The sequence below is a fragment of the Mya arenaria genome, chromosome 10 (genome assembly GCF_026914265.1).
Source record: "Mya arenaria isolate MELC-2E11 chromosome 10, ASM2691426v1".
In the NCBI taxonomy this organism is placed as follows: Eukaryota; Metazoa; Mollusca; class Bivalvia; order Myida; family Myidae; genus Mya; species Mya arenaria.
The window spans coordinates 25499568-25571656 of NC_069131.1; the positions used below are offsets into that span (position 1 = coordinate 25499568).

A 72089-nucleotide genomic window follows, 5' to 3' on the forward strand; every position below is an offset into this window, starting at 1 on the left:
TGCGGTAAATTATTAGTATTTCACAATCACTTTATGAAAATGTATCCAAACTGTAGCGGGTTTGAATCTTTTAAGGTTATCTTTTCTGTTTGTTTCATTCCTAAATGACATTGTTTCATGCTGGTTGTAAATTATTTCCGGCCACGGCCATGAAATTATATCATTTTCAAATTAACTATTTTGTTTGCTTTTTTATAAATTTAAGGTTTTTGACTTATCCCTGAATACTTCTTAATACATTTCAACATTCTGTAAAAGCACAAATGTATTGGTTCTTTTTTTATAGCCACCTGGTTGCTGAAGCTCGAGAGGACTTTTATGGACAAAAAAAGATAGTTCTGTCTGGAATTCCATACCACTTCCAGAGAATGGAAAGTGTCTTCAAGTAAGATGAGATTCTAAGCAAGTGCATTTCTGACTCCTCCAAAATGCTTCTTTGTAGTCAATTACCTTGGAGTTGTTTAATTCTCATCGCAAAATATTCAAACATAATATATTTCATCTATTTTGTCTTGATCTTTGAATCCGTCAAATTACACTATGACTATCATTATGTGACTATATCAACGTTATCAACGTTGACGTCATTTGATGTTGACGTCATTTCCTGTTCATTATATACATACAACCTGATGAAGAGTGAATGGCCAAAACGTTGTTTCATAAATAAATACATAATTTGTGTTGAAGTTGGACTTCTTTAATTATCACCATATGTGACTATATAAAATCTATGACTACTTAAAGAAGTGTGTATGCCTCAAATGATTGTTAACTGGTATACCTTCACAGTAGTAGTTAGTACTTTTATTCTGTTAAAACATTGCATTTATTTTATTTGCAGATTCTGATGTGCCAGCAGCCTGAAGTGGTCAAACAATTTGAAACTGGATGCAGCACAGAATCCCATATTTCAAGAAAATGCAGATGTTAGTCACCCTTGTCAAACTTGTTTGTGTGAATAATACAAAATGTGACATTTACAGCAAATATGTAATTATTGAGCAACGTAAAGATAATTGCAAAACTCTGTTCTGTTAATTTTTTGCCATATTTAGCATTTAAAACCAGATACTCTCAGTTTCTCTCAAATGCGCACATAGACTAAAACAGAAATACGCACATAAACAAAAGCAAAAATGCGCACATAAACTAACGCAGAAATGCGCTCATAAACTAAAGCAGAAATACGCACATAAACTTAAGCAAAAATGCGCACATAAACTAAAGCAGAAATGCGCACATAAACTAAAGCATAAATGCGCAATAAACTGAAGCAGAAATGCGCAATAAACTGAAACAGAAATGAGGTCTTCTCAAAGAAAACCATTTAATATATCAATAATGAAACACAATTGTTTTCTGTCCAAATTTGACATCCGTGGTAAATACAGATCTAATAGAGTCCATCCATCAAACTTCAAAGAAACAGGCTTTAAATGGAAATTTACAGCTGACATTCATTACACCTTTATGATGGATCAACAGTTACAGTTCAGTGGAGCTAAGTGCCCTTCAATCTTAAACATAATTGCAGCTAGTTAAGTACCATATTAATATCTGGACCAAATCTCATTAAAAGCTTTGTAATATAAAGGATGTTAAACTACAAGAAAATTGAAGGTCCAGCACAAAAAAAGTGTGTTAAAGCAATCTTCTTGATTCACATAATCAATGAATATCTGTGTACTGCAAGAAACAGTTGATGAAATAAAATTATGACTAGGATACTTTATGTGGACAGAAAGGTTACAAAAAAGCACATCCAGACTTTGACAGGAAATCGTTCTCATCCAGTGTATCTACTGTTTGTAACGCAAGATAGGACGCAGGATTCCATACGTTGGTTGCGTTCCTGAGACACTTTCGACGGGACTTAGCCTTTGGATGACGGCCGCCCTTACATTTTATTAACATTGGTGTCTGTAAAGCCTTAACTCATACCATTCCTGGTTTTCACATTTATTATGGTTCCACATGCGTGTGTTATAACCTATTATTGTACAAATTGACTTGAGAAACTGAGTTAGGAAACAAAACCGAAGGTCACAAAGGGAGTCTTTGCACACTTATTCTTATTGGAGAATAACAAAACATACAACCAATGGTAAGTATCTTGCTAGTTACCTTGCTTATGAATATGGCCGTTATTTACAGAAATTCGGATTCGTGGAAACAGAGACATTCTTATTCAAACAAGCACTAATTAGAAATTAATGAAGAGTGCTTTGACGACCTAAAATTGTTAAGAGTCCTGGGGCGGTATTCAATAAGCATCTTAGTATCAATGTTCAACTTAGTGAAAAATGGCCTTTTTTCTAATTTGAATTTTAAGGAAACGAACAATGTTTGTTCACAAAAATATGAAAAAAAAACAACAAGAAAATGGTCTAAACGATATATGCATATGAATAAATCTGATGAAAAGAAGCGGGTATTTAAAATAATGGCTGTCAAAATTTACAAAATTCTAACTAAGATGCTTATTGAATACGGCCCCAGGTAGGATTTCCCCTTTGTGGAGTGTAGAAACCAGGAAGTAATATGTCCTTTAGGTCCTCTTTACATACATTCGTTTTGTATGTAAGTGCGTGTGTGAGTGTTTGTGTGTGAGAGAGTGGATTAAATTGAGTTTAATTCAGAAACATATATCAGAAATTGCACTAGAAATGACATTTTATATATAAACAATATATATATACATACAATTGTTAATCATTTCCCTAAATACGACATGAAACAAAATTCTATACAAATACTAAAACAATACCTTTTTGGCGAATATTTATGTTCATATGAATGCAAAAAAATGCAGGTTGAAAAATGCTTTTTGAAAGCATCTCAATACCCTTCCATTATATAGCAAAAACTGTCAACAAAAATGATATTTTTCTTCTAAAATTTTTCAAACAACCTTAGTTAAACATTAACAATACTTATCAAAATGTTAATCTCTAATCATCTGCCGGAAGAATATTGTTGTCTATTGTTTCTATAATATGCTCGTTATCATTATGTTTATAAAATCAAATTATGTCTTAACAGACAGACAGACAGACAGACAATTTATTTTGACTTGTACAATGTACATCGTCAACAACACATAATGATATAACATATAATGTCAACGTGTATGCAAAGTAACAGATAATGGAAACAAATTAGTATATATATACAAATATATATGTACAAAAGTATTCAATACTTCTAAGTAATTAAATTAAATAAACTAATATATATATATATATATATATATATATATATATATATATATATATATATATATATATCAGAGGATGAACATTTAATAGAATTATGTTCTAACATTAATCAAAGCGAATCTTTCTTTGAGAGCATTTTTAACAAACAGACATAAGTTAATCAGTTCAGCTCTATTGTTAGATTTCAACAGCTGCATATATTTAAATACAGAAGGTCTTATAAAGTAACAATTGTTGATATATTTCTTTCTTAAATTGCTAAAGGATTTACAAACACAAATAAAATGATATTCATCTTCGATGTCATTAGCGTTACAACACAAACAATATCTTTGGTTGCGTACAACGTTATTTCTATTGTATCTACCAGTTTGAATATGGAGTGGGTGCACGGACAGCCGTAGTCTACAAAAGAAAAAACGTAAGCTCTTTGGTAAAATATCTAAATAAGGTTCATATTCCAGACAGGTTTTAAAATGTCTATACACATCTAACACCGTGATATTTTCTATAGTACTATACCAATCTTGTTTAAAAGTATCTATAATTCTACATTTGATTTTTTTATGAATGATTTAACATCAATATTGTAAATATCACCAAACACATAACTTAAACCATAATCATTTAATATCTTTTTAACATTATACACCCAATTACGGCAACCTTTATCACTATCACTCTTAGCCTGTTTGTATACATATTGTATGATTATATTGTCACTGTTAGCAACCTTAAACCAATAAGACAATATACGCACATATCTATGAATATATAATGGATATCTACCCAACTCTCCGTAAACAGTGGCATTGCAAGTGTTTGTTTTAACGTTCAGTAATCTTTTACAAAATTTCAAATGAATTCTTTCTAATTCCTTTGATTTAGTATACCCCCAAACCTCTGCCGAATAATTTAAAATAGAACCAACAAATGCGTCAAAGAACTGACACATAATTTTGGGTTTTAAGTCATAATCTTGACATTTACAAAATAATACGTTCATTGCCTTAAGTGCTTTGCCATTTAAATGTTCTTGGTTCAGGTTAAAATTTCCAGTATAATTAAAAACAACACCCAAATAATTAAAATCATCAACAACTTGTATATCATGGCCATTGTAAGTCCATCTTTCATTGGGAAATAATCCGCCTCTTTTACGAAACACCATGATTTTCGTCTTATCAATATTCACCTTTAATCCCCAGGTATTACAGTAATTTGACAAATTGTCCAAATGGGTTTGAATTTCTTCTGGATATTTTCCTACAATGGCCATATCATCAGCAAATAATAGCATAATTATGACAATATCATCTATTTGTAATCCTGAATTAATATCATTTTGTAAATACAATTCAATATCTTCCACAAATAAAGAAAATTACAAAGGGGACATAACTTCACCCTGACGCAACCCGACAGCATAGCTAAAGTATTCAGAATATGATGACAACGATTTTACACAAGATTTAACCTTCATATACATATCACGCACTATTCTAAGTATTTTCCCTGTATTCCACATTTATACATTTTCAGCCATAGGGCATTTCTATAAATAGTATCAAAACATTTCATCATATCAACATATATAACATAAAACCTTTCGTTTCCAAACAAATAATTTTGAATAAGAGATAACAATATAAATACAGCATCAGTGGTAGAGCGCCCTTTTCTGAATCCGAATTGGGCATCCGAAATAATATCATGTTGTTCACAAAACTTTTCAACACGCTTATGTATAAGAGTGGTAAATTATTTCGATAAACAACTAACTAAAGTAATTCCCCTATAATTATTTACATCAGAATATGATCCTTCTTTATGTAAGGGGATTATAATCCCTTCAGTCCATTGTTCGGGAAAATAACCCGAATTTAATATATTGTTAAACAAATCACATAGATGTGATGCTAAAATGTCTATAGTTTCAATAAAATATTCATTCCACATATTATCAGTACCATAGGCTTTACAACGTTTTAATGACTTAGTAGCATTTATTATTTCTTGTACAGATATTGCCTCGTCAAGTTCTGGAAAACTATTATTTGGTGCATTCAAATCATAATTAATATTAAAATCCTCTGCGTCATGATTAAGGCTGCCAAAGGCAGAGGTACTGAGATTTGCGAAATATTCTCGAAAATTATCGAGTGGAATTTTATTTGATTTGTTTGTAGTTTTAGACTTAAAATATTTCCAAAATTCTCTAGGCTTACTCTTTCTCAAATTTTCAATATCTCCCATTCTCTTTCTATAATCAATATTCTTTCTCTTACGAGCTATATTCTTGTACTGTTTTTTCGCATTGCATAATAACAATCTATTTGCATCTGACCTATCAGTATTAAAAATTCTAAGAGCATCTAAATACAAATCACGTGCTACAGTACAATCATGATCGAACCAATTCTTATTGTTAACATATATCTTAATATTGTATCAAAACAAATTTATATTGATTACATTAAATCAGTTCTCCACCTCTTTACAAATAATTATGGAAAACATATCGACAGGTCGGCTTATCGGCTTCTAAATGACGTTTTAGTGAAAGCGGGTTTAAAGTAAAAACTTGTAAGTGGCTTGGTATATAAAAATACAAAACACTGTCATTAAACGTCCAAAGAAGTAAAACATACCATTTTGAAGCACATGTTAGCAAAGTTAGTCATATAAAATAATAAGTTAGCATTCAAATGTATTCTGATCCCCGATCGATGACTAAAGAGTTTAACATACATGTATCTGAACCCAAAGTGATTAACTCTCTGTTTTGTTCAACTTCCCGAAGCGAAAATGGACGTCTAATTCCTATAAACATAAACATTCATATTATTAGATATAAAATAGCGGTGACCGATTTTCCTTATATCAGAAAACTAACTAATTGTGAACTAAGAAAAGTAATTGGGCACGAACTAGCGTTCTAAATGATGGAATGATTATGAAACATCTACTTTTATTGGATAAATTAATCATTGAACGTCATTCAGCGTGGAATAGAGACGGAACGGTTCTTAATGATGACAGAGTTCAGAATTATGTTTAAAAATTAGTATAAATAAGAAACATAATACAAGACCATCACTTTCTTTTTCATCTTTTTAGTTATACGGATACTTTAACAGTTACAGGTAAATTTACACAGTGTGTAATGGATTTGAATATATTTGTGGTTTAGAACAGTCGTATTTATATTTAAGCATCCTTAATATGCTTTAATTTAAATTGAAAGCGAATTTATTTATCTGGGTGGATGTTTTTTATTCCTCTTCCTTTAGAAAGCAAATCATCCGTTTTCTTGGAACTCTGTCAACAGTCATGCAATGATAGTTTGAAAAGAGCTGAAATCAATGCGATTGACATTATTTTCAGTTTAAATATGATGTATTTTACAACGACTGTGAAGAAGGTTATGTTAATTTATACTAATTTGTTAGCACGATGTTGCGAGAGATTGTGGTCTTGTAATAACCAATCTCACATGCGCCTAGGCTGTGAATCGAACACGGGTCGCCTTGGTGAGAAGCGAGTGCGCTTACCGGACAACCGGACATTGTTTTGGTGTTGTATCAAACAAGTCGTCTGATAATCGCAGCTCGCTCAATGTGGATTCGTGCATTATAAGTAGTTCCGGAATAAAATTGGGTTTTTGTATTTGTGAAATTTGTGGGTAAAGCATATTTTAGAAAATAAATTTATCTTCACAAAATGATGTGATTACAGTTATATTGAACCAGCCGAAGTAAAGATTTTTTTAACTAATTATCCAGCACGATGATTGAAAATCATATTTCTTCCTCGATGTTCGGCGTTTTAAATCAAATAAAAAAGGCAGGAATTTTGAATAAAATATTTGATTGTTTGTGTGGTGATTAAGAATGTTTATCAAAAGATCAGTGACAAATGAAAATAATAAAATAGAATTAAGTAAAAAATAGCCAATTATGTTATGATTAGTTATGAGTATCGACCTAGTACCAGCGTTGAGGTACATTACAAATGAGGCAAGCTTCAAATTTGTATAGGCTAGGATTCATATACAATAATATAATGAAAACTACAGGTACAAGCCCAGTTGTTGAAAATTAACAAAAATAAATAAATACGGTTAGGAGACAAATGGTAAGGTCCCACACTACATAGAACTATGGACACAAACGTATAAACACCTCATACACAAATACACACCACAAACAAACACACACACACACACACTTGCTTTACCAAATAGATAATAAATTACTAAAATCATTCACACATCTGATCTACAAATGTTTTGAACCAAATTAGATATGACTTGCACACATAATCATGACACGAAAAGTGGAAATGGATATTACACACAAACATCGCACCCCAGGCTGTTTAAAGAAGGGAAGTTCAAAGGTTTAATTATTCGTTTATTGAAACATTTAATAATTTCACACAATCAAGTCTCATGAAAGCCACAGATCTAGCTTGCAACGCAAGTTTGTTTTCTTTTCAGATCAATTGCTAAACTGACATTGAATTGATATGAATGGTTGTCGGCAATGAAGTTAACATTATGTAAGGAGGTCATGTTATAATTAGTGACACTGTCCTTATACGTGTAATATGTGCCTTATTTTTAAAGGAAATAAAAGTTTCGAATCAATTTCAGAACAAAATGAGTACCTTGTGTCTTCTTCTCCTTGCGGTTGTCGTCTTTGTAGCCGTGAATGGACAGGGATATTCATCCCATAGCGGGTATCGCCACGGCGGCGGACACATGTCCGGTGGCTACAGAAGGTACGGGGGCGGACATGGATACGGCAGTGGATATGGTAGCGGATATGGTAGCAGGTACGGAAGTGGATACGGAAGCGGATATGGAAGCAGTTACAGAGGTGGTCATCGATACGGTAGCGGATACGGTAGCGGATATGGAAGCGGATACGGAAGCGGATACGGAGGTTTAGGTCGATACGGTAGCGGATACCGTAGTGGATATGGAAGCGGATACGGTAGCGGATATGGAAGCGGATACGGTAGCGGATACGGTGGCAGATACAGTGGCGGATACGGTAGCGGATATGGTAGAGGATACGGTAGCGGATATGGTAGCGGATATGGTACCGGATATGGAAGCGGGTACGGAAGTGGACATCGATACGGTAGTGGCGGATACAGTGGCGGATACGGCAGCGGATATGGTAGTGGATACAGTGGATACGGATCTGGCCATCGTTTTGGCGGTCGTTATTAATCCTCTACTGGCCGTTTAGTTGTAGCTCAGGGGTATACACTCAACGGTATTGATTTATATTGTTTTAAAATGTTAACAATGATGATGGAATCCTTATAATTTCAATTCACTATAAAACAACTTAAATTCCGTAGATACAGAAACTCAAGATAACGAATGTATTTTACATGATGCCTATTTTTCTTTTCAGATTATATCATCGTGACGGTTGCTTTCTATGAAAGTTGTGCTGGATAAAGTTTCTTTGTTCTGTTTTGTTTTATAATACTAAATTAAACCTAAAACAGATAATGGGTGTAAAATGTAATCCTATTCCCTAAGGATGTTCGTAGCTACTGGATACAATTTGCCAATGAATGATTTGTTCTTAAACCAATGACGCAGCTCGAATGTGTTAATATTTGGATGTTTTAACCTATGCCATGCCTTAATCATCTTCATTTGCATATTTTCTTTCCAATAACATAGTTCAAATAATTAATACTTGCAACCAAACACCTTTTAAGTATTTTTTAATCTTTGATGCGAAGAAAACAAACTAATAGCATTAACTCTGATATATATATATGTTTAACATAAACGCGGTATTCCATGGCTCCATTATACTTTCGTACAAAACTCTTTTAAAGGACACATTGCATCATATGAGTTTATCACGCATCAAACAATTTTGACTGATTGAACCTTTTTTTTAAATAGCTTAATGATTGGTGAAAAGCTGAAAGTACTTGTAGGAAATTAAAAAAATCATCGATTTTCCGCATTATTGTTCAACTTTACAGCTGAATTAATTACTATAAGTTACTTTACTTTTCGTGCATACTGAATAATATTTTGTTTTCAACTGATTAATATGCGACAAGGCATAATTTTTTTGGCTTACATTTCCATTTTTTTTAATGCTTTGGTATTCCATGCAGGAACTCAAAACTTTTATGAGTTCTTGCATTGAATGTTTAAGCATTAGATAAAACTATTGTAAGAATCAGTTTCTAGATAGTAAGTTTCTAGCATTATCATATGTTCACTGTTTTGAGGGAGGTTTCTTTCAATGATCAATATTACTACGCCGGTAATTTAGCGAGGGGAGCTTATGATTAAAATGAGAAACACTTTTCTGGACAAAAAAACAACACTAGACAATGTTAATTTCGACGAACTTGTCGCTACAGCCAATTATATTATATTTGTCGCATACAAATTGGTCGCAACCAAAATACCATTCGGTATGAACAATATTAATATGAAAATCTCCAGAAACAAGCACAAGAGTCATAAGTCTAAACATAAACACTATTTTATGGCACAGCAGGGTGAACGCTTAAGACGTATAAGTACTTACTTATTCAGTGATAGAAAAAGTTGAATAAACATTTTGAAGATCAATGGTGTTATTCCTTAAGTTGGCTACAAGTACTTATCGTACTCCATCTATCATTTCGCTAGTGTTCATTAATCATAATTGTTTATCACGGGGAGGACTCATAAAGTAATGAGACTAACGTTCGTTTGTGGTGAATTAATATACGTAAATGCCATCAACTTGGTAATATATTTCTTCAAACTGTTTAAATGTTGAAGGTTTTATTTCTTGTGTTTTTTTTTATATATTTCATAGTCTCCACCATTGAAAAAATTGAATGAAAAGAAACTTAAAACCTGACATTTTCATGTATTTTATTTTCAAAACAAAATAAATAGTTCCAGTGTAGTCATAATGGTGGAGAAATCCAGTCGAATAAACAAGCATGAACATAAACAGTCGATTAAAAATAATTTGTCTGAGCTATGAAGACATGTTATCGATACACACATTATGACATACACAGTTAATAGAACTGTCAATCGGGAACCAGTTTAAACGTCCAAAAATGATTAGTATTTTCGTGGCTAGGCGGGGGATTGAACCGGAGACCTTTGGGTTGGGTTGACAGTCAAGTGTCTTACTAGAAGACGACAGATCCGCCACGATGTGTGCTTTAATGTCAACCAGGGTATTTCATTTATTAAAAGACGAATCATATAGTATGTCATGTGCTATAAGCGTGAATATAATTGTTAATGAAAATACACACTAGAAACATAAATATATATACATATAAGAGATATATAATATATACTATGTGTAAAGTCGCTGTAATAGTGCAATGGTTTTATTGAACTGAATTTTCTGTTCTGCTTATAATGTCCATTCAATTGAGTAGGATTGTGGAATGTTATTTTGATAGGAATGCAATGAAAATGTCACTGTATTGTGGCCATGTTGTTTATGCATTCTGAATCTAGATATAAGAAAATTAATTATTGCTAGTTAGATTGCTTTTGTAGTTTAATTTGATGCGGAAAGGAAACGCTTTTGTTATCGAACTGCTAATGCACAGATCCATTTGACGGAGTCACTTCGTATAAGACAGCAAGTACACACTATGAATCATATATGAAACGCCGCATGCTTTAAAACAAATTAAACGAAGTGGTGATCAATCTTACGCCCAAATTAATGTAATGCTGATTTAAAAAAAATATCAAGGTTGTGTGAAACGACAGTGAACACATCAGATTAGAGTATTTTTGAACTCCTTAGACTGAATCATTAAGCGTTTGACAACATGGTAATAGAGATAGAACGGTTGTTAATGTTGAATGAATGAATGTTCACTAATACGTTCACACTTGTACAAACGAGTAAAATAAATGCTTTGTTATTTAATATTCAGGATATATAATGTTAGTAAACCAGATGAAGATAATTTCATTTAGCGTTTATAACTAATAAACATTGTTATATGTACCATCGGATTAAAAACAATCGTGAAAACAAACAAAAAATATATACTCTACTCTTATAATACTGAGTGTGTGCTTCATATGCACGTATATGTAAACAAAACAAAACTTCGGGAGAGGCAAGCTAGCTCATCAGGACTTCAGAAGAGGCACACTCGCTCCATCAGACTTTGGGAGAGGCAAGCTTGCTCATCATGACTTTAGAAGAGGCACACTCGCTCCTTCAGACTGAAGGCGAGGCAAGCTTGCTCATCATGACTTCGGGATAGGCACAATAGCTCCTTAAGTTTTCGGGAGAGGCAAAACAGCTCATCAAGACTTAGGGACAGGCACACTTGGTCAACCAGACTTCGGGAGAGGCTAAATACCTTATCAAGACTTCAATTGTAGCGCCCACGGGGTTGGGACCTAATGTTGTCAATAACGAAATGACGATATGTTTGCCTACAATTTTTGCGCTTTTTTCTAAAAAGAGCTATAAACAGCTGTCATTTAAATCATTTTAGGCATATATTCAGAAGACTAATTGATTGTTAAAAAACTAATATTTACAAAGATCAGAAACTGTAGCAATGATGACATGAATTCATTTTTTATATTGTCTCACAATGGTAATTTGCATGACCTTAGAAATTCAATAGTGGTCACTTGGAACCCTCGGATAATAGAAAATGATACAGTATCTAGTATGACTTAAGCCTTAAATGACCTGAGCTCCATTTACGTTTTTTTCCGATATCATAATATTCCTCACTACAGTACCGTTTTTGATTAAGTTGAGCGTTGGAGACCGCGAATGGTTTTCTTGATGTTTGAAACTTGGTATACATACCTAGTTTTTTATATATATATGGTATGTATGCACTGTGCTGTTTGTGGAGTTTTGTTCTGTTCTTCCATGTTTCTTGTTCGTGATTTTTTTTGTTTTTGTGTTCTATGTCTTTTGCGTGTACCAAGTGCCATTAAACAGGGTTTATGTTTAAACTTTTTGCAACTGAACTTGTTTCTGTAGTTTTTCACAAAAGTATTTGTCTTTAAGACTGTTTTTTAGCTTACCCTTCTGCCTCATATAAAAGAGACTGCTCGTTATTTTTTGATACATTTCGTTTTTATGTCTCGTAGTAAATTGCACTTTCATTGTAAGACTAAACGAAGACATACATATAAACCTTGTTTAGGCGAGTTATGTCTGATAGTTGTCTTTGAATGTCTTTATCGTATATTTTAAAACACTATTGCTTCGGCTTCAATTCCTTCTTTTACAGGTGATATTGGTATCTAGTCTTTGACTACTTTAAATATCAGTTTATATATTGTTGTTAATCACTCTTTTCTTTATTGATTTCAAGTTAATGCATGCTCTGATGAGGCTTATATTTTTTATTTAGTAAGTATGGATAATTTTTCGGACACGTTTAAGGTTATGGTTATGCTAACTTATCTAAGCCCCAAGTATAATCGGGTTTAACCAACGGATAAAATCTGTTTTAATAGTTAAATAACGATAAAATTGTTTTATCACCGTGTTGTTGTTAGTCTAGATGTCTCAAAGTACACACTTAAAATCGACGTTAACGGCCGTTTGCGATTTTATTTCTAAGCGTGGGTCCACGTCATTCCAAATTTTGTGATTTCAAAAATTAACACCGAGATGGCAGATTTGTGCATAATTAAGTTTTACATCTATTTGATAAGAGTGAGAAAAGTCTCAAAAACAAAAGCAGTGCAATTTTTTTTACAAACTCCAGCCGATCTGCAATATCGAGATGTTGAGATATTATGCAATACAATTTTTAGCACACACATGTTATCCGAAAATGGTTGTATTTTGCCGACAACTCTTTTGCTGCCGTGCTTATCAGACAAAGCCTATCGTTTCATTTTAAGGACACAATAATGAGATTCCACCTCGGGAGAAAAAAATATTGAAAATATTAACATGAGCAGAAATATATCAATTAACATGGACAATGGATACTCTTGTTTATTTTGTTATATAATTATGTCGCCGAATAACCAGCGAAGTAATATTCATCATGATATAAAATTCATCTATGATCTAATAAAACTAAGAAACGTTCATTCCATATTTTGATTAGGCCCGTTCGTATCATCTAAATATATACCAAACTTTCATAACGGAAACATACATGGCGCTTTTAGTAAGATCTGTAAAATATAATGGCGTTCTCAGTATTTGTAAATCAAGCAAAGAAATCACGCTTTAAAAGGCAATATATTAAAAGAAAAAAAACGTTAAATATTTGCAGGATGAACAAATCCAATGACATGCTTATGAGGCTTATTCGCATGCATGTATAATAATAAATATTTTTGACAACGACCACATTTCAAACATTTCTCACACAAATATGGAACTGTATGACAGAACTATGCTATGAACTATTCTATGACTCCTCTACTCTTTACAAAAGCGGTTTAAAAGCTGTGAAAATTTAAGTTTAAAAACTAGAGTAGGTCTTGTATAGCAAATGTTTTGTATTATCTTACAATAAGTGAATACCAATTTCAAACATTCAAAACAAGTTTAATCAGTTTTAAAAATATCTGATCGAGTAATTACCTCTGACGTATGCATCATAAAATGAAATAAATGGAACGTGTCTCATTTCTGTAAGAACAACAAAGCACGTTATAACGAAGTAAACAAATAAGATGTAAATTCCCCGAGGGCGCGATTTCTGTCATTTAAGAGTAATTGCATTGATTTTACAAATATTTATCTGCTATTAGCTGCTTTTATTCCCTAAACTAATTCAGCTGTTCCATTCATGTGCAGAACTATTTCGTGACTCCAATATTGCTATCAGTACCCTCTAGGCAGACGGTTTACAGTAATTGGCTTTGACATTAGTAATTCTTATATTTAGAAAGTAAATTATGAGCTATCATATATTTAAATGGTGGTCTTCTTCAGTTGTTTAATATATATATATATATATATATATATATATATATATATATATATATATATATATATATATATATATATATATATATATATATATGTATATATATATATATATTAACAGTGATGCTATATTGATGCAAACATTTTTACAGTCAATGTAGCATTCGTTACTAAACCGAGAAAAAGAACTGAGTCTACCTTGAACGAAATGATTTTATCAACAGGCGATGATATATGGAAGCAAATATTCCTATGATCAGAGAAGCAGTTTGTCTGTAATCTTGAATACGTATTGTGTTTCGTTTTTAAGACAAAACTACGTGTGAAAACAGCCATATATAAAAATATCAAGACAGTTATGTACGTAAAAAGTTTGAAATAAGTAAGTATGATTTCTCCGAAACTGTAACCATTTACATGATAATGGGAACTTGGATTTTGTTATGTGTATGGTAGTCTAATTGAAAACAACTGAAATTGTAGGAAGTTTAGTCTATTGATTTTCTTCTAATTATTTCGTTTTCGTAAGATATGTTTCTATAGCACCAACGGATTGCGTCCCTATATATCAGTTAGCCAATAACGAGGCTTTGTTCTTAAATTCCCAGGCCTGGAAAAAAATAAAACACATATCCGGCATCAAAATAGCATGTGTATAAAGTTTACTCTGTAGAAGAATGTTTTACAATGGTGTCCTATTTTTATTATGGTTTACTTTGTTCACAATATATTCAATTGTTACGACGTTTCAAATTGTGTTACGAAGTTTCACTATGTATTACTTCCGTTTTCTATGTTTTACTATATTTCGCTATAGGAGACTGTCTTTACTGTGTTTTACTGTGTTTACTATGTTTTCGTATATTTAACTTTGTGTTTCGTTGTTTGACTGTATACCACTATATTTCACTATATCTAATTATGATTAACTGTGTGTTAAAATGTTCATTGAATGTAACTATGATTTAATATGTGTTACAATATTGCTTTATATATAACTATGTTTAATTATGTCATTTTTGTTATGCCTTTAATGTTTAAGGCATATTTGTTATTGTACCTATAATGATAACATTTTCAATCAAACAATCGACCTTAAACTGCTTTCAAATTGATAACGCATTGGATGGACATAAGGTTGTGTACCTTTGCTAGGCGGTCGACTTTCAAAACAAAGTACTACCGAGGGACACGGGCGTGATTGGAACTTGATAAAGACGTTCAAAGTCATTTTAGTGCTTCACATAGATTCTCCGACGACCAATTAGCATCGGAATATATATTAAGTGAAAGAAGACCTTGTATTCATTAAACTGGACGCTTTCAAGCTTTCAATATCATTGCAAATACGTTCATTTAATTATCTAAATGTAACTTTAACAACTCTTTTCTTCCTTTGTGTGTGGTTTCATAAGACGACCACCTACTGCGACATAATCTTCTAATTAAAAGTCTTTCTTATTTTCTGAAATACACGTGCATTAGTATAATTGAATTCACGAAAAGGTCTTTCCACATCATGGCTTTCATGTTTGTATGTATTATAGTGACACGGCAAAATGTGAAATATCCAATATTTTTCCTAAATGGTTCATCGTTTTTAAGCTATATTAGCAGGCGATGCTATATAAATGCAACTATATCTACGGTCAGTGTAGCATTTCGTTTCTAATATTGAAGAAGCATTGTGTCTTTCTTGAGGATAATAACTAAATTAACAAGAGATGCTTTATGGATGCAAATATTGTTTTGGTCAGTGTTGCAGTTCGTTCCGAAATATAGAAATAGTACTGTGCCTTTATAGAAGACAGTACAAACATTAACAAGAGACGCTATATGGATGCATATATTTTGTTATTTTCAGTGCAGCAGTTCTTTCCTAAAACTTGAATAAAGTATGTGTCTTTCTTGAAGATAATAACTCTATTAATAGATGATGCTCTTTGAATAACGATATTGGTATAATCAGTGTAGGAGTTTGTTCCGAAACAAAAAGTACGCAATACATCTTCATTTGAAATGAACACTAAGTCTTCATTTAAAAGAAGTCAGAAATGAAAACAGCAGAAAACAATATGTATGTTAAACGCTTGGAATATAGAGTTTGTATTTCTGTATTTAGTCTCGTAGGTCTGGTTTTAAACATCACGGCTGTTATTCTCATACGAAAGTCTAAAAAGGTACCAAAGTTTAACAAATTTCTGACCACTGGATTACTATCATTTCACGTAGCAGCAAACATGCTTCTACTTGTTGAAAAAAGTGTGTCAAATTTCACCCTAAGTTCAGTGATTCTAGCGACTGGAATTTATTTTACAATATTGAACTATATAACAATTTGTATTATGAGTGTAGACAGACTTGTTATGTTTTCTTCTGTGCATCTGTATATTCGTCATGTTGACAAATGGTGGCTGAAAGCAGGAGTTCTTTTTATTTGGACGTTGTATGGTGTTCTATATCTCATAATAAGAACATATATTTGCCCGGCCTGGGATATGTTTTCATCTACCTTCTGCAAAACATATACTAAAATAATGATTCCGGTCAATTTGTTTGTATGGATGGGAATATCATATGCCTGCCAGTTGAGAATTAAATCTATCTTAAAGCAAAAACGTAGTAACGGCCTTGGATCAGGTTGTCAAAGAAATATCACAGGATTCTCCAAACAAAAAAACACTAAGTTAGTTCTTTTGTTCCTGGTGTCGTCAACAATATCGCTTGTCATCACGCTGCTAGTGCCGATTATTCGAGGAAATATAACGTATGATGAAATGACGTTACTGCCAAATGTGGTGGAGCTAATGAACTCATTCTTGGATCCATGTCTTTACGTGTTCTGGTTCAGAGAATGCCAAATGGAGTTAATGAAAATGTGTTGGTGTTGGAGGTCAAGGTTAGAGCAACGGATTGAAGAATTGCGTATTCAGATTTTTGACATTGTTACTGTCTCGTCGACAAATAGGGATGTGTAAAGTCTGACGAAAGTGTAAGACATACTATAACGTTCTTTAGTAAACCATTGAACAATTAACATTGTGTTTATAGAGCCTTTTGAATTCCAAAGTGTCTTGGAAGTCTTAACATGTATGTCAAAATTATTAAATTGTGAACTTAATAATATTTCCATATCAGATATAAATTTAAAAACCAATTTGCGCTTGACACTTTTATATTCACTTTGCAATTACGATTTATTCATATTAAGTATCATATCTTCCATTTGGAAAAACAAAATAATTACATGTAACCAGTGAAGTGGCAATCATAACTAATAACAATGGACAGTAATGGTCGAGAACCCAAAAGATAACCTCTTTGTTTTCACGGTAGAAGCTTACATAATTGTTTATAAACCACATATTTTAGTTTTCTATCCCTAGTTTATACGTCCGATCATATTCCGTCTTTTTAAACACCTGACCGTACAATATACTTCCATATCGGGACACACAAGCGTACAAATATCTGATATATTCCCGATTAAAACTTCTTTTCTTTAACCAACGATAAAGACCGGAACGCATAAACAGCTTCCGGAAGAAGATCGGGATCGACAGACGCTCTAGAGTAGCATAATTCCTCTGTAATAAGTATGTTCAATTGCCGCTTGTTCACAAAAGAACGTCAAAGTGTTGTCAAAATCATATGTTAACGACTTTATAACTGAACAAAAACTTAAAACGAGTTAAAAAGACTTGAACATGTTAAAAGTTTCGAATAATTAGTTATTCTTATTGTTCTGTACAATACGGAATATATTTGTACTCGTACACAGCTTGGAAAAAACATAGTTGGCATAACTAATCCTCCAGTAGCATAGCACTTACCCTAGAGCATTTTAGTCAAAAATAACAAATAGCCTAAATTAAGAGAAAGTAAGAATAGTTAACTAATTAAGTAGGTCCTGAACCAACCGACATTAGTAAACAACTCGTGCCGTATCTAGATTTCTTACATACGCAAATAGCCGATATTTATTCTATACCTAATTTATACGTCCAATCGTAGACGCTCTTTTGAACAACGTGACCGTACAATATATGTTTGTATTGTGACGCACCCGCGAACATAAAACCCATATTTTACTCAAACACAGCGGCACGTTCAAAATGACTTTTCAAGCTGTGTACTCGTCCAAATATATATCCGTACTGTACAGAACAATTCTAAATAACCTATAATTAATATAACCGCGTTATTAAACTACAACTTATGCTGTGTTCTCTAGCATATTGCATACCTTGCATTAATATTAAAAGTTTTTAACTTTTGCATATCAGATTTGAATCGATATAAATTATTCAATTACATAATAATGAACAAATATACTGAAACAACGAATACACAGAAAGTCAAAAGCAACGTAAACAAAATTGCATAAGGGTCACTACGATAAGTTTAAGTACACGTCGAATGCTTGCAGGTATTCCCTTCAAATGACAAAACGGGTGCTACTCTGAAAAGAACAAACGACTTTAAAGGACTTTGCATAAGCAGCACATAATTTGCTTTTCTTTCAACTGTTCCGCAAACGTTTGACATCCAATCTTTATATCAGTACTGCAATAAAATGAAAAGGAGTACAGGACAAAATAGCATAAATTAATTACATATTATTAATTTTGTAATAACCATTAATTCAAATAATACATGGTAAAAAGAAAAATATGAGTTAAATGGAGCAAATTACATGCGATATTTGAAACTCGTCAGTTAGTGTTTTAATTTAAAGCAATGGTATTGCAACAAATTTAAGAGACATGATCTACACTCCAGATTGACATATGTAAAAACATATACTAGCCGTTAACAACCATGGAGAAACTGACATTTCCTCTACAGGCCTTTGAAAGTTCACCGCGGAGTTTCTCTCGCAAGTCCGTAAAGTAGAATTGTGAAATATATGTGCTTGTCTCAAAAAGTGTAGTTTGTGCCTACAGAATATCTTACTGATGAAATATTATTTACATGTTTTTAATATTTTCATTGGAAAATGAACAAGAGGAGTTTTGTATTTAATGTAACTAAAACAATCATAGGTTTTAATGTAAAAGAGTGTTAAAAAATACTTGTACATTCTGATACGGCTACACCATTGTGACAAGTGGATTGAACGTCTGTCAGACATACATTTTAGTTAATTTTCTCACATAAAACATGTTCGGCTTACATATTTATTACTTGAAAATGTCATATCATTAACTGTTTTAATTAATCATAACAAACAACACTCGCTAAGGGGCTTTTTAACGATAAACCGCAAAATATAATAGACATTAGTACGACAATATGTTTAAACTGTTCATTCTAATGGTAAACACATTAATGAAAATAAGCTTGTGGTTAATGTGAAGGCCATATATAAGTGAGTTGTGGTTTATTAATTAAAAAATAAAAATAAATGAAACTATGAAACTATTAAGTATTATGTTAAAGCTTTACTAAAATCTTAGCAATGACTGTATATGTTTTTGAATTTACTGACCCCTTTCGTGATGGATTTCAAAGATTTATTCTTCGAAATTATGATATAAAATTTATTATGTTGATTAAACCAGTTGATTAAAAAGTAAGTGTAGTGTTTGAAGAATATGTTATCAATCTATGTTGATTAAAGTCAATGTGTCCCATGGTCATATAAATTAATTGAATACACAATGCAAAACAAAACACCCAATACAAAATCAAACAAATAAGACATTTCAAGAAATTGTAAATACTATGATGTAGCTAGATAGTATAATCAACAGTTTTAACACATAAAAAAGAAGTATCAAAATATATAACACAGAATTAATGAGAAATGTAATTACACAAAATTAAAATAGGAAACAGTTTCATTTAGTTATATATAATAGAGAAAAAAATGTTAAAAATACATGAATTATGAGATGATTTCATGTCTCAAAAAGTGGATTTCACTCCAATTTCCGATCAATTTACGGAATATTGCTCTTACTTCTTCATTTTTTGACAAATTACAATGAACTTTGAAATATAATTCCTTCCTGAGTCAGTTTTTAATTTGTTCACAATAAAGTTTGTTAAGTTCTGAGTGGATTTCACTTCTCAAAAACAGAATTTCACTTCGATTTCCAATCAATTTTCGAAACATTACTCTAATGTCCTCATTTTCTGACCAATTTTATAAAAAAAAACTTTGAAATATAAACCCTTCATCAGGAATATTCCAATCCATTTACAAAAAAAATATAATTAAAATGAATGAGTTCTGAGTGGATTTCACGTTTGGGAGGTTTCACGTGAAATCCACTTGATTCCTGTATCACTTGTAACCCGATTAGTGTATACACGTTTAAAGTAGTACCGATTATGTTTGTTATGGTTTGTGCTGTGACATTTAATAATTGTTTTAAAATTAAACATTTGTTTATTTTTCGGAGATATAAAACATTGTCTTCTTATTTTGCTCACAAAAGTGAATTCGGTATCTTCTGACGTCGTTTTACTGGAATGGCATCCCTTGACTTCAATATATAACCGAAAAATAAAAAAGGCAGAATTAAATAGGCAGGTATATTATTAAATGGATTATTACGACACGATGCTTTCCTTGTGACCTGCATCACGTGCGTTCGGTGAGTAAACATGTATCCGTCTCGACATGCGGTCATGGCGGATACGTGAGCATACGGCGGATACGTAAATCATACGCTAATACAGTTAAACAGTGGTAGATCGAAAACCGGCAGTAAGTCTAGGTCGAAGCTCAGTCCCGTCTATTTTTATCTTCTATTTTCATATAAAATATTCAGACGCTGAATCTAAAGCTAAAGAAGTCGATGAGTCAATTTCTAGCGCCGGTCCCGAATACACGAATCTTGCACACACCCTATGATAACTTTGAGGTCATAATTTCACATTATTCCAGGAAGCATATTTATTAATAAACAAACATTTGGCAGGTATAGAACATGACCGCTAACAATACTTGATAAGGGCACTTGAAAAGATAATTGTGAAAAGTTTATGACGAGATTTTAATCATACTGATATGCTGTTTGTTTAGAATATGTGTTATTGTTGTTGTTGTTGTTGTTTTGTCAAAATAAAGTTTGCTATTTTTTCAGTTATTGTTCTTTTTTCTACATTTTCACATTTAGTTTGAACATATGAGTGATTTTCCCAGCACAATATATACTTGTAAACTGACGTCTTTAAACTTTGAAAATACATTGTAAAACATTTCATAATAATTTTTACATTCCTTCACAATCGTTGAAAACTAAATAAATTTTATACTTAATGTTTTGCAAAGAGACTGATCTGACTTTTAAATCTTATAAACAAAAACTGCATCTTTATTATTAACATGAATAATGATGTTCACTCTGAGATGTGCGCGTTTGGGGATTTACAGTATTCGTTGTTTACCTTGATCCTTGGGTCATGAAATAGGATCTTGGTTGACATTAAGGTTACTTAGTTTTCCGTGTATTTTACATTGCTTTAATGATATGCAATTATGCAACAAGTTATTGTAAAGAATCCTTTAACAACAATAGATCATGTGTAATTAAAGTTCTTCATAAAATTCCCAAGCTATACCGAACGTAATTATCAGAAATGATGGCCAAAAACTTTCCCTACACAGTTCAAATTTCAAAATGCTAGACAGGATTTTAATGATCACTAACCATTTCATGAACTCAAAGGATAGACATTTATATGACAGTTTTAATATAACACGTTTTAGGATACGCAAAACATTTAATCTGGAAATTAAGAAAAAATGCCCTGACGTGTCTTAATATGAACAATCCCTGTGGTTTGAAGTGAATGTATATATATCAAGTGAACACACACGAGAAGGTATCGCTGTTGCAGTGTTACAACAATTGTCTTGTAGAGTGGTCAAATGGTGAGAATGTTGCTTATTTAGATTCTATTCCGGATTATACACTTTTTATACGTGCATGCTTCACATCAAAACTATTATCATCCACATATAAAATAATATTAAAGACGCTAAAATATAAATTATTAAATCATTTTTATTAAGCAGTAAAACAGATATTTTTCATTTTATTAGAATATGTATCAGCTAGGTTCTATGACATTTTGTACATGCAAATACTATCATACATGTATAATGTTTAATACGACCATGGAAAGTTAATGGGTCAGTCAAAAGCCAGGACATTAAGAATTTATTCAGATACATAGTACAAATGCATAACAGACAATCAACGTAAACAACGATGAACTACAATGTACAAAAATATCTACATTTGACTTTATCATTCTTTGCTTTTTTAGAACCATGGATAAGGTACTATCAGGATATAGTTGCCTAATACTGGGACTCTGCCTAACACACATTGCCCTGTCGCAGAAGAAAGACACGTCAGTTGCTGTAGGTGTGGAAGCAAGCAAGAACGGTGGTGTAAAAGGGACTGTTGACGTGTCTAAGTAAGCGCTTTTTCGATTTATATTTTATCCATTTTCTTCCTTCACAAATGAACTTAAGTTATACATAAAAACAAAATGAAACATTTATAACCTCTTGGTAGTTTTATGAGCGATACTTAAACATAAATTATAGCTGCTCTTGATTGGACATTGTACAACATATAAGCGTTGAACGTAATCAATGTCAAATTACTTGAATAGGTGTTGTCTTGTGTTTGAAAAAAAATATTTTGGGAAAATGGAAGCATTTAGTTTGGCGGTCACTTCCGTTCAATTGGTAAATGATAAGTTAACTCTGAACAAATTGTCCTTCGTAAGCTCCAAACACATCAGGTTAGATAAAACAAAACGTAATGATTTCGTTTTCATTTGGTTCATGTAGAACGGGATGAAGCAGAACACAAAAAATATAACTGAACTAAACAGAACTGAACATTTATCAAGACAATTTATTGAAGTTTTAACTTGAACACGTAGGTTATATTTAATACTCATCACTACCAACCCTTTAGGGACTTAGGTAATGGGGTCAGTGTAAACGCCGGAGGCAGCGTGGACTCCAGGGGAAATTGGGGAGCGAGAGCAGGGATCTCATTGAGATGGCGAAGGTCTCTGAAGGTTCATAAGGTTAAGTGTTATTAAAGCAATAATATATCAGTTGAATAAGTAAGGTCTAAATAGAGCATAGAGGTTTTTTGTGCAAATTTATAGACCACAATCAGCAAAATTATAGATGGCTTCCGATTCGATAGTTATATGTCAATTGGTAATTCAAATTATAACAAATGTTATTCTTGAATCAAATGTTGGCTTACAATTTGTGGTTATATATGTTAAATGCTTTAAAATAAACGCTCACTGCCTCTTTTTCATCATTTATTCGTAAAGCTTTGCAATAACATCATGCCGTAAACGTTAAATTTCCGTTTAATCAGGACTTTCAAAGATTCAACGTGACGCTCATGGCTGATCCCTGTGAATTCGACTTTTATGATCAAGATAAAGATAGCAGAATTTCAAAGAAAGAGATGATGTCAATCTTTGGAAATAACACTGCGGCTGCTATGCTGTTTCATGCTCTGGACAGAGAAACTGGTGAGGAATAGTTTAAAGTAAATTTCTCCTAAATTGCTATTTCTTTGGTGGAGATGTACCATTTAGCTAAGTCACGATATAAAACGTATTATACATAAGTACATAATTTATATACCTCTTTCATATTTAAGCGATATTTTGTCTCATATGGTGATGGTTCACGAATAATGGAAAAATAACCTTATTCAAAATGATACAAAACTGCACCAGGTTGTAGTATTGCCTGATTTACTGTTGCATTGATGGATTGTAATAATTTGCGTTTAACTATTTCAGTTGATGGTACGATAACCAAGAAAGAGTTTGATAATTTATCTGCTGTAGTCATCAACGACTGCTTCCGGGGCAGCCTTTAACAGAGCGAAATTTCCCATAATCTTGGGCTAATGCCATTTAACGTTATCATGTATTAATTTGAGATGTATTTTCCCATCACGACAAAGATGATTTGATAACCAATAAATGAAGCAAAGATTAAAAAACGTCCTCAAATTATTGTTCCAGTACAATCGTATATCCGGTTTCAACGAAGCTTTAAACTTGTCCAGATACGTATCCTCGAACAACAGATAATTGCATTTAATTAAGTTAATACCGCTACCCTCCATTTGCTGTAAAATGGGTTCATTTAAAGTTCAAAAACAGTAATATTAGTTGAAATTACTTTGACGTCAATCGTAGGCCGATAAGCGCGAAACCTGTGAATAAATGTTCAAAGTTCATGTAAATCTTTGTTTCGTTAAAGACATTCCTTCAATACACCTATAATTCATAGTAAATAACAGGAAAGAGACCAGAAGTTAACATTAGTAATAAGCTTGGATATGCAAACTGATCAATGACCAGATACTCAATCAGAGATAAAACGCCTCCAGACAGAATTGAATACTATTATTTTTTTCCACATGTGAACTATCGGGGAAAATACACGTCTAGTTTATACATAAATATTACCGGCGTAATTTAATGCATCGAATGAACAAAGAAAATATCATGTTCTTGAAAATATCTTAATTCCGATTATTATCTGATATTTTATTTAATTCATATCGTATAAGGACCGCAAGTGAAACCTTCTCTCCTTTTATCGAGTTGAATGTAATCTTCAGTCGCACCAATAAATACCCTTTAACCCTGTAAACAATAATTTTGTTGACTGCACCCATGATGCGGTCACTTAGGAAATATAAACTTATGAAATGGCAGGTGTGGGAGTTGTATTATCCATTTAAATATGATTGCAATTGTTTTATCTTTGTAAGGTGAATATGTTTAATCTAATAAAACTAAAAAATTCGTATCATGAATATCCTTGTTTTTTGTGTCACTAAAGTTGTTTTTCCCAACATGTAGGCTAGTTATCAAACAACTGGAGTTTGCTTGGATTGAACTTAATTGTTCAACAATGTTTGCCGAACGGGTTATTACAACAGTATGTCTCGTTTGTATGGTTTTACGCGAGGTTATGGTCATATGTTGTTGAAGAAAAGAAAGCTTTGTCCGGCTTAGTGAACGGGAATTTAAACAATGCAGCGAGAACCCTGACCAAACTCTGGATAACTGTCTAGTGTGTCAAGTTTGACAATAGTGGAAAGAAGAATGGCATAATGATCAAAACTTAAAACAAAATTACTTTGGTATTAAATAAATGAGATATATTAATTTTGTAAGATATATGGCTGAATTCGAGCATCTATTCACTATTTACAAATGTGGGATTTTATTTAAGATTATTTTCGACTTCAATGGCAATTATTGCATTTGATTTTGTATTTTTGTATTATGTGCACAATTCACCATGTTTAAACAACGTATCTAGTATCCGAAGATTCCGAGACAATTAGGCAGCCATGAATGTATTAAAATTCTTCGTCCTCTGGCAGCAGTGGTTAGCCCACTCGCTCAGCACCTAGACGACCCTGGTTTAATTCCCGGTCAGGGCGCATGTGAGTCTGGTTTGTGATCATCATGCCGATCGAAAGGGTTTATCTCGGGGAACTCCGTTTTTTTCCCAAAGCAAAATACCACACTCTCGCGCGGCATCGAGCCAACGAGAGAGATAAATATATTGTTGTAATAACTTGTTCTACAACCGTCGTAAAAATGAAGAATCCTTAAGCCACGCCCAATTGTTTCAACCTATCATTCTCTTCACAAACGCCCGTTCAGCCGAAAAAAGGAATTAATCGATAGTTTGCGGAAATTAGCAAATGCGCAAAACTCGATCCGATGTGAAACTTCGATACATTGAAATATTACTCAATACGAAGTTCTGCACATATATAAGTCACAAGTGGTTGCAATCTATCGATACCTCCTTTGTTGCCTTGTTAATCAGTCGATAATAGATAATACCGTATCATAACTAATTCAATTATATCGTTTTGCGGTGAAAAATGTCAGCACAAAAAGTTCGGTTTTCGCTATTAAATAAACAACTAAATACGTTACTGTTTCATTACTCTGAATTTAGACAATTAAGTCAATCAAACTTGGAACTCAATATCAACTCATGGCAGTACTTAATTGGATGACAAACGTTTCGGAAACAAATGTAACGAAATTACTTCCGATTTAACGAAGTCTAAAGATGGACGTATTTACATAAAAGTCGCAACATGTCTTACAGTAAGCATAAATGAATTTTGCACAAATATTGAACTTTTGACAATATTAGCTTTTTTCGTGACCTATTGTAGACATAACGTCTGTGAACCAGTGTTATTTTATCTTATTTTGTAAAGAAATATGTTTTGCCTGTGATATGTACGATGTTTGTATACCGTAAATCTATTCATCTCTCTCTCTTCTCGACTGGTGAGAGACCTATTCCATGCATATATATATATTAAGACAAAGTACACAACCATTTATGTCCGCAAGCCCCTGAAAAAGTTATACTTTTTCGTTTAAGTATTGTTAAGCTCTTTTTGACAATGTTGTTCAATCCTGTATGACCTGCGTATAAAGGTTGTTTGTAATATATTTTTTATTTATCGTGGGCGTCGTTTATTTTTGATGATTGTATTGAAAATTGTATATTACATATTTCTCTTTTTTTCTTACTCTCGTGTAAAACCTATCGCATCTTCAAACGTCACAATACGCTAAAATTTGAAATATAAAAAGTCATCCTCAGACGTAGTTTACGTTTCAGTAAGTGAATTATTTTGTCAAAGAAGAAACTACTTATTTACCTCATGCAGACGAGGGGGTATAACAACTAACGCTTCATAATTAATTGCATAACTTGACAACAACCTTCTCACTCAAATTGTTTTGTCTGCAACCAACACTCCTGCGCCATTTGCCGCAGATGTCTTAGAGATCTTGTCTTACAACATTGCTTTAAATTTGTGTTTAAGTTAACATTTCATTCCAACATTTGTATCTTTATATCAAATATAAGTCTTTCTGAATTACAATTCCATTTGAGCTTTTTTTTTAAAACAACAAGTGTTTGTATAGAGAATTCAATCACATATGATCACAATAAAACTCATAGACATTTAATTTAATTTGTTTACATGCATTTGCAAGTTGCAACGATTTTATATAGCTATACTAAACGAATATTTTAGAGAGAAAGTATTCCCACATGAAATGCTTTTCGTTAACATATTTATCAAGTCAAGATGTCAACACAGTTATGTCACAATTTATTATTACAATGAACAATAGCTTAGGTGTTTTTCAAACCGTAAACGACAATATATCGTTCAAGGCTTAAACGAAAAAGTAGTTTAAAGCCTGAGCTCTTATTAAGATGGATTGCAATCACTTTGATAACAATATAATGTTGTGGTGAATATGAAAGCCATTTCTATGTGAGCTATTGTTTATTTAGTTATAAAAAATGATAACATTAAGTTTTATATTTTTGTTTCACTAAAAACTCAATAAAATGTAAATAACTTGAGTTTGTTCACCTTTTCCAAAGATTAAAGAGTCTGCAATTAAATATTAAAGAGCAGTTTAGTGTTGTTGTTTTCTTATGCGGTTATTGATAGGAATGTTGTAAACATAATAGTTCCGTTTGTCTCATACGCTTCAGAAAAATATAAATTATAGTGGTGTACGGTTTGAGCTCACTCGCTTCTCGACAAAGGTGAACTGGGTTCGATTTCCCACCTAGGAATGTCGGAGCTTTAAGTGCGATGACCAAGCCGGACAAGTGGGTTCTCAACGGAAAGCCCTCAAAGTAGGACCACACATTCGCGCAACATTTTGCCAACAAGAGTCATTAAGCAGAGTTTGTGTAAAAAAAATATTTTTAAACAAAATGTTTCACAGATAGCGCAATATTAGATAATTTATATCTCTTATAATACATAAACTGCATTCTTATTATAGGGGAATTACAGTATTCATTAATAACCTTGATCCTTGTGACTTTAATCAGGAACTTTGTTTATTTTTAAGGCTACTGTGCCTATCCCTGTATTCTGCATTTCTCTTTTGACATCAATTGATGAAAGAGAAACTGATTTTGAAGCATCAAAAGTAGATTATTTATATTAAAATTATTCATAAATTCCCCAAGCTTTACCGAACGTATATATATATATTATTATTTATCATAGATGATGTCAGAAAATTTCCCTAGACAATTGATAATTAATCATCGACAGGATTTTCATTGTCGCTAACCATTCCATGAATTCAAAAAAAACATAACTTTGATTTGAATTCTTAACATAACACGTTTGAGGAAATGCAAAACATTTATTCTGGAAATTTAGAAAAATACCCGTGTCTTAATATTAAAAAACACTCCCTGCGGTTTAAAGTGAAGGTATATACACAGTGAACACACACTAGAAGGTATCGTTGTTGATACAATTGCTGCCCATGTTACAACACTTGTCTGGTAGAGTCGTCAAAAGGTGAGACTATTGTTTATTTACTTTCTATGCCGGTTTATACATTAGTATCCATAGTTTTTATTTTTCACACCAGAACTTTTTCATCCAACTTTCATCAACTCGCTAAAAAGGAAAAATAATTAATTCTGTGTTGTAAAAAATGGTTTGCATGATGATTTGATTACTAAAGGAATATATATATAATCTAACCTATATATACAAGTGGTCAAATATCTACTATCATGATGCAAAACGCAAGCTATCATACGGTCAGATTTAATCATAAATAGTAACAGTAAAAAAGATAGTTTGTTTCTTTTTTATCAAAATAATATTCCGTTGTTTCCTATGACATCCTAAGTTAATATTTACTGTACATGCAAATACTAACATATATATACTATTTATGTGTTTCTTACCATAAACGATAGGATATCAATTTTTGTCTTTGTTTGGCCTTGCTTTATATAGTAGTTTCCAATACCAATTTTTTTTTCTCATAGCCATTAGTATGTGTATTATAGTGAATACTACTATGGAAACTATATGGTCCAACCATATATTCAGAAGATTAAGAATTCGTTCAGAGGCACAGGAATAAGGCATACTAGAGAATTAACGTAAATAAAAATCATGAACAGACTACAATGTATCAGTATATCTCCTTTCAACTGAAGCATCCATAACATTTTTAGACACATGGGTTGTGTTACCGGATACAGCTGCTAAATACTCGGACTATGTCTAACACACATTGTCCTGGCGCAGAGCATTTCGTCGATTACTATTTACATCAATCTTGTTACTCCATTATCTTATATTAAAAATGAAAACAAAATGAAACATGTATTACCTCTTGGTTGTATTACTAACGATGTTACGATACGGAAAGTGTAGCTGCTCATGATGTGTTCAATTTTGCAACCAATAAGCGTTGAAAATAATAATCAATTATGAATTAATTCCAACAATTTGGTAAATAGTAAGTTATTTCGGAACAAAAGGTCATACGGAAGCTCCAAACATATTAGGTTAGATGCTAAACGTGCTCCTTGTTCGATAAATTCATATAGATAGGGGCAGAGCAGCACAAAAAGTATAACTGAGCTAAACATAACTGATCATTTATCTTGTCTTAAGCATAGACAGCTTAACGTCAAACTATACAAACCCCAAATTAACAAGCATAAAATAAACACAAACATAATTGTTAATGCTATTGTATTATATATTGCACATGTACGTGTACATTAAGTTATTTTTATTATAAATAAAACACTTATAGTTTAAATAATTATATTTCAAAGAATACTTAGAATAAAATTATAATATCAAGCGGGAGGAGTGAAGGTATCTTGCTTTTAGCTCGCGGGGAACCAAATGTGGATGGCATTAAACCAATTTACGTGGCGAAAAAACAAATGTGGATGGCACGTATGTTGACTGAAATTAGTAGTTATTGAAGTCTGACAAAAGGTTTCATAGATAAAAATGTAGATTATATTAAATACTCATCATTATTTCCCGTCAGGGACTTAGGTAATGGGGTCAATCTAAACACGCCGGAGGCAGTTTGGTTTCAAGTGGAAATCGGAAAGTCAAAGCAGGAATATCATGGAGTTGGCGGAGTTCTTCAAAGGTATGTTCTTGAGATGTAATGTTGTTACGACAATTACGTATGTGATTCTTAAATAGACCGCAGGAGATTTTAGGAAAATATATCGACAACAATCCGCAAAAGTATCGATAGCTTTCAAATAATCAGTGGTATGTCAAAAAGTAATTAAAATGCTAACTCAAGTCTCATTTAAGATGTGTTTTTGTCCTATATAATAATGATATATACAGTCGAACCTCGTTGGCTCGAACTCACAGAGACCGGCAAAATACCTCGAGCCTTGGAAAACTCGAGCCAAGCGGGATTGTTTACTTTCAGTATGAAGAAATCTGTCCTTTACATCTAGTTCGAGCCAACTAGAAATTCGACCCAAGCGAGTTCGAGCCAACGGGATTCGACTGTATATATTATATGAGTTTGATACTTAATATACAAACGAGATAAAATCGTAATTGCTATTTACAAAGATTATTGTAGAAATAATAATATGATTGTTCAATGAGTTTCATTTATGCAGTTATTGTCTCACAGTGTGGCTTATAGTTTGTGGTTATACATTTTTCCATGTTTCAATGTCAACAATCCCTGCCTGTATATCATAACATATTCGTAACACTTTGCGATATATTTCCATGCCATCAGGACTCTCAGGACCGATTCAACGTGACGCTTAAAAGTGATCCTTGTAAATTCGACTCCTATGATCAAGACGCAAATGGAAGGATTTCAAAGAAATAGATGTTGTCAATATTTCGAAATAGTTTTGCGGCTGCTATGTTGTTTGATGTTTTGGACGTAGGAACCGGTGAGGATTATTTTGAAGTACATTTATCTTAATTTGTGTCGGGTTAATTTCGCAAAGATACGATCGCTTTTACATTTAAGGTTTATTTTTAATATGCACCCTTCTAGTTCAAGCACAGTTTTGTATCATTAGGTGATGGTTTCACAAACATTTGCCAACCATACTCTGTATTATAGCAAATCATATCACTATTTTGTAGGCTTTCTTGTTTGTCTTGCTATTGCATTTATGGATTGTCATACTTCGGCGCTGTTTCTATTTCAGTTGATGGTACGATTACCAAGCAGGAGTTTGCTAATTTAGCTGCGGTTGTCATCAAGAACTGCGTCCGGAGCAGCCTGTAACAGAGAGGAATGGACGATATATTGGGACAATTGTCATTTAACATTATTATGTTTTAATTGAAATGTGTTTTTTTACAACGACAAAGATGTTTTGATGATCAATGTATGAAGCAAAGTTTAAAAAGCGTCTTCAGAATTCTTGTTACAGTGAACTCGTGTGTTAATGTCCGTTCTAATGAGATAATTCAATCATTTTTTATGCATTCATAGTCTGTGTTGTTTTCTAAGTTTGTGTTTCCCGTTTAAAGTCGTTTGGACCCTTATTTTTAAAATTAAAACAAGCCTTATACTAAATACATATTTGACTACTGGGCCTTACCTGTAGTTTTCATCGTACTATTATTTAGTTAAAGGCACTCCACCATGTATAATTGGGCATGAACATACGTAACTTGCTGAACGGACAATAATTTTCTTGTATTTAAACACATGACCTCATTTTCCCGAAAGCATAGTATACGCCTTTAATTATTGGAATGTAAGCTAAAATGTACGATTTTCTCTTCGAATAAGTCAGTCAATTGTTGTTTGATATTAATACGCTTATTTTTAAGACAAATTGAAAAATGTCCCCAACATGAAACTTGTCGGGGAGACGTTTTTAGTTGAGAGCTGTTTGTTTAGCAATCATCAATATCCAGTAATGATGTATGACCTAAAACAGAAATTAATGAAGTCATTATATACCTGTTTTTATACTATTTCAAGCGAATAAAAAGACCCTTAAATCCAATATTTACAAATATTGAAAACAATTCACATTAAAACATAAGTTATATTAAATATATGGGTATGTACACTATGGATTTGGCTAATTGTATGTTTTAATATGAAATCAGTCAACAGCATTTCGACATTGCTAATAACTGGAAATACGATTATGTGTGTTGTTTTTTTCCATTTGTCTTGTATAACACGATATAAAACAAAAGACGAGTACAAAAAAGATAGGCGGACAAGAGGTTAAAGTATCGAAAAGCTATTAATATCATTAAAAAATGTAGTGTTTTTTTTTTCGAATTAGAAATATGCGTCCAAGATGTAATGCATGGGCACGTATGTGCTAATTTATTTTGTGTGTTTTTTTAAACTGCAATCTCGATTTTCTTGAGCCTCACATTGAAAGAATAATTAAACAGAAATCATAACTGAACTTCTTTTACAAACCAATAAAACACTATCTTTTTTAAGATTTCGAAATACTTGAATATTCATGACGTATGTAATGCTTTGCGTCAGTTTTATTTTTGATTTTGCCATATAAGGTAAAATTAAAAATATATCATTTTGTAGTGTTTGAAAATTCATTCTAAGCAGGAAGAGTGTCTTCAACCATCCATTTGAGGCGAGAGACGCCTTACACTTAGATAAAATCGTTATTATATATTCGTCCAATATTGTGTTGCAATGCAACTTTACAATCAACTAAGACTTACTTTTTATAATGAGTTAAGTTTCGTATCCGCCATATTACGAATGTCCAATACATTCCATGACGGTATTCGCCAAAACACGAACAATCGCGATAAGTTCAGTGACGATATTTGCTATATCACGATTGGCGGCCATATATTCCTGTCATTTTAAAAATACCCTGCATACAATGACAGGGCGATATTCACCAGATCACGAATAAACGCCATACATTCCCAAGCGACATCCGTAATACTAGGTATGGCCGCCATACCATCACGGGCGATGTCCGTTGACAAAGAATGGCCACTAGGGACCGAAGTATGATTAAGCAGTTGCTATTGCCAGTAACCGGACAAGAAACCGACCGCTGAAAGGAGAAGAAGATTTAAGGCAAAAATGATAATAACAATTTTATTTAACGAACATTTATGCCGAACTGTTGAGAAATCATTCAGCATTTTAAATTTAAAAGCAGTTAATACATATGTTACTATATATAGTAACACATTTGTACAGGGATTTCGCGATTATTTGCATGACTCAGCGATTTCAATTTTCGCCTTAAAATGAATTTTGGCGACTGTGAAATAATGTCTTGACTAAATTATCAAAATTTATTGATCTGCTTGACCATATTTATTGTTAAAATCTTAAAGGGAGGCGAACGCAGTTTAGGAAGATATGCTAGTGTTTGATAACCAGTGTGGACCGTTAGGGTGGAGTTTTTCATTCTGCGTTGACATTCAAAAAACAAAACAAAGGGAGCGGCAAAATTGAATTTACTTGAAAAATAGCAACTGTTCATACATGTTGACATTATTAATACGAGTTATTGGTTTATCTAAGTACAAACAGTTGTTCTACTTGCTAGGTGTTCATGTTTATTAAATTGAATTCAGTTATTCAGACCATGAACCGAAAGATGTCAGTGATTCGTACAGAAAAATTCGGAAAGACGTTGTGGACTGTTCATAGTGATCAATTGAAATTGAAATGGGAACATAAAAGTGACAACAAAATGCTGTTTGCCTGTTTGGCTCACTCTCAAAAACGAAATAAAAGTAAATTTAATTTGAGAGTGAGTTAACTCATCGTTGTCAAGCGAGAGCAAAATAAGCACAATTAGATAGAAGGTAAACTTTAAAAAGCAAACTGTAGACTTACAAATAAGAAAAACATACATATGTATTAAAGAGGTTAATACACGGCGAAGCCGGGCCGTTGAGTAAAAATTGGCCCTCGTGCTCATAATGTCCCTCGACTACGTCTCGGGCCATTATGAGTCACTCGGGCCAATTATCACTCAACGGCCCGGCTACGCCGTGTACTAACCTCTAATTAAGCTACTGCCAAAGTCTTTGTTAGTTAGTGTGCCTCTCCCAAAGTGTTCATCAGCCATCGTGCCTCTTCCGAAGTCCTAATGAGCCAGTGTTCTTCTTCCGAAGTCTGTTTGTGTCCCTCTGCCAATGGTTTTATAAGCTTTTTATTATGCATCTCTAGAATTCGCTATGAGCCTAATCCTGTTCCAAAGACTTGATGATATAGTTTGCCTCTCCCAACGGCCAGATAAACGATTGTGTCTATGTCGAAGTTTCATTTCATTATGCTTTCAGGATGTTATTTAATCCGATGTTACAGATAACTATGTTCATATTAATAAAACACTTAATAAATTTACCTGCACATGTCTATTTTTTCTCCTATCCTAAATATCAGTAAGCAAACACAAAATATATCTTAACATATTGCTTAGCACTCATCAAAAACAATAGATAACAAAAACATTTCGTTTGTTTGTTTCAACAACTGTTAACGTACAGATTAGCGTTTATTCATCATATTTAACCGTTTTATCTATATTATCACGTTGTCAAACGCACAATGGTTTAACCAATGGCTGTATTAAATGCTGTAATTTGATGACGCACAATGGTTTAACCAATGGCTGTATTAAATGCTGTAATTTGATGCATTTATTTGTCGTGTCATAAAACGTTTATATTTACTTTTAACTATATTACCTTACGTCATATAATTGATCATCACTTGGTTTGATGTGTTTTAAAACATGCAGCGTTAATTCAATGATTGATAAAGTGTTAACTAGCTCCGTCAAATGGCTGTGCGTATTAGCAATACAATAATAAAGGTGTTTTCTTTCTGAATCAAATTAAACACGCAAGCAATCGAAAAAGCAATTAAATCTAAATAAGTCTTGTTTAACGCACAAAACAAAATATGGCCACAATACAGTGACATTTTTAATAGAGTACATTCACAAGAAACAAACCACAAACCTACTCATTAGAACAAATATAATAAGCAGAGCAGAACATAACGTACTGTTTATTAAGACCTCTGTATCATTGAATCGCCTTAACACAAGTCACATACGTATACATGTAAAAATATGTATTTCACGCGTATAAACGTACCCCAGCAGTTCTGTTCGCACCTAGAACACTAGACACAAACCATAATATTTATGATTCGTCTTTCTATAAATGAATTACCAAGGTTGTCATTGAACCCACATTGTTGCGGATACGTGGTCTTCTACTAAGACGTTTGACTGTCAACCCAGGGGTCGCAGATTCGACCCCCACCAATTTACTATTCACTGACACAAGTTAAAGAACTAAACAGCTCTTACAAGGAACATACATTCCATTATTGTTAATATTGTTTTATGTTTTAAAATTGAAGGTTGTTCTGTTTAATGGCCGATGTAACTACGCATGTAATTCAGCGAAAAAATATTGCAAAATGAGTACCATTTTTGTGTACAAAAATGTACTGGACAATGTAAATATTGACGAACGCGTTGCGCACTTAGCTTAATAGAATATAGTTAACATCATTATGTTTTTTCACATGTAAATAAGTTGCATATACACATTCATTCCGCATGCACAAAATGTAAAGTTATTTATATAAATTTATTCAGTAGTGGATACAGTTGAATAAGTACGCGGACGATCGATGATGTTATTCTTTTTAACTTGCCAACGAGTATTTTCAGTATTCCATCAATCATTTAGCTATGTTTTCAAAGGCTCAATGAATCATAGTTGCCTGATGCATGGTGAACTTATTTAATGTAATGTGTCTTATGAATGGGCTTCGTGCGAAGGTATAGAGGGGTCGTGGAAGATATGTTTATATTTTATAAAGAGGGACATTCATACAGTAAGAAAATTAAAGTTTGTTTGTGATCAATATATGAGGAAATATATGTCTTCAATTTGGAAAACATATTCTTCAAATCATTTGTGGTGGGTTTTTCATATTAATATTTCGACAGTATATTTCAAAGGGCTTTAAAGAAAAATACTCAAAATTCGTTTTACCCCCAACTGTACTTGGTGACATGTATTCATAATAGAGAAATATCCTGGGCCCCATTTTCATAGATCATAACTCTCTAGGCGTTACTCCATTTTTATAAAGATCGTAAGGTTTAACTCTCTAGGCGTTACTCCATTTTTATAAAGATCGTAAGGTTTAACTCTCTAGGCGTTACTCCATTTTTATAAAGATCGTAAGGCTTAACTCTCTAGGCGTTACTCCATTTTTATAAAGATCGTAAGGCTTAACTCTCTAGGCGTTACTCCATTTTTATAAAGATCGTTAGGCATAACTCTCTAGGCGTTACTCCATTTTTATAAAGATCGTAAGGCTTAACTCTCTAGGCGTTACTCCATTTTTAAAAAGATCGTAAGGCTTAACTCTCTAGGCGTTGCTCCATTTTTATAAAGATGGTAAGGCTTAACTCTCTAGGCGTTACTCCATTTTTATAAAGATCGTAAGGCTTAACTCTCTAGGCGTTACTCCGTTTTTATAAAGATCGTAAGGCTTAACTCTCTAGACGTTACTCCATTTTTATAAAGATCGTAAGGCTTAACTCTCTAGGCGTTACTCCATTTTTATAAAGATCGTAAGGCTTAACTCTCTAGGCGTTACTCCATTTTTATAAAGATCGTAAGGCTTAACTCTCTTGGCGTTACTCCATTTTTATAAAGATCGTAAGGCTAAACTCTCTAGGCGTTACTCCATTTTTATAAAGATCGTAAGGCTTAACTCTGTAGGCGTTACTCAGTTTTTATAAAGATGGTAAGGCTTAACTCTCTAGGCGTTACTCCGTTTTAATAAAGATCGTAAGGCTTAACTCTCTAGGCGTAACTCCATTTTTATAAAGATCGTAAGGCTTAACTCTCTAGGCGTTACTCCATTTTTATAAAGATCGTAAGGCTTAACTCTCTAGGCGTTACTCCATTTTTAAAAAGATCGTAAGGCTTAACTCTCTAGGCGTTGCTCCATTTTTATAAAGATGGTAAGGCTTAACTCTCTAGGCGTTACTCCATTTTTATAAAGATCGTAAGGCTTAACTCTCTAGGCGTTACTCCGTTTTTATAAAGATCGTAAGGCTTAACTCTCTAGACGTTACTCCATTTTTATAAAGATCGTAAGGCTTAACTCTCTAGGCGTTACTCCATTTTTATAAAGATCGTAAGGCTTAACTCTCTAGGCGTTACTCCATTTTTATAAAGATCGTAAGGCTTAACTCTCTTGGCGTTACTCCATTTTTATAAAGATCGTAAGGCTAAACTCTCTAGGCGTTACTCCATTTTTATAAAGATCGTAAGGCTTAACTCTGTAGGCGTTACTCAGTTTTTATAAAGATGGTAAGGCTTAACTCCCTAGGCGTTACTCAGTTTTAATAAAGATCGTAAGGCTTAACTCTCTAGGCGTAACTCCATTTTTATAAAGATCGTAAGGCTTAACTCTCTAGGCGTTACTCCATTTTTATAAAGATCGTAAGGCTTAACTCTCTAGGCGTAACTCCGTTTTTATAAAGATCGTAAGGCTTAACTCTCTAGGCGTAACTCCATTTTTATAAAGATCGTAAGGCTTAACTCTCTAGGCGTTACTCCATTTTTATAAAGATCGTAAGGCTTAACTCTCTAGGCGTAACTCCGTTTTTATAAAGATCGTAAGGCTTAACTCTCTAGGCGTTACTCCATTTTTATAAAGATCGTAAGGCTTAACTCTCTAGGCGTAACTCCATTTTTATAAAGATCGTAAGGCTTAACTCTCTAGGCGTTACTCCATTTTTATAAAGATCGTCAGGCTTAACTCTCTAGGCTTAACTCCATTTTTATAAAGATCGTAAGGCTTAACTCTCTAGGCGTAACTCCGTTTTTATAAAGATCGTAAGGCTAAACTCTCTAGGCGTAACTCCGTTTTTATAAAGATCGTAAGGCTTAACTCTCTAGGCGTTACTCCGTTTTTATAAAGATCGTAAGGCTTAACTCTCTAGGCGTAACTCCGTTTTTATAAAGATCGTAAGGCTTAACTCTCTAGGAGTAACTCCGTTTTGGGCGTAAGCTGCTTTTCAATAACAATACCGTAAGGACATTTACAGCATAGATTCTGTTCGTAACATTATGGTTGTACACGAGCACTCGTAAGACGGGGTCCTGATTTTTTATTAAACTTTGCCGAGTTAAACCATCAGGCAATTAGTAATTTTGCGTACTTTGACGTTGGTTGAAAATCCACCAATGAACACACATAGCTGACCTCTGCCATTGGTTAAGATATGCACATTAAGATATCTAAGCTCCAGAGTAGTTTAAATGATCTTAAAAGTAACATGTATGAGCTCTGTTATTGGTTGCAAAAGTAACAAACATTTATCATGTATTCAGTTGCAAATTATAAACTATGGTTTCAAATTTCGTTGTTGACAAAGTAAGCAATTTAACCCATTATTTATTTCCGATTTTATTTAGTTTATAAAAATGTAAAACAACAGAACAACAAAGAAACTTTCTCCAGCACAACTTTCATTGAAAGCCCCCGTAACGATGGTATCATCTGAAAAGAGATATAGACCATCATGCTACACTCGTTCAAACATCCTTCCATGTCTTTAGCAATGAATCAAAGAAATTCTACTATTAATTTTAATAATTGTATATAATAAGGATTTAAACAAAGGTGCATATATTGTTAGTCTATACAAATCAATACCGTTGAGTGTATCCCCTGAGCTACAATCGAAACGGCCAGTAGAGGATTAATAACCACCGCTAGCACGATGACTAGATCCGTATCCACTGCTTCCAATACCATGTCCGCTAGTGAGTCCGCTACCGTATCCGCTTCCGCCACCATATCCACTCGTGTATCCGCTTCCACCACCATATCCACTTCCATATCCGCTTCCGCTACCATATCCACTCGTGTATCCGCTGCCGTATCCGCTTCCGCCACCATATCCACTTCTTCCATATCCGCTTCCGCTACCATATCCACTCGTGTATCCGCTGCCGTATCCGCTTCCGCTCCCGTATCCACTACCAAGTCCGCCTATGCTACCATATCCGCTCCCGTGTCCGATTCCACCACCATATCCACTCGTGTATCCGCTCCCGTATCCACTTCCGCTCCCGTATCCACTACCATATCCGCCTATGCTACCATATCCACTCCCGTATCCGCCTCCGTGACGGCTTCCCCCACCATATCTTCTGCCGTATCCGCTTCCCCCACCATATCCACTAAGGTATCCACCGCCACTACCATATCCACTTCCGTATCCACTACCATGTCCGCCTATGCTACCATATCCACTCCCATATCCGCTTCCAGTACCATATCCGCTTCCATATCCCATGCCGGATAGGCTACCATATCCGCTCCCGTATCTGCTGCCGTATCCGATTCCACTACCGGATCCATGTCCGCCCCCGTGTCCCGTGTGGCCTCCGTGCCTTCTGTATCCGCCGCCTGAAAGACCGTACGTTGAATAACCCTGACCGTTCACGGCCACGATTGAAACAACCGCAAGGAGTAGAATATACAAGGCGCTCATTTTGATCTGAAAATGATTCAACATTTTTATTTCGTTTGAAAATAAACGCAGGGCAAAAGAATGAGGACACTTTCACTAATTATATATTACAAATAACACCGTAATCAAAAGGTTAAGACTATTGTCGACGATAAAAAATATAATTCGAACCCCATTTTTGCAAGTGCTTTGACACAAAAAGTGACGCATGATTGTGTGAATAAAACATTTTTCAATCAACGAACACTAACGAACATTAAGAAAACGTATGATTTGCCTTCTTCAAAGGAAGAGTAAAAAAAACAGCCACCAAGACTGTTCGCCAAATCTCCGATTTGTTTAAATTCGAGCATATTAAGGATGCTTCAATATAGATGGAAAAATATTAGTTAAGATTTCATTCCTCGAAATGTTTCATATTAGACTGTCATAAATCACACATATATTGCAATCCATTTATCACCGAATTAATTTACCTGCAACTGTTAAAATGTCCGTATATCTTAAAAGTATAGTACGAAAGCGTTTGCATCGTGCTGCGTTTCTTATTTATACAAATTTTAGAACATACTTTGCACTCTGTCATCGTTTAGAATAGTTCCGTCTCTCTTCCACCTTGAACAACGCTCAGTGATTCTTTTAACCAATGAAATTTGATGTTATAGACTCATTCCATCATTTAGAACGCAAGATCGTGTCCTATTACTTTTGTATTTTAGCAGATTAGTTAGTATTCAGAATAGAATTGATCACCTCGAATTTTATATTTCGTTTACAATGATTATTGTTATAATTGATAGGAATTAATTGTTAATTTCTGTTTTGAATCGGTAAACAAAACAGAGAATTAATCACGTTTGGTCTATTGTTGTGGTGCAAGACCACCAGAAATCATATAGAGATGACTGTTTACAAAAAAATCACATAAAGATTGTTCAATGAGTATGCCGTTTTTCATGAATTGGTTACCTAATTAGATTGTTCATTACGAAATGCATTAAATGTTTGCAGGTATTACACATAGATGACGATTATTGGATGATGAATTGCTATCGTAGGTAAAATAATGAAAAGAAAAAAACAATTGTCACTGTATCTATCATAGCTTTGTTGTTGTCTGCATCCTCGTGCGATGATGTCGTGAATCGTTCAACTCTGGCTTTCATGTTTTACTTGTTTGACTGAGAAACAAACAGAAGAACATTGGCGTTTGCTCTGTTGAAGTTTTGTTTAAGGTGTATAACACGCATTTTAATCATATTTGTAATATCTAATATAAATGGATAAAGGCTGGGCGTCGGTGTATTACATGTGTATGTGCGGGGGTCGGGGGGGGGGGGGTCGCTTGTTAATAAAATTAGAATTATAGCCGTTCATTATGTCACAGAATCAACTATTTAGTAAATGTATTTATTAATTCATAACTGTTTTCAAATATCACAACACTCAAATATGATGGAATTTATTTACAGCCTCAATCATTTTTACATGGCTTAGATTTGCTAAAGAGATGGTTCATAGTGGTATCTTTAACTTTCTTTGGACTTTTAATAACAGCCTTTTGGTATTTTTATATACCAACACACTAAAAAATTAACATTTCTTTTTAACTAGCTGTAGATACGTATTACACAAGAATATTTTTCTGTGAGGTGGAGAAATACTGTTTTAATGACATCAATATAAAAACGAATGAATGAAACATATTGAAGATAAATGTTAAGACATGATGCTTTTAACATAATTATAAAAATCATATAAAATTATATTAAAAAACAATAGGCAACAGTTATCTAAGGGAAGGAGGAATGATTTTTAACCTTTGGACAAGTATTGTAATATTTGAAGTTGTTTAAAAATGTTTTCAAAAGGCTTTTTTGTGTCCATTTAAGGAATGAATTGCGGGGTTGATGTCATTATCGGTGTATGAACGCTGTTGGGCTGGTCAAAGTGTGTGGAGTCCGATAATCAAGTGCTGAGAGCTTAGTTATGTAAGGACGCCATATTTAACTATATACATTTTTATAAGGAATTCTTCCTCAAAAACCAGAAGGCAAGTACTCTTCGAAGTAGTGCCATTATATCCACGGCTTATATGAGATTCCAGCAATTCATTGAGTCTATCTGCCCAACTAGCTGCAGGAAACATTTTAATTTTACGAATTTTCTTTAAAATAACACACCATTAAATTCAGGATGAGCAGTACTGTCAGTAATTAACGATTTAGGACTACTATTGTACTTGCATGTAATATAATAATGACCATTTACAAAGTTTGAGAAAGTTTTCCTTAATTGATGATATTCCGTTATAAGTTTTTCCGTCGAAAGTTTACTGCGAGAGCTGATTTGTTATCTGTGCATATTCTAGTGAATCTTATCAACTGTGTAAAAAAACACACCATATGATGGTGAACTAGGAACATCTCCATCTGAAGAAGTATAATTAGTTATTTTAAAATTGAAATGATCATAATTATCATAAAGATTGAAATTCTATTTATTTTTTAAACTCCAAGATTAAACCATAATAATTGATTACAAAGAAGCATTTTGGTAAGTCACCACTCATGCTTAGAATCTATCCCTACTAAGAGACCTTATTCCTTTCTCTAGAGGCGGTATGGAATTCCGGACAAGACCATTCTTTGACCAGCATATCTTCATATCCTTGAAAATTCCTCTAGAGCTTAAGCAACTAGGCTGACTTTATTAACAATACATTTGTGTTTTACGGGGGGGGGGGGGGGGGGTGTATTTAAGTGCCTGGATGGAAAAAGGCATTAACTTGACTGCACCTAATTTCTTTTATCCTGTTTGCCTTGAGCAATGTTAAGCACTAAATGAATGAATGACTGATTCATGTATTTTCAATTAAGACAAGGACAATCAATGGGTTATAAACAAGTTTTTAGCCGATAATATTAAGCAAAAATAAATGTGCACTACATCAATCAACATTCTTCATCATGTATGTAGTAAGTTTTGTTAAACTGATTGTAAAATTGCATTTAACGAAACGCTCGCATATAACCTTTAAAGAGCAAAAAATATGTGTGTATAGATTCACAACACAGACCAATAATAGACATCAGATAAAAAGATATTATCTCAAAGCCGCGCCCACAAAAGGCAAGAAACAAACTCATTTGTGAATAAAACAGGATAATTTATTTGTTTTAAGGAACCAAATTACGTCACATAATGCTACAGTGTTGATAATTTTCCATAAATGTGTTTGTGAAAAAAATAAAATTTTCGTACACCAATCCTTCCTTCCCTTAAAACTGTGCCAACAAAGGTATATATCATAATTGGATAATAGATATATGAACAATTATAACCACAAAATATAATTATTAGAGCTTTTATATCCAACGTTCGTAAGTCGTTTTAAAGAGAAACGTAAGTCGTTGTCACGAGATACAAAGTCGTTTGAACGAGATACGAAAAGCAAGACGTACCGGGTATGCAAACTTCGTATATACACACGAACCTTCGGTTAATACATCTCAAATAGTATATTTATCAGCCAGCTACTTATTCTAATTTAATATTTATCTATTTTTCCTATTTTGAGCTGGCCACATTGCTACGTGACCTTTCCATTTTCTCCGGCACTTTGTTTTAGTCAGAACACTTTAATGAAGGGAATTGTCCAAAATAGGCAGATACAGTATTTCTTCAAACCAAGCCTATAATTGTCAATGTTAACAAGCATGAGGAAAATGATACATCATTTAACATACTATCAAATAATATACGCATCAATCATGTCGCTCTCTCAGCTGAGATTCCCCGTTATACAATGTTGTTCTGTATTGTAGCGTAACACTACTGAACTCTCCGAAATTTATAGAACTCTTTAAGTTATTAACCAAAAATGGTTTCAATGTTCATTCTTTATTTTAAAACGTTCTTTCTAAATATAATTATACAGTTGTAAATACACTGTAACGTTCTAATCTCATCCCAAAACCTAACTCAAGTCCATAAAGGACCCCGGCCCTCTCTGCTTCCAATAGAAAATGATCCAACTTAAATACTATGAATATGAGGCAAATGTGACAGCTTTATCACACCATGACCTTATCCTTCCTGATTTCTGATACAGTCCGTAAATGACAGTCGATTTTGTTTACTAACACAGCTTCTCGGGTCATTTACTGTAATCGGTTAATACACACACATATCGAAACTAAAATAAATGTGAATACCGGGAATGGTATGAATCCAGGCATTGCAGGCAAAAATGCTTTTGAAAATCCAAAGGCGGCCATCAACCATAGGCTTAGTCCCGTTGATGTGCCCAGAAACGAGATATGTGAAAGACTTCCTGCGCATTTTCGGTATCATTTTGTCAACATATATTATCCAAGTTATAATTTTATTACAACACCAGTTTCATGCAGAACATTGATGGAGTAAATGAAGAAGTTAAACCAAGCAAACAATCTTTGATGTTGGACCTTCAATATTCTTGTACTTTATTGCAAACGCAAATTCTAGTTAGAACCTTACAAGGGTTTCAAGGGCTGTCTGACACACTTAATATGACATATGTCTATGAAACTTTCGTTCAGATACACCCGTACGGTAATAAACGATCGACACAATTTTTTTTGCCTATATACACTGTGTATGACAAAACCAACTATCAATTTAATTTTAGGCACTCTTTACACTATTAATATACACATTAAATGAAATAACATCAATCAACTATACAGCAATCGTACAAGGATATATTTTGTGTTACTTTAACAAAAGTGTAAGAAAGCACCGAATGTTTGCAGACAAAACACAATCGTGACAAGGGCACATAATTATGGTGTTATCTAGACATATGTAGTTATTCATTATAATTGCAAATATTTACATGCACACACTCGAAAAAAGAGCACAAGTTGTGTCACTAAAGCACATGTTTGTATATTTAAAAGAGCACAAGTTGTGTCATTAAAACACATGTATGTATATATACAAGAGCACAAGTTGTGTCACTAAAGCACATGTTTGTATATTTAAAAGAGCACAAGTTGTGTCATTAAAACACATGTATGTATATATACAAGAGCACAAGTTGTGTCATTAAAACACATGTATGTATATATACAAGAGCACAAGTTGTGTCACCAAAGCACATGTATGTATATATACAAGAGCACAAGTTGTGTCACGAAAACACATGTATGTATATATACAAGAGCACAAGTTGTGTCACCAAAGCACATGTATGTATATATACAAGAGCACAAGTTGTGTCACCAAAACACATGTATGTATATATACAAGAGCACAAGTTGTGTCACTAAAGCACATGTATGTATATATACAAGAGCACAAGTTGTGTCACCAAAGCACATGTATGTATACAAGAGCACAAGTTGTGTCACCAAAGCACATGTATGTATATATACAAGAGCACATGTACAGTCAGTCAAATTGTACGTTTTACGAACATTTACTAAAATTTATTGACATATCCGTTCGGACCTCCTTGGCCATTTTCCATCGAAACAACTTACGAATGTATTACTAAGTTCAAAGTGATTCCCACTGAATTGTTTTATTGCATACATAATAAATATTCCTAAAAGTATGGTCCGTAGGTTTAACTGCTTAATTGAAATTACTACGCGAACTATATGCAGCGTAGTGAAATGTAAAGAATTCTGACATTGTAAACTGTCCATATACACCCGAGGTTGTTTTTGATGGAAAATTGCCGTGTAGTTCCGATTGACACATATTGAACTGTTACGAGAAGTTAGAGTGGCTGTCGAATGATTGCAGATACTCGATGACACACTCGTGACAGAATGCGTACTGCTCCTGAAAATTAGAGTCCAAAAACTATTTCAATATCATTATCCCATGATATTACTAACGAATGACCTTAGGTGAAATTAAGGTATTTATATATAAACAAAGTTATATTAAGGATGATTATGATTATTTGTCAGTACTGTTTTTGTTTTCAAATTCAGCCGAATTAGGTATTTTAGATAAGCACTTACTCTAGTCCTTACGGCATTTGGCTGTCTCGTCCGCAGCTGACGAACTGTGTTAAACACCGAAACCTCGTGCTCTATGTCGGTTTTCTCCAGAAGCGTCCAAACAGTCGCAAATAGGCCGCAACGTCCGCCACCAGTCCTACAGAATATGTAAGATTTGTATTAATGCACTGAATATGCGTGAGTAAACGCAGTAGTTCATTAACTCTTCAACAACCTTGAAATGTTCAAATAGAAGCCTCCAAGTCAGAAACAATTACTCTTCACATATGATACCGTAATGGTGCTTCAATTTTAAACGGTATTCAGACGCCATAACAATAATTTTGGATGCTACAAATACTACATTTCCCTTCTTTGTGGGTGAAATCTTCGATCGCCTTTTAACAGTGTTGTTATGCTTTTCTCGAATTTATTTAGATTTTTTAAATTAGAAAATAATGTGTAAGGTATTATTTCAAATTCGTACTTGCAATGTGCAATGACAGATCCAGATGCTGCGCTTGTTTTTACTGCCTTAACAAAACGCAAGAAGTGTGTGGTGGACTCGGGAACATCCGCATTGTCTGGCCATCCAATTAGTCCGAAGTGTGAAACCGTGTGTTCCTTAGGTCCTCCCTGTAAGCGACATTATTCAGAGTATTTAGTTGATTTTTGTCTTTTTTTTTCTTTAAAAGCTAATTAAATACGTCAACACTTTATTGCCTAATAGTATAAACAATGCATATAAAGCTTTTTTGCAATTAAACGTCAAAATATTCGCATGAAGATATCTCTTACCCGGCCGTTGTAGCTTAATCTAAGCACACGGTTGACACTGCACATTGATGAGGTCTGTTGCAGATTGTCTACGGTGAATGAACCAAACTTTGCCTGTGTGCTCAACGTGGGAATGTACAAGGAACTATCTGTCTCCATATCAACGATACATGTTGCTGTTTCTTGCATCGTTAGACAAAGAAAGTCAGCCACAGTCTCTTCTAGTGGAGTCATCGCCAGAACAAAATTATGTCTTTGTTTGTAGCTCTGGAACGACGTTTATTAGTATAAAATAATGATAAATCTGCCAAAGTGTAAACTTTTAAACAATTGATTACCATTAAGCCATAAAATAATTAAACAATTTTACACACCAGTGTAAGACATTATAAGGACCGGTCAGTCAGCCGCCGAAGGTGTATATGGACCAAGGCGTTATCCTAGGTTCATTCATCTTCGGGGACTGACTGGCCGGTCCTTATAATGCCATATGGCACGAAGTGGTGTGTTTCTTATATTATACCGAACATTTTATATAACCCTTCATGTTCCTTAAATCGCTTTTGATGTGCCTTATTGAACAATGTAAATAGTCTTTTACTGATACAATTTTTCGCCATTGTGAAAATTGCTAGTTGCACTCAGCAGTTTATGACGGCAGCGGTCAATATCACATGACGTCAGTGGTATATATTATGTTTTGGCGTGTTCCGGAACAGCAAAAATATGACATGGACCGCTGACGGCAGAAAACTACATTTTCTTTAAATACAGTGATATACGGACCGATCGACTTTATATATACAAAGAAGACACACAATTATACGAGGTATTATCTTCTGTTGTTTATGGAAACATATATGAATACTAGAATGTATTCCTTTGTTCATAGCTCTTTGAAATCATTATCATATTTTTATTTGACCTTTATCATTGTTCATGAATATTAGATAGTTTATTCATGACGTTCGTGTATATTCGTGGATATTAATTAAATTTCATATTGTGTTTTGTCAAACTTACACTAACAAACATGGCGTTGATATAATCCTGTCCGGGTTCTTTACCTAAATACAGTCTGGGTCTGTACAATTCACCTAAGATAAATAAGCACTCATAAATTTACATATTATTATATACGTGCTCGCAAAACAAAATGTAAAAGTGCTTAATAAACATTAGCAAGCTTTCTAAATTTTAACAGTTTTTGAGCCGTATTCACATTAGCATCTTAGGCTAGATATGTAGTGGGAAATGATCGGACTAACAGATGCATAAGCAACATTTAACTAAACGAAACCAATCGTTGTCTGTTGTGGAAAGCTTTCCAAAGTAAGAGAGTTAAACTAAGGTGCTTTACAAAATCATCAGGCCCCTGAAGTATTACAACCTGGAATGTCAGCGCCCTTCCTGTTGCAATTCGTTAAGGAAACGTTCCTCTCAGATGATTGTCTCTCATGTTCCGATCTTTCAGAGATAACTTCCAGTTGCTATTCAATATATACTTAGTTTTCATATATTGAATTTGTATACTTTTTATTTCGTATAAAACAATCATTCTATACAGTTTTATAATAAGCTGACAATTTCAAACATAACATATTATATTAATATTACTAACGCGGATATTGTCAACGATAAAAGTTTGATGACGTTGTCCTTTCAAGGAAATACCTATAGCATTTTAGTAGGGAGATAACCGTTAGATATACACGTAGAGGCTAGTGAGGTTTAAGATAGTTTTAATGATATGATTGCCTTTAAGCTATTACAATTTTATAATTTCTAATTAACTAAACCGTGAACTGTTTGATTAGCCTCTGTTTGTTCTTCGAGTCCGACATGTAGGCTGCAAACACCTCAGTTGCAACAGGAGTACAGTCTAACGTCAACGTGTGCACAATTGCATGGTGCAGAAAAGCATATTGGTCCTGGAATACAGGGAGTTAAATTACAATAAAGTGAATTGATGGCCAGTTTTGTATATAGAACATCACAAGTCGCCATATGTATTTAAATGAATTCAACGAGGTCAGGAAGTCTGTAAGTCAGCGAGCCTTTGGCGAGTGTCTTGTTAGATGACGAGAGTTAATTATTTTAATTTAATGCTTTAATTTTATCGGTTGAAATAACAACAAAGAGCTTCCGAGTTCACATTCGCTTAGGACGCGCCTTATGCCATAAAACTGACAAACTCCATTTCCCACGTTATGTGCATCGTAGAAATGAGGAACCGACATAATTAAAAGAAAAACTGTATCTGATCGTTTTAAATCTAACTTACTAATAATTACTGAGATTATATCCAGTAAGAATCACAACATAAACACTATTCTTCAGACGAAAATTGCTTTCTTTTAAATTGTGTCGTAACATCCGGTTATATTACGACTGTTTTTGTCCGATATCAATCATGTTATTCTATCATGTCCATGACTTCAATCCCTTTTTAAAATGAAAGTGATAAACACTTTAAGAACGTTTTTCATGAAAATAGTTGAATTTTTACGCTTTCTCTTATGATTTATATGAATAATAAACTTCTTTGTTTAAACCAATATTTTAAAGACAATTATGAGAAATGAAAGTTTTGCTGAAACAAATACCAATTAAGCAATTATTGTTTCCAATTGTTTACCAACATGCAAAGTGATGGCTTTATTACACATGTGTAATACAGACAAATACATGATGGTAACATAACATATACGTATAATCACGTATTTGTTTATCTTTTATATACATTTTAGGCATATTAATAGCAAAATATACACCAGGAACTTGTGATGGTGTGTGATTAATACTGATAAAGTTTATTTCTGACTAATTTTATGTATGTAAATGTACAAACAATAAGCTCGTTCCTTTTATAAGGCATGATGTTGCGATTGTCTAGCTTTATAACACGTAAATGCATACAAATACATTGGATACTGTGCTTTATGAAATGAAATAAGATGCTTTAGTATTTATAGAGATTCTTTGGGCGAACTTACAGCCGTTTGAACCATATGCGTACGATGATGTCTGAGATTTGTGACACAACCATGTATGTCAACGGATCCTTCCGCTTCACCCTCTCTCGTCAACACGTCCATCGCTATGTACGTCCCCGTCCTTCCAATGCCAGCACTGTAACCAAACATGACTTTGCTCTCTTTACCATTTGTCAAATCAAAATAAATGGATTGGTGGGCGACATTGGTGCAATCTATTGAATTGGAATATTGATTCCATTAGCGAAATTAACATGGCGATCTGTAGTACCGCACATATTTTAATATTTAAAGGTTTATTGATTTCTGAGTGTAGGATCGCAATCAATTTCACACTATGAGCACAAAATACTATTCTTCACGAGCGTAGCCACGAGTTAAATTCTTACTTTTGGTCTTCGGGAGATTAAAAAACAATTTGCGATCTATCTATCACAATACAGCCTTTTATTATGATTATGTCATAAAAGGATTATTAATAACAGGTAGTTTTCAGAAAAACGCTCTAAATCGTATGCTAAGGTCAAGTCATTGACGTAGTTGAAATTGTGCTTTTGTCGTGTTTGCTTTTGCAATTTGAAAGGACGTAGGCTGGTTGAAACAATAGAATATAATTTCTTTTTTACTGATGAATCTCTTTAAAACACCAGAAAACGTATAAGTGATGCTCTTTTGTCAAATTCAATTTGATAGTGTCTTTAACTATTAAAATATTATAAAAGCAATTCCATTCTATGAATGAATGCTACTTATTCACCATATATAACTGCCTTAAATGTTGTCACTCGATGTTTTATTTCAATTGAAATCTATGAATTTTAGTTTTTGACCATACCTTGTCTTAAATGTCCTTTGTTTGGTAGGGTGTTTTGATTTGTTGTTAAAGTGTTGCAAAAGTCTTACTTACCTGCAGTGAACGATTGTAGGTCCACCAAGTGACGATTTTGTTTGTAAAACCCTGTGACGGAAATCGACCAGGGAGGTTACATCATCGGGAACCCCTTTGTCCGGCCAGCTGGTGAAATGAAGATGGTGGACAGTCCTTACCTCTTTATCCTATGAAGAAGACGTATTATAGTAAATTTTCGACCACATCAATAACATATGACCTGCAATGAAACCTCAAGATCAAACAGCACAAAATACGTCCATATATCTTTTATAAATAAGTGTTGGTAAATTTACATTTTACTGACCGTTCCAAGGCGGTACCTAACAATTCTTGATAAACATACCTATTTTTTATAATTATAGTATGTATGCACTGTGCTGTTTGTGGAGTTTTGTGCTGTTCTTCTATGTTTCTTGTCTGTGATTTTGTGTTCTATGTCTTTGGCGTTTGCCCAGTGCCACTAAACTGGGCTTATGTTTAGACTTTTTGCTACTGAGCTAAATTCTGTAGCTTTTTACATAAATATTGGGTCAAAGGCCTTGAGTTAGTCTGTGATAACAACGGACTACTTAGTATAATTTATGATTTGATTTATGATTTTTCCACTTCTGCTTCTTTTTTAATCGCAAAAATCAAAACTCAAAATAATACTATAATTGCTAGAGTCATGCAACGGATATTTGATGTTTAATTTTGATCCTTGCATGAATTACAATAATTATATAAATCATGACGTGCCATGTACCATTTTGACTGAAAACGTTCTCGTCACGAAGTCGGCGTACATGTCCTCAGTTAAACACGTCACGTTTATCTCGCTGTAATGATTGGTGAGTTCATGGCCCGGCCAGTATTGGTCGCATTTCGGTTTCTTCGAATAAAGATAAAAATATATTTAGACATAAACTAAATGTGGCAATATCCATCAATATGATATAAGTATTTCTTTTGTCCTCAGTTGAAAATCGAAATAGATCAGTAAATTTATCCTTAACTAAATATGTATTTTATAAATAAACTAATAAAATGATTTATTCTCTAGGTGACAAAAATAGGAATTTAAATGTACTAAAAGGTAAATAATATCGAACCATTTCTTCCACTAAATTGGTGAGCATGATGATATTGCCCACTTTATTCTGCCAAACCATCCGCCAGAACACGGAATAGTCCTGCATTGTCTTATGTGTTGGACCTGATTTACAACAATGCATATGTTTTGTTTTACGTGTGCTGAATTAAAATAGAATTGCGATTCATATCTTAAAATGTAAACAAAATGGAGCATCAAGTACATGTCATACAGTAAGTAGTCGAAAGAGTATTACAATCATAACCGTGTCAAATAATGCAACACCTATGTAAAAATAATTTTGGACGTTCCAAGAATTTGTAAACTCACCTTGAGATGCAATGTATATTATAAGCTAATTGAATTAGAATAAAATGATTCATAAAGTAAAACGTCAATAAAACGGAGTATCAAATACATCTCACGCAATAGAAAATCGTTACGTGTGACGCAGAAGTATTACAAGCATATTAACTTTCAATATATACAATACTTATGTCAAAAACCTATGGATAGAATTTGGACGTTTTGAGAATTCGTAAAAAAAAATATCAGTCAGTAAACTCACCTTGAGAGGCAATATATGCATTTTCTTGCCTGTATCCCTGAAAAAAAACGTGCGAATAATTTTGATAAAATAAAACAAATATTCGAAATAAATGTAATTAAAGCATTGAGCTTAGTAATAGCAGTATCGAAAAAAATAATTAAATATAGCCAGTTTTTCTTAGAATGAAACACCATAATTGATTATTTTAACTTGTTTTTGTATCATATCATTTATAAAATGAAACTGTTGTTCCACCATCACCAACCTTATGTTTAAATTTCACGATTATAACAATACTAGCATTATCAGGTATATCGCTTACGTCTACAAAACTGGCGTTGATAAAATCCGTATCCCCAGCCGTCAGTTTTACTCTAGTGTCATCATCTTCAATTTGTTAAGATTTTGTTTAAATCAATAAATGTTATAAATTTAATAAGCAAACTGTCAATCATCGTTTGTCTTATGAAAAAGTAAGAATTTATGTCTGCAAATGTATGAGGTACATCTAAGACTAATTTGTAGGAACAAATCAGACATACAACTGTTCATGTATAGCAAACAACTCACATGGATAGATGTCTTGATATCTATTTCTGAAACGATTTTCTGGCCTCATTGCATCTTGATATGTTTTTAGCATACCTTCAGGAAGTTTCTGAAATCAGATTTAATTGCTTGTAAAGGATGTTTACAGTAATGAACACGCTTTCTTCTTAATGTAAATATAAAAAAATACTTCTTGAACAAATCTCCTTGGCTCTCAACTTTGCGATTGTATATAAATAATATACATTGTTAAATTTTCAGGATGATTATGATATTATATAAAATTAAAACACGAAAAACTAGATTATAAGTATCTTCCTTGGCCAGGAGTGTAAGATAGGTTCATCCCGACCCGAGCGTAGTGTGTTTTGCGGAAACGAGGTTTTCCGTGTTTCCGCATAACACTCTGCGCGAGGGTTAAGATGAACCTATCTTACACGAGCGGCATTGGTAGATGCTTTTTCTCCCACCTCAGTTTAACAAAATTAAGTAAATATATTTTTTTGCTGGAACTCTTTTGTGCTTAGCGAAAATAACTGCGTATGGATACGTGATAAATCGTGGTTGGCATGGACATGCGCGCAGTGATACAGATAGTTGATAGTCAAATCGGTCTTTACATAGTTCTGAGGAGAGTGAAGCATTATTTCTTGAAAGGTGCGTGTACAATTTTTTATGATGACGTTTGAAGTGAGAAATAATTAATAAGCATTCTAAATATTGCAACAAGACAAGGTTTGTATGATGCTACAGATGACAGTTTTCAACAAGGGAGGTAATTACAATGCGATGACCATTGACCCCGTGGGCAAGATAAGAATTTCTAGCATGGTTAATTTATTGAATCTACTTATCTGAGGGTGGAGAAAAGTTGTTCTATTTTGCTCTATCTTGCACAGAACATACCTGAAACTCTTCAATGTAATATGACCTGTCCTTTAAGGCTACAAGAGCTCCAAGATCTTTAACAGTAACCTTATTCACACAGTAGTTCACATCACCGGTGTCTCTGTCTTGTGCCACCTTTTGGAGCGCATTATTGGCAGAAGTTTTGATAAGGACGTCCATCGCAACATGTTCTGATTTTATCGCTGATTTCCTTAATTGTTGTGGTTTGGATTGCCCTGTTGATGTTCTTGGAATCACCATATTGTCTTGATGGGCTTTTATGAAAGAAATTGGTTTCATATATAACCTCAATAAAGTAGTGTGCATGCACGTTATACTTGTCCATATATACTGACAACGAAAGGCCGTATCTAAATCAGGAATATGCCAATATTAAGTCATGTATGTATCCTTACTTTTAAGTGGTTTATAAGAATGTTATGAATATGATACTTTGTTTTGTAATTTGAAGGATGTAAAAGAATGAGCAATGAATTTCCGCAAATAAAGCGATCATGCTTGTTTCGGTCAAATCAGAATCAAATTGAGTTTGTTTTGACCATGTTTTAAAAATGATCGACAGGATTGAAAACCCATTTAATAATATGCTTTTTAGATATTTGTATCAAATCAAATCTTATTGTTTAGTCCGATTTTTTAAAACGCCTATTAGCATACTGACTATCCGTTGAATCGTTGAGCTCATGGTAAATATAGGTAGACCAAGTTGCGTGCTGAAAGACTTGGCAGTTTTCCTCTTTGGAAATAACTTAATCTGAACATAATATCAGGCATAGTGTCATGTACAATTTGTGTCTTATATGTTTTGTTATTCACTCTTAAAAAGAAATCGCAATCAGCTCTTTTTATTCTTGAAAAAAAATCAGAACGATATGTTTTATAAGCATTTATAAATTAACAGTAAGTCATTCATGCAAAATACGAACCTGCTTCATATTCGTCTTTGTTTGGTCCGTCGTAACAATCCTTTCTTCTTCTTTTTAAATGAGGTGTTTAATACACAAAATACAGTAAATATTAAAATGTACAAGCATTAATGTGAATCAGATGCAATATTATCTCGCAGATGCACCATCATGTTAAGTTCTGTCCTTTATTTTAAGATTTATAATTGTTATATAAAAGGAATCGATACTCACATGATTATTTTTGAGCGGTAAAAATATATCTGCAAACTAATATCTTTAGTGCAAAGACTAAACATTCAACAAACGGGACGGATAATTAAACAAGCAATTTTGTAAAATATCGATTTTAAAATTTAAAGTACATTTAAACAGATCAATCATCTTTAAGTTTAACCGTTGTTTCTAACGAGTATCTATCACGAGTCAGTTAAGTTATAACCATATACCTTATGACTAAGGCTATGACAAGAACAAGTGAAAGAATGGCGACAACTCCACAAGCAGCACCTATAACTGCCCAAGACGTTCCAACACTGGTGCTATCATCTTTGTTGATTGGGATCGTGACGGATGCTGGGGAAAATGTTATGTGTAATGGAGATGGAAGTTAAGAAATATCTAGCAATTGTCCACATAGCCATAATGAAGACGCAAAAATGTTTGTGTTGATGAAATAAACACGTAAACGCTTTAAAACTATAAACACAACAATTCACTTTCTATCTAAGTTTGATTATTTGCATATGACATCCCTATAGTTCATGCTTTCGTGAGTTTACATAAACAAAAGTTAATATCTTTAACTAATTAAGTATTTCTTACCATCAATACATCCTGCGTCTGTTTGTATGTACCCATTCTCACATCCCAGTGTGCACTGGCCATCCTTTTGTATGCACTCAAGAGCCCCACCCTCAGAGGCGAGGCAATGCTTGTCACAGAAACGATCACAATATGAGCCAAAAGTTCCAGATACACATCCGTGTTTGCATTTCCTATAAGCAATATCACATCTGGACATTGAATCATTTCCTTGTTTACAGTTTGTTCTACAATTGTTTAAACATAAATTACCCCAAAACCCCTCTTCGCATTCATTACATTCACCATTATCATCGAGGCACGAATTGCAATACGATGCACATGGAACGCTACATAACGATCCCCCATATCCATCTACACATGCATAACATACTCCCGTGGATGAGTTACATCCTCCAGAACAATTCGGCTTACATGGAACGCACTTCCCGCTGGTTCCTGGATATGATCCATTAGTGCATCGTGCACAAGAACTGAATGTGTCTTGACTTGAAGTACAAACTAGACAGTTCGAGTCAACGCTTATGCAGTGATTCACACACTTAAGGCCGTAATATCCGTTCTTACAGCCACGTTCACATGTACCACTGTTCTGTTCACATGTTCCTTTCAAACAATGTACTGGGCATGTAGCATTACAATAATCACCGCGATATCCGTTCACACAACCTCGATCACATTGGCCATTCCAATAGTCACAAGAATTGTTCATACAGTTATCATTGCACATTCTATTGCATGTGTAGTACCTTCCGTTATTGCCATATCTTCCAGATTTACAAGATTTACATGTAGAAGCATTAAAACGGTGACATGTTTCACATCCCTCATAGCAAAGGTTATCACAGTAAACTCCAGAGAGACCATCAGCACATGCATGCAAACAGTATCCGTCTTTTTTATCACAGTGTGTTACTGCCTTGCAATTAGAACATTTATATTCACATGTTTCTCCGTAATAATATTTATCAACGCACGTGCCACAGCTATCTAGGGAAGTACATGTTGAGCAATTAGCTGGACAATTACTAGGCACACATTTGCCACCTTCAAACTTGTACTCTTTTTTACATGGACATGACCCATCATCTTGTTTGCATCTATTATCTAAACAATGTTGCCGACAAGTTTCATTACATAGATAACCATATGTTCCTTCTTCACAGGCATCACATTTCTCTGCAGTAAGACGATGTTCTGGGCACTGGCGATCTTTACAATACCTACAGGTATGAGAACATGAAGGCCCAAAATAAGGATCTTTACATTCAAGGCACCTATTGTTTTGATCGCAAATGCAATCAACATGACAAGTCTTTTGTTCACAGCTAGATCCACTAAAACCATTCTTACAGCCCTCAAAGCAGGAACCACCTTGAGAGCAAGTGCCGTACTTGCAATTTTCTGAACACGACATATTGCAATGATGCCCAAAGAACCCGTCCTTACATGATTCGCATATACCCGTACTTAAGCAACCACTGTAGCAATTTTGGGGGCAATTATTGTTACAGAGATTCCCATATTTGCCGTTAATACATTTGTCACAGCTATCACCAAGGAGGTTAGGGTAAGCACATTCAAGGCAGTGTCCATCTATATCGCATAAATTGTCTTTGCACGAATTACTACATATAATTGAGCAATCACTTCCATAGTATGCAATGCCATTATCACGGACCTTACATGCGGTACAGAATGTGTTGTTGGTGCAAGATAAACACTCCTTATTACATAAATATAAGCAACTTGTACCCGGTCCGCTGTGGTACCCGTTCTTACAGGATGTACATAATGTACTAGAGCTGCATGTTGTACACGTTCTAGGACACGGGTTTTGACATTGTTCGCCGTAATACCCAGCATGACATATATCACATATAGCATCTCTTGAACAAACCTGACAACGTTGGTTAACACAGGGTTTCTGACACTGAGGACGCATGAAGTTATCCTTACATCCTCCCAAGCAATAGTTGTATATCCCGAGTTGGTTTTCGTTGGAGCATTCCGTTCCTTGTTTGCAGCAAGAGCATGGCAAACAATCCTGACACCATGTTTGGACAACTAAAAACACAATCAGAACACAAAGGCAGTTCTGAGAAGTGTTGTATTATATGCATGTTCGTAGATGAAAGAAGGATATTTAACATGTTCATAAACTGGACACTGTTTCATGTTCAATATGACAGTAATTTGAAAAAAAAACTGATTTCATTTCTTGAATATTTATGCTTAAAGCTGTAGAAACAAGCTCAGTAGCAAAATGTTTAAATATAAACCCGGTTTAATGGCACTGGGTTAACGCCAAAGACATAGAACATCAAGTTGCAAATGAAATCCATTGAAAGTTAATAATTAATCAGATAATACAATATACCACATGCTATTCTTTGTTTCCGGTTTAATATAACCATCGAAACGTGTTTACCTGTATTACACATTTGTAATATAATACTATATCTTCTGCGAAAAAATATCTATGAACACTCAACTGCTCTATGTTACTGCTCTATTGTTTATTTTTCATCAAGTTCTCGTTTACGTGTATTTCTCATTATGTTTTTATGAGAAATCTATATTTGAATAAGGTATATTAAATTTGTATTTAAATCATACAGTAACGTGATATTTCATCTTGATTTAATAAAAAAACATTCTTAATACCTTCGTCTCTTTCTGTATTTAAACAATAAATGACGTCATATGCATAATACAAAATAATGGTATCATCCAACTGGATATGTCGTCAGCATTTGAAAATTTTTAAATCCCATTATTAAAAAGATAATGTGCAATGTTATGATTCTTACTGGATATTATCTCAGTATTCATTTTATTTCTAAACGGAGTTAAACGATCGGACATAGATCTTGTTTTGGTTTGACATTTCTGGAATGCATGCAGCGTGGGAAATGGCATTGTTTTGTCAAATAGTGGTATTAGAATCACCAACAGCGCATTTACAACAGGTAGTTCTTTTGATCAAACAAAAAGGTGTGATAAAAAGATTCTAACACACGTCATCATATTATACACAATATATATTTTTTAAGTAATGTCGCCAATCGCTTGCTTACTAACGAAATTCCTCTCGCCACGTAACAGATTCTATATCTATCAATATTAAAAAATACCATAAGCTTAATTTATTTCAATACAATATTTATAAAAAAACTACACTTTTGAAGTGTGTTCAATATGTTTGCTATTCACGTATATGAATGTATTGAAACGTTCAATTTAGACTTACCAAATGTCAGCAGAATTATTGCTAATGCATAAAGTGTTGATCCGCCTGTCATCCTTATCCTTGCAATCAGTGCAATATGTATGGATCTACAATCCTGTCACCACAATATGTTTGGCAATCCAATAGAAAATTGTTCATGTAATTATCCCAACTTATTTATAATGAATAGTAAAGACCATTTTTATTTATTTCCGTTTAAATGGAAGCAATATTACCAATATTTACTGGTATAAAATATGGTGCATGTTAGTATTTTAGTCAATGTCAATTGTTGTAGAAAATAATCAATGCAAAAATGGTCTTGGTGAAAACAATCCTGTAGAATTATAATGCCGCAAAATTGGTATTACAATGACAAGTTGGAGGAGTGGGTATTTAACCACATTAATGAGTATTCAATTAGTTTGACCGATCTATCAATTAGTACTGGAAACTAAACAACATTGTTTAAAGAAATGGAACAATAGGGGGAAGTTATCTATTGTATTGACAGTAAACCATTATCTTCCTCTTAGTCGAAAAAAACCCCTTAGCGTATAAGTGCATAAACGCCGTTAATACAAAGGGAGGCTTTGATTATGACTCAAATTCAAATTATGATTGTCTTAAACATATGAACAAAACAGAACATCAGTTTATTTCCATTCATAACATTACACATATATAGATCAGTAAAGTAGACTTGGATAACCCATGATATATACAGAACAAGGAAAGCACAGTGTAATTTTATATAATTGTTACAATATGTTAGAAATTGTAAATAATAATCTAACATAACAGTGTTAAAACACCATACTTGGATAATGTTATTCCTCAATTTATATATAAAGTTTTTCTCCTTTGTACATTGTATTATATGCACATTTATCACATCATATATTTTTGACATGTAGCTTGTGTTCATAATTCACCTGTATTTGTCTCATTTGCGTATGTTTGTACATAGTGATTGTTTTGAGCCGGTGGCCTTTATCAAATAAATGATTTGAATTGAATTGAATAAACTTGGTCATATCAAATAGTACAAAACCAGGGGCTGACGATTATTTGATTAAAGACGTCTGCAGAAACCGACAGAGAAAATGGCTTCAGTTATTTAAACTGTTCTTATAAAAGATGCTAAGAGTACACCCCTTAACCAACAGCGGCGTCAGGGGCAGGGACACAGTGGCGCAACCACCTCTAAAATTGTTGACCCTTTTTGAATTAGGTGCAAATAATTGCAGAGGAAAAAAGATTTCACCATTTAATACCAATAGTATTTAATTCCAGCGCACGACAGATAACGCCAAGTACATGGAGTGTTTTGGCATGTGACGTCATTTTCTTTTGGAAGGAAAGATGAGCTAATACATGTAGCTTTTATTTTTGATAATGGTTTCTTTATTTGTTCCCAGTTTTAGCACAACGATGTTTTAAATTATGAGTCTCTATGATCACACAGTTTTAAACCTTTTATTTGATAAGGCCGACTGTGTGTGATGTTCATAGTTTCAAACAATGCCTGCATCGTATCTTTGAAAAGTTTTTTGCATTAGGTGCTCTGAATTGTATTCCTCCGTCTGCAGATAGAGTTGGGATCTCTAATCATAGAAGTGTGGGGTTTACCTATAATTTTTTTTTTATTGTTAAGTTTCCTCAAGTTAAAGCATACTTTGATATGATTTACTTTTTGCGTTTTATCTTTATTTAGGATTGTTGGGATAAGAGTGAGGTTTGTGCACTTAAACTGGTTTAAACCCCCAGTAAATTAACATTTTACTGACTGTTCCAAGGCGGTACCTAACAATTCTTGATAAACATACCTAGATTTTTTATAAATATAGTATGTATGCACTGTGCTGCTTGTGGAGTTTTGTGCTGTTCTTCAATGTTTCTTGTTTGTGAGTTTATGTTCTATGTCTGTGGCGTTTTTCCCAGTGCCATTAAACCGGGTTTATGTTTAAACTTTTTGCTACTGAGCTAGTTTCTGTAGCTTTTCGCATAAATATCCTTATGAAATATTGTATTGGTAAGACATACCATAATACTTAGAACAAAGAATAAATTGTTGTCTTATCACAAGCTGCACAAAAAACAAAAACGATGGTAACTTCAGTTTATTTACCTTACAAGTATTTTCGCATTGTGTTAAATCATGGATGATATATTAGAAAATAAAAAGTACAAGAAGTATAGCATTTAAAGAGATCCCTCCGGAACCTCAGTATACAACCTTGCCCTGTATCACGTCATCCTAAGTGACAACATATTGACATTCAGAAAAGCGGAAAGTAAGAGATTATTATGTGATAATACTCACATAGCTGCAATACACGTGTGGCCTCCTGTTATGCGAGATTATATGGCGAGAAAAGTGATAAAACCTACTTACCAGGTGAAAATATCCTCCCAAAACACCAAACTCTCTTCGAATACCGCCATTTTATTCCGCATCACACATTTCTCTCACTTAAAATTCGGAAAACACAAAACACGTTGGACCCCCTGTTGTCTGGTTGATTAAGATATGCCATTTACTGGTGTTCACAACTTTTGCCTATTTATTGTTTAAAAATCGTTATCTGCATCCCGAGCAAACAAATTTTCACAACTTTATAACAATCTACTTTGCATTTCATCTAAAACTCGAGGTTTAAAACTTGCCTTTTTTCTAGTGGGATTCACATTATGGTCTTTGGTTAACTTCTTTTTTACTAAAAACAGCAATTTATATATGCCATACCAGACTATCAGTTTATTGAGTGATAACGTGCAAACGACAAATGAAACACATGTAAGATATGTAAAAACAAGTACATGTTAGCACTGAAATAAGCACTGGCTACTAAAGTCCTACACTGTGCCACCGACCGGTGAAAAACCCAAAGACGGTTAACTCTTGAAACCTGTGCTTATTTGCCATTTGTTGGATCGCAAAGTATGAATGTTGAGCCTCATTCATTTGTCTGGATTAATTTTATGATTCACAAACGACATCATGTTTAATGCAAACAAAATAAACGTTGTATACAGCGTGCAGTCGAATTTACCTATATCATGAAATCCTCCTGCAAGACAGACCAATCAACACCTTACTGTAAAATACCCGCTCGTATTCCGACAGACAAATATTTCACGTGTTTAGATAATATAGTCTTTGGTTTACTTCGTGTTTACTAAAAACAACAACTAATATATGCAATAACAGACGAGCAGTTAAGACAACAAAAAGAGCGGGTATGAAAGTTCAATATTAAAATGTCTTCAGAAATACCTGTACACTCGTTACACAAAGTGATCAATGATTCTGTTACAATGGGCTGTTTACGGATTGTAGGTTTTGACAATGTTCTCTTTGCAGACTCAAGCACATTAGTCACAAAACAATTAGTGGTAGGATCCGGTAAATATCTAAGAGAATGAGCCTATTTAATGCTATACACAGATGCACTTATCAAAGAACTTAAGGTGCGTTTGTCAATCAATTTAGTCAAAAATAATGCAACATGAATGAACGAATCTGATAAAGCGGGTGCACGTTTACACTCAATCCACTGACTCGTAAGTCGTGTGTGTAAGCATGCAGAAAGAACATAATACATTGAACTTCACAAATATGAATGTAATGAAACCAAATTAAAGCGGTCTGCCATCCAAAATGCCGTTTCTTCCTTGTTCCCGCTTGGTGAGACAGATCGCCTGAAACAATGACGTCATGTACAAAATCAGCCCTTTTGTCTCGACTCGGGAAGCATATCAGCCAAAATGGAGCCGACTTCCAAATTGGAAACAGCAAGGTTGCCTGATACTTGTCTTTTTTTAACTAAATGAACCAATCCCCTACAAATCTTAGAGAAGGATTCAACCAATTGTTCTCTTCCGCCCATTGCACATTAAATGCATCTACCGCTAATGTTCCTGGGCACCAGTGCCTTGAATTAAATATGATGCATTTAACATTGTAGTTGCATGCAAAACGATCGCTTGTGTGTGGACCCATACTTGTTTCTTGTTAAATACAGATTGCTCTATTGATCAATCGTCGCTATCTGTACATCTACTTAAAAAATCTGCTCGAGTATTATTTTCTCGTGGCAGCCATTTTGAACGATCGTGACCTATATACATTATCTACATTCAGTGCGATATCTTGCAAGTAAGATTTTCTGCTTCCAACTTTTTAAATGCTAGTGACACTTAGATTGTCTGAATTAATTGTGTCCTCGTGCATTTCCATGCAATCGACTGAGCTATTCAAAACTCTATGGACAAACTCCAGCTCTCTCCAAGTGGAAGTTAAACCACTTTCAGTTTCAGACCAACAGCCTATCACATGGCCTTTGTTATCTACGTCTTCTAAATACCCTCAACATCAAGCTCCAATGGCGTCACTATAAACGACGGCCTGCTTAGCTTGACTGGACCCCTTTACTACAGGTTCAGTTTCTAGTTTTCCACAATTAATTTGACCACCAGAACAGCATTTCATTAAAAGCCATACTACCCACCATGACAGGAGCATTCCAGCTCGCGCGACATACTACGCATTGATACAGTGACCTTGACCTGAGACGCACAAGCGGCCCAACCGCGCTTTGCATTTACATTAAATAACCAATTAACATTGCTATTAAACGGACAGGAAATATGGCAGTTTCACTTGCCTTTTTAAATGCAAAATATCGTTAAAAAAACGAACATGTTTTCTAAAAAATGCCCTGGGACGTGTTCCATTGATAACCTAGCCAGGTAATATATTGACTTGGCCTTGTCATTTGTCTTCGGCAATTATAAAGCCAAATTTTTCTATTTTCTTTTTCGAATAAATCTTGAAGCACGAAACTGCATCTGCATAATTTGCGGCGCCACAAAGTCCGTCATTCACAAATGAAACAATTTTATAACCTAGTGACTTCAAATTTGAAAATAAAACTCTTATTTATTTTGAAAAAAAAAACAAATTGTAGAAATTCCGAACGCTATCACATTTTAAACAAAAAAACCTTTCTTTCTTTCCTGTCTTCCAACAGAATCCTAAAATCGTTCTCTGTTCAGGAAAGATCATTATATGATGGTAACCACTCGTAATATCAAATGCAAATCAATAATCCCTTTTGCGAAACATTTATCGATTGATCTTCAACAACATTTGTACTGAAATAAATCTGGATTTATATGACGACAATCGAGTACAAGTCTTGGCTTAGCCTTTTTGCCGTACGCAACTGTCAACGGATTTACTACAAAAGAAGGTTCACTTACCTCGGAAACACAGCCCTTTAGTCTTTCAAATTCACTTGTTACGAATGTCTGATTGTCCCTTGCTTAATGTCAATTTCTACCCATTTCGAACAACATCTAAAATATACTCACTGGTATCTGCATCTTTCCGATGCTCATAACATGAATTCGATCTACCGACAGGTCTAAAATTCTCTACAACCGAAAGCAACAAAGCTTAAGTTATCGTGTTTGCCTTTGATGCAGCGACTCAATCGCCAGGCATCACAGCCGTACAATTGGCCCTCCAATGTCCTAAGCGCCTGCAACGAAAACATAGTCCCAGACGCCTCGTCTGCGTGCCTCCACCGACAACTGGAATCAATGACTTAGCTTACGCCCTGGCGTTGGTGGTGCCTGGTGTTGGCACTGCGTATGGCGCAAAGCAACAAAGCTTAAGTTATCTTGTTTGCCTTTGATGCAGCGACTCAATCCTCGGGCATCACAGCCGTACAATCGGCCCTCCAATGTCCTAAGCGCTTGCAACGAAAAGATAGTCCCGGACGCCTCGTCTGCGTGCCTCCATCGACAACTGGAATCAATGACTTAGCTTACGCCCTGGCGTTGGTGGTGCCTGGTGTTGGCACTGCGTATGGCGCAAATCGATGCCCCCGAGGCGGTCTCGCCCGGTCCACTTTCACCTGGGCTTTGTAGACGTCCTTTTAGTCGTCCGAGTCTTCAGCTAACGGGTGAGCTTCATGCTCCTGAAGTATACAACCCTCCAACCACTGTCTGAGGAATCAGCCAACGTAATAAGCTTTTGTCTATGGATAGACGACAGCTGTGACTGCTTGTTGCTTGTCCAAAATACGGTTTCCAAAAGATTCTAATTTACTTCAAACTATGTTCTCTAAACTAGATAAAATGCTATTTTCATAATTGTAAAATAAACGATGTTTACAGCGTGAAGTCGACTGTACACCTATATCATGAAATGCTCGTGCAAGACTGACCAACCAACACCTTACTGTGAAAACACTCTCGTATTCCGATAGACAAATATTTTACGAGCGAGGATATTATCGAAACGCGTGAAATAAATATTATTGAACAATGCGAAATGCGATATGTTTTCTCATTATCAGGTTTTGCTTATATAAGTTGAAAGTCTGTATAGTGCTTTTATATTTAATAGAAACATATAAAAAAATAACATAATTAACAAGTTACATGTGATTGTGTATATTTCATTTCCCTTAATACCTACAAATGCCTCTAGTCTGGTGATTATAATTTTTGTGATTAATCATGTTTTAACTTAATTTCTCTTTTTTCAAATTAACATTCTGAGTCTAATGTGTTCGCGGTTTAATTTTGTTGATTATATGTTGAAACGAAACAAAACTACGTGTTTCGAGAGTCATACACTCAGGCGTTGAAGTGAAAGGTTTACCTATCATGATATGTTTTTATCAGAGGTAAGTACAGAGATAAAAAATACAAACATGTGATAAAACAAATTGATATTACTAAGTGCACTTGTACTATTCAGATAATTTCAGCATAAACATACAAAAGGGAAGAAATATTCTAAAATCAATGTGTATTATTTTCAGTTCTCATTTAAATAAACTAATTTCCCTGTGTCAGATCAATCACTATGTTTATATATAAATTCGGTTTCAGTTTAAAAAAAATAGTATCAAGTGTCAAGCGCTGAAAGGAATGATAATATATCCTGCTAGTAAGATGTTTGTTTATAATGTAAAGAAAACACAGTTATCTACTGAATGATGCTTTATGATTGAATCTCTTCATGAGCGAAAAAAGCAAAAGGAGGTAGATCCTTTTAAAAGATAAATTATAGAGCCTTACTATATTTTTGTCACCAATATTGATATTTTTTTGGATGAAAAAATACTGTATGGAAAAAAGCAAAAGGGGAAAGATCCTTTTAAAAGATAGATTATAGAGCTTTACTATATTTTGTTTCACCACTATTGATATTCCTTGGATGAAAAATACTGTATGGATGTTTTGTGCAAGATATATTTATATTAATAATGCAATAGTCAATTGTAACCACGATCCCCCCCCCCCTCCCCACCCATTCGGGGAATAGTGGGGACTTTGAACTCCGGCTCAGTTAACCCCCGGGGTAAACTATCTGCTCTGCGTGGACAAACTGCTGGTAAAATCCCCGCCAAATGCCCCCACAACCCGGGGACAATATGGTTTAGCCACATTCCCCGCTATTATCAGCGCGAAAAAAACAAACCGCATTCACTCCGGATTGCGTGCCATCCAGAAGGTAAAATCATTTACCCCGCTATCACAGGACCTGAGGTAGGCGGCGTGGTTACAATTGACTGGTGCATAAACTTATATAAACTATGGGCTCCATTGGTAACAAGTTATATATATTGGTCAATGTATGCTTACAAGGATACTTTCCATACGGTATATATGAAGTCTATACATGTTACTCGGTTTTACAAATTCATTTGGATAAACAACATTATGGATTTTCTGTAAGTGAAAACAAAACAAAAACAAAAACATATTACTAATAATTCGATACATGTGTGAAAAAGGATAAATCACAGATGACATTTATTTCAATTTCACTTATATAGGTCATTTTCTAATCTCACATACATCTCTCATTAACCGCTAGTTTGGACAAATGTGGTGAAGCTCTGTGTCTGTCACAGTTGTGTAACGATACTCTGTTCCCGCAAAGAATGCGTTATGCTGCCGTGACCTTACGACAGTGCTGCATGACTATCAAATATTTATAGTCCCGTTGGTGTATATTTCGAACTACCTGGTCGTTTGCTTTGTAAACGATGTTGCCGTCTCATACCTATACTCTTTCTTGCTCCAGTATGTATGTCCCTTCGAATGCCGAATACAAGATAATTCATTTTTGTAAGGTCGTCATTGATATATATGCAAAAAGACATACATATTAAAAAAAGCATGTTATGTTATACATTCATGACAAAAACAATATCGATACTATGACACCTGAATGTCTTTAATAATTTTTATTCCACCTGATCTCGAGTCATTATTACTTATCATTAATGTTTTTACATTATGCGTCCAGTGTGATTAGACCATGTGTCATGTTTATATCAACAGCCACCCCTATACTGTGAAATATGCAACATTTAAAAAGAATCTTATATATAAGTTATACATAAATAGTACAGACGTACGTTTAGATATGATAGAAAAACGTAATTCTTATATAGAACTGAAAATAAACAAAAAGAAAATAAGGTATATATTTTAATTATATTTACATTGATAAAACATATTACTGGTATAAACACATTTTGTTCAAAATAAGCTTCTGTTGTAAAAATAAACACTTCGTCTTTTGGTTTCACGTGTTGATTTTGGTTGCAGACCATCCGTTGCTGTCCACTGTTATCTGTTTTGATTGGCATTTCACGCTTTTTCTTTAATTCTGTATAATGTTTTAAACTGATGATACACATTCAGTTTGATAGTTGCCGTGTATAAAAGTGTTCTCCTTTTTAATTTTTTAACGCATATGTACATATTATTTCGTTTAAGATTAAACACTTAAGATTATCTTTCCTAAATAGGTAATGACAATTAGGGTATGCCGTGATACATAAACAAACAAAAAACAACAACATAATATAGTCACGTCCCGAACGCAATAACAATTTCAAAATTCGGACTGCGGAATTCTTCAATTCGTTGTCGCTACCTTGACATCCAGTTGACTCCATTTTACATCCACTCAACAATTACTTGTAGAAGCATAGATTCAAACATGAATATGTCTAACGTAGTCGTCAGGTTTCACTTGACATATCTCTATCTGAAGTCGAAGCAGTAACAATGTCAAATATCTGAATTCGCAATTTTTCAATCCGTTTCTGTAACCTTGACCTGCAGCACCAACACATTTTCATTAACTCCATTTGACATTCTCTGAACCACAACACGTACAGACATGGATCCAAGAATGAGTTCATTAACTCAACCACATTTGGCAGTAACGTCATTTCGTCGTACGTCATTTTTCCTCGAATAATCTGGATTAACAGCGCAATGAAAAACGAGAGTGTTGAGGACACCAGGAACAAAAGAACTAGCCTAGTGGTTTTCTGTTTAGATAAACCTGTGGTATTCCTCTGACTACCTGATCCAAAGCCATTACCAAGTTTTTGACTTAAGATAGATTTAATTTTTAAATGGCAGGTATATGAAATTCCCATACATGCAAAAAGAATAACTGGTACCGTTATGTTAAAATGATTTTTGCAGAATTCTGATGGTAATATATACCAAGCCGGACAAATAAATGTTCTTACTATGAGATAAATAACTCCAAATAGCGTCCAAATAAAAACAACTCCTGCTTTCAGCCACCATTTGTCAACATGACGTATATACATATGCACAGAAGAAAACATTACAAGTCTGTCTACACTCATAATACAAATTGTTATATAGTTCAATATTGTAAAATAAATTCCAGTCGCTAGAATCACTGAATTTACGTAAAAATTTGACACACCTTTTTCAATAAGTAGAAACATGTTTGCTGCTACGTGAAATGATAGTAATCCAGTTGTCAAAAATTTGTTAAGCCTTGGTACCTTTTTAGACCTTCTTATAAGAATAACAGCCGTGATGTTTAAAACAAGACCTACGAAACTAAATATAGAGATACAAACTCTGTATTCAAAACTTTTAACGTCGTACATATTGTTTCCTTCTGAATTCATTTCTGAATGCTTTCCGGTATAGTAGTTATATCGTTCTTATCTTCAAAGAAAACACAATATTTAGTATAGGAGAGTACAGCTTTAGAAGCAAACTGATACACTGACCATAAAGTTATCGGCATCCATATTAAATCGCCTATTAATATAGCTTTAACGTGATGGATGATTGCACCAATCAGGAACGATAACGAATAACTAATGGTGTACCTTTTGAAACTGAGAAAAAAATATGTAAAAGCGATAACTATCATTGTCGCCAAGCATGTCGCCAGGCAGGTAACATACAAGCGGAGTCATAAAATACTTCTTCGCGTGAGATGAAGAGCTATATTTCTTAGTTTATATTTAGTAGGAAATAAAAGATAAATATATCTATATGAAATTCAATCGTTCGAAGAAGAAGCACCCTCGCGGAATTTAAGCCCTAAGATTTGTACAAATATAAGTATAATGAAAACCGAACAACGTTACACTATTTGCAAAACAATGATAAAACATCCTTCAAGTTGGTCATAAAATGCACTTTAAGGCGACCGAACAACAAAACATTTTTTCAAAGAAACCCGCCATGTCTTCAAGTTTGTTTTAGTATGATCTAAAGGGTGCCCGAATAACGTTACATTATTTGCAAAGGAATCCACCAGGTCTTCAGAGTGGCTTTAATATACTTTGACCATAATAATTGCATTACCTCTTCGTTTAACGTATTCGGGGCGTCTATGTACGTTGATGTAGTTGGATCTTTTCATGACTTAAATAATACTAATGTACGAGTATATCAGCAAATAAGAAATTCTTTTGGTTAGAAGACTCTGTAACAGTAGGGAAACATGGATATAAGAGAAAAAGGGACTGGTTGAAGTTGCACTTAGGTAATTAAAATATGTAATTGGAAATGATATTGGAAGCTTGAAAGCATCCAGTTTAATCGACGTCTAAAATGTAATCCTGAAGTGATACATTCACTAAGACTATATGAGCAACGTGCTTATAGTACTATTGAAGGGGTACGTCGGCCTTAATATAGGCAACGTTATTTTGGAGTGGTACGTCAAACTACGTAAATTTAAGCAGCGTCCAAAAATATTTTTGTGGTGGTATCAATTTTAATCAATTTGAAACATCCTAAAAGTACCAGTGTAGTGGTTCGTCAGCATTGGTCATTAGCCAAAAGCAATGCCTGAAAAGTAATTTTGTTCTTTTGTTTTTTGTTCAAACATAATCAATTAAATCAACGCCCTAAAAGTTATGTTCCAGCGGTACGTCAAATCTAGTCAAATAAAGAAACGCCTTGTAAAGTATTTTTGCATTTGAACGTCAAAAGTAGTGAATTTAGCAACGCACTACAGATGATGTTTTAGCGGTACGTCAGACAAATCAATTAAGTAAAGCCCTAACGGGCTGTTGCAGTGGTACGTCAACTCTATTCATTTAAGGCAATATCTTGAAATTACTTTCATTGGCTGTGTTACATTAAAACGTTCTCGCTAATTCCAAAGATGTAATAGCTCCGATCGTTTTCGAATTAAATGAGATGTATATATCCAAATCGAAACGCTCGGATATTTTTTAATGTATCCCTCGGTCGTATAATGTGTAGGAAACCGCCATGAAAGTCGAACGCCTACAAAGAGCACACAACATGCCGTTAAAGCGATTAATATAAATCAAAGTATATGCCAGTTAATGTGGATAGTTTAATGGAAATGTTTGTTTATCATGGCCGATACAATTAACAAATAACATTTTGAAGGCATAACATAGTTGACATAGTAACACATGATTAACATAGTAAAATATAGTGACACAATGTAAAACATAGTAAAACACAATAAAACATAGTGACACACAGAAGCACATAATGAAATAAAGTAAAATATAGTAAGTGAAATATAATTAAGCATAGTATACCATAATTGACTATAACAAACATTGTTAAGCATAGCAACACATTGTATCACATTTGTGTGATTTTAAATTAAATTCATTTATTCGAAAGTGGGTTTTATTCGATAAAACAATTGGATGTACAATGAAATAGGCTGCTTTTACCTGTAAAATAGTTTATGCTATTTTAGTGAACACAATCTCACAAACATAATGTGCTTTATAAAATACAATAGAGACCAATTATTGAAGTTGGAAAACATACCCAGAAGGTTTTTACGACCGGATAAAGAAACATTGAAAATATTAAAGGATTATGATATTTTGACATACAGATCTGCCAGAGGCGGTCATTATCAGCTTACACGAAATTGGGATGACAATCAAGGGATCAATTTGGAAAATTTAAGAGCATTACCTGAAGCTATTCCAACTGTAATATCAACATGTAGATCAAAGCCTAAACAAAAATGCAACAAAGAAATGCTGGACTCTAAGAGAAAAATGAATTTATCCCACATTAAATATGAATCTCAAACAATAGTTAAAGGCCAGAAAAACATAAAAAATTGTTGCATAAACCCAAGATCCTTGAAAAACAAAACGATATCTTTTAGTGACTTGACACTCTCGAATGATCTAGATATCATTGCTGTGACTGAGACATGGTTAGGCACCTCAATCGATAAAGCATGTCTAAGTGAATTATTACCGGATGGGTATAAAATCAAGCATGTGCCACGCCCAGGTAGTGGGCGAGGTGGTGGGGTGGCCCTGATCTATAAATCGGTGATTGGTGTTAAAATAGTCTCTTCAACCAGTGATAATATATTTTCAACATTTGAACATATTGAGTGTAATGTAAGTATCAACAACTATACATTGCTCATGGCCGTTATGTACAGACCTCCTCCATCAAAGAAGAATGGCTTGAATGCACGAGATTTTCTGGATACCGAATGGCCAGATTTCTTATCAAAATTTGCCTCAATTGACAACAATGTCATTATCACCGGCGATCTGAATTTTCATTTGGACAATCTTTCTGATCGCGACACCATCAAATTTAACAGTGTGCTTCAATCCTGTGGCATGTATCAACATGTGAAAGGGCCAACCCACGTCCAAGGTCATACCTTAGACGTGGTCATCACCAGAGACATGGAAAACATAATATCTTCAGTTGTAGTGACCGATCCTGGATTATCAGATAGCTCTGGCAAAATAGCTAAGGATCATTTCGCAGTAATGTTCAATGCGCTTGCAGCGAAGCCCCCTCCGGTAAAGAAAACTGTAACATACAGGAAACTTCGGTCGATTGACGTTGATTCATTCAAAGCTGATATTCTATCATCCGATCTTTTGAAATTGTCTCAGAGCACGTCAGATGCAGACACTCTTGTCTCATCATACAATAGTGAACTTTCAGCTTTAATAGACAATCACGCGCCATTGTGTTTAAAAACCATCACATTGAGACCATCTTGTCCCTGGTACACGGAGGAGCTTCACGGTGCCAAACATGTGAAGCGTAAGCTAGAACGTAAATGGCAGATTTCAAGACTCAACGTTGACCATTTAATGTATAGGAACCAATGCGCAATCGTTAACAAAATGTTGAAAAAGGCAAGAATTGATTATTACTCAGAGAAAGTAAAATCAAGTGAACGGGACCAAAAAAGTTTGTTCAGATTAACGAAACATTTATTGAATGGCCCAAGCGAAGTTGCACTTCCACCAGGTAGGAAACCAGAAGTTTTAGCACAGGAGTTCAGCGATTTCTTTATAGATAAAATAGAAACAATCAGAACGAACATTTCATCTCGGCATCAGAGTGAATCAGTACCAGAAGACCGACGCACAGAAGTACGT

At 33.9% G+C, this 72089-nt stretch overlaps 4 protein-coding genes and 2 long non-coding RNA genes across 7 annotated transcripts; 3 read left to right on the plus strand and 3 right to left on the minus strand.

The window, feature by feature from the left end:
* Positions 1-6242: 6242 nt before the first annotated feature.
* On the plus strand, positions 6243-9810 carry LOC128206721 (keratin-associated protein 21-1-like). The gene is made up of 3 exons (XM_052909365.1): positions 6243-6367; positions 7879-8509; positions 8654-9810. Exon 2 carries the CDS (start codon positions 7885-7887, stop codon positions 8461-8463), a length of 579 nt encoding a protein of 192 aa, XP_052765325.1. The 5' UTR covers positions 6243-6367; positions 7879-7884; the 3' UTR covers positions 8464-8509; positions 8654-9810.
* Positions 9811-21898: 12088 nt separating this feature from the next.
* On the plus strand, positions 21899-25009 carry LOC128206834 (uncharacterized). 2 transcript variants are annotated; one of them, XM_052909518.1, is made up of 5 exons: positions 21899-22070; positions 22482-22621; positions 23134-23248; positions 23557-23716; positions 23993-25009. In XM_052909518.1, exons 1-5 carry the CDS (start codon positions 22068-22070, stop codon positions 24070-24072), a joined length of 498 nt encoding a protein of 165 aa, XP_052765478.1. In that variant the 5' UTR covers positions 21899-22067; the 3' UTR covers positions 24073-25009. The 2 variants fall into 2 exon arrangements, with proteins under 2 accessions (XP_052765478.1, XP_052765477.1); XM_052909517.1 differs by having other exon boundaries at positions 21912-22070; positions 22469-22621.
* Positions 25010-28480: 3471 nt separating this feature from the next.
* LOC128206435 (uncharacterized) lies at positions 28481-31477 on the plus strand. Its single transcript, XR_008256470.1, has 4 exons — positions 28481-28602; positions 30113-30220; positions 30842-31004; positions 31269-31477. It is a non-coding gene; the product is annotated as an uncharacterized LOC128206435 (long non-coding RNA).
* LOC128206434 (uncharacterized) lies at positions 31017-34610 on the minus strand. Its single transcript, XR_008256469.1, has 3 exons — positions 34443-34610; positions 32785-33131; positions 31017-31342 (listed from the first exon to the last, which is right to left on the minus strand). It is a non-coding gene; the product is annotated as an uncharacterized LOC128206434 (long non-coding RNA).
* Positions 34611-38523: 3913 nt separating this feature from the next.
* On the minus strand, positions 38524-40218 carry LOC128206364 (keratin-associated protein 6-2-like). Its single transcript, XM_052908759.1, has 3 exons — positions 40100-40218; positions 38801-39650; positions 38524-38644 (listed from the first exon to the last, which is right to left on the minus strand). Exon 2 carries the CDS (start codon positions 39642-39644, stop codon positions 38847-38849), a length of 798 nt encoding a protein of 265 aa, XP_052764719.1. The 5' UTR covers positions 39645-39650; positions 40100-40218; the 3' UTR covers positions 38524-38644; positions 38801-38846.
* Positions 40219-44101: 3883 nt separating this feature from the next.
* LOC128205307 (uncharacterized) lies at positions 44102-58641 on the minus strand. Its single transcript, XM_052906841.1, has 19 exons — positions 58351-58641; positions 55098-57164; positions 54722-54848; positions 54294-54343; positions 53365-53621; positions 52480-52567; positions 52232-52296; positions 51928-51964; positions 51379-51482; positions 51033-51158; positions 50303-50451; positions 49396-49531; positions 48199-48330; positions 47790-47889; positions 47423-47496; positions 46421-46666; positions 46110-46258; positions 45644-45779; positions 44102-45458 (listed from the first exon to the last, which is right to left on the minus strand). The coding sequence occupies exons 1-19, from the start codon at positions 58400-58402 to the stop codon at positions 45384-45386; spliced, it is 4170 nt and encodes a 1389-aa protein (XP_052762801.1). The 5' UTR covers positions 58403-58641; the 3' UTR covers positions 44102-45383.
* Positions 58642-72089: the final 13448 nt, after the last annotated feature.

Coding starts and splice junctions, on each gene's coding strand:
- LOC128206721 (XM_052909365.1), top strand. CDS start 7,885: ATGAGTACCTTGTGTCTTCTTCTCCTTGCGGTTGTCGTCTTTGTAGCC.
- LOC128206834 (XM_052909517.1), top strand. CDS start 22,473: ATGGATAAGGTACTATCAGGATATAGTTGCCTAATACTGGGACTCTGC. Junction 23,249..23,556: donor GGTCTCTGAAGGTTCATAAG/GTTAAGTGTTAT, acceptor CCGTTTAATCAG/GACTTTCAAAGATTCAACGT. Junction 23,717..23,992: donor TGCTCTGGACAGAGAAACTG/GTGAGGAATAGT, acceptor TAACTATTTCAG/TTGATGGTACGATAACCAAG.
- LOC128206364 (XM_052908759.1), bottom strand. CDS start 39,644: ATGAGCGCCTTGTATATTCTACTCCTTGCGGTTGTTTCAATCGTGGCC.
- LOC128205307 (XM_052906841.1), bottom strand. CDS start 58,402: ATGACAGGCGGATCAACACTTTATGCATTAGCAATAATTCTGCTGACA. Junction 53,622..54,293: donor CAAAGACGAATATGAAGCAG/GTTCGTATTTTG, acceptor CTTTCATAAAAG/CCCATCAAGACAATATGGTG. Junction 49,532..50,302: donor CCTACAATCGTTCACTGCAG/GTAAGTAAGACT, acceptor GTTTGGTTACAG/TGCTGGCATTGGAAGGACGG.